The sequence below is a fragment of the Macrosteles quadrilineatus genome, unplaced genomic scaffold, assembly GCF_028750875.1.
Source record: "Macrosteles quadrilineatus isolate MER2022 unplaced genomic scaffold, UCM_ALF_1.0 Scaffold_110__1_contigs__length_343271, whole genome shotgun sequence".
In the NCBI taxonomy this organism is placed as follows: domain Eukaryota; kingdom Metazoa; phylum Arthropoda; class Insecta; order Hemiptera; family Cicadellidae; genus Macrosteles; species Macrosteles quadrilineatus.
The window spans coordinates 230,036-302,124 of NW_026542703.1; the positions used below are offsets into that span (position 1 = coordinate 230,036).

General features: G+C 35.0%; 1 protein-coding gene across 1 annotated transcript; it reads left to right on the plus strand.

Annotated features, from left to right (window-relative positions):
* Nucleotides 1-43,834: 43,834 nt before the first annotated feature.
* Nucleotides 43,835-57,884, plus strand: LOC128982100 (spermine oxidase-like). The gene is made up of 9 exons (XM_054401150.1): nt 43,835-43,913; nt 44,626-44,768; nt 46,166-46,430; nt 47,472-47,682; nt 48,807-49,040; nt 49,910-50,041; nt 56,377-56,573; nt 57,334-57,454; nt 57,768-57,884. Exons 1-9 carry the CDS (start codon nt 43,843-43,845, stop codon nt 57,882-57,884), a joined length of 1,491 nt encoding a protein of 496 aa, XP_054257125.1. The 5' UTR covers nt 43,835-43,842.
* Nucleotides 57,885-72,089: the final 14,205 nt, after the last annotated feature.

A 72,089-nucleotide genomic window follows, 5' to 3' on the forward strand; every position in this document is an offset into this window, starting at 1 on the left:
TTAAGCCACTCCATAAAAAAGGAGATCGCCACCTCTGCGACAACTACAGACCTATAGCCATAACATCATCTATATCTAAGGTATTTGAAAAGATAATACTACTAAGACTATTAGAATTTTTTACAAAAAATAATGTTATTTCAGAGAAGCAATTTGGGTTCACAAAAAAGAAAACCACCACAGACGCAATGACTGACCTTATCTCAAATTTAGTAAATTCATTGGATGCAGGGGAACATACAATAGGCTTTTTTTCGATCTGAGCAAAGCCTTTGATATGGTGGACCACGCATTGCATCTTGATAAGCTTTCTTGTCTTGGAGTGCGAGGGCTGGCACTGCAATGGTTTAAGTCATTCATTACAGGACGGAAGCAGTTTGTGATGATTCAGGCGGTGGATGACTTAGGTTATCTGAATACCTACCGCTCACCCCATTGCGAGTCTGCTCGTGGCGTGCCTCAGGGGTCAGTCCTCGGTCCGGTGTTGTTCCTTGTCTTTGTGAATGATCTTCCATCAATTGTAAATTCTGGAAACATTTGTCTATTTGCTGATGACACGTCGCTCTCGGTTTCTGATCAAAATTTCGATGAACTCGAAATAAAGGCCTTTTTGCAAGCGAGCTCCATGATGCAGTGGTTCGAGGACAACTCATTGAGTCTAAAAGCCAGAAAAACTGAATTTGTAAATTTTTCTATAAGTTCAGCTGGGAAAAACAAAAACAATTTCCTTTTGAATGATGTTGTGCTCGAGGCAGCTGATCAGGTTAAGTTCTTGGGATTGGTGCTCGATAGAAACCTGCGCTTTCATTCCCATATTGACACTGTGTGTAGAAGGATTTCTTCGGGAATCTTTCTTCTCCGCCAACTTTCTAAGTTTGCAAAATGTGATGTTCTAATTACAGCATATTATGGAGTGATTTTCCTGCACCTGATATACGCAGTGCCGGTGTGGGGGTGTGAGTGTGGGAAAACGTCTTTCCTTTTCCGACTCCAGAAGAGGGCAGTTAGGGCAGTCTTTGGTTTGAAAAGAAGAACATCTTGCAGGCAATACTTTATTTCATCACAAATTTTAACATTTCCCTCAATATACATTTTGGAAACTTTGATTCTCATTAAAAAAAACTTACACCAATACCAATCTTCACTTACACATTCCTATTCACTACGTAACAATTCCCATCTTAAATTACCATCTCATTCAACTACATTTTTCAAGAGACACTTTCATTACAATGGCATTAAACTTTTTAATCTCCTCCCTCCCTCCCTTCAGCTGGAGTCGGACTTGAACAGCTTTAAAAAGCAAATCAAAAAAATACTCTTGGCCAAGGGTTACTACAGTGTTCGAGATTGTGTCGCTGATGGGTTTAGTTAGTTAGTTTTTTTTTGTTGTTGTAAGAAGTAATTTGATATTGCTTTATTGAAGCAACATTGTCTATTGTTTATTTTAATTTTAGTTCTATTATTTGACATGACCAATGCAAATTTTGTATCTGTTATTTTGGTTCAATAAATGAGTTATGAGTTATGAGTTATGAGTTATACAGTTAAAGAGGTCCGCCACTTGGCGCAGTCAAGGAACGTATTGGGTGGCTCCCTGGAGTAGTTGGCGCAAGGAATACCCGACTACAAGATTTTCACTTTTGCTAATTCCCAGTGTTTCGAGCTTTGTTGTGACAGTTTCTACCACGGACCTGGATGTCTGTTGGAGTAATTTGTAATGATGACAATATAGTGTCAAAATACGTAGCATGCTCTGCAGAACCAGGTTAAACCGGCCAAAGTTTTGCCAAAATAGTCATTGTCTCAAAGCCACTGAGTTACATTTTTATATAACACTTGTTGTACACTTGTTGTACACTTGGCGATTATTCTTAAATGTTTCTAAACATTTTTTATTGCACTTTTTTATATGTAGCACGCTAACATACATACTCGTCTTCCATGTAGCCCCATAAGGTTTCACTTCTTATAGTATTATACAGGGTGTCCCGGAACTCTCTACCAATCATTCATGGAATTTTTTTCTAACTAAGAAACTTATCTAAATATCATATTTAAACTGTCCGGAAGTCCTTAGTTACTCACACAGCCGCCATTTTTTTAACTTATTAAGTTTTTTTTAGTGGTAAAAGATGGTAAATTGAAACTTTGCACAAACATTTATGACAACTAGACAAAACTACAAGAAAATTTTAAAAATTTTCCACATCAACAAAATAGCGTCCATTTAAAATGTTGCTTCGTAAATAACTAAAAAAAACCTTTGAGCTTACAAAAATGTTACAAGAATAACTGTTTTAAGGCAATTTAATTACAAATCGATTAACACCTTATTTTTTAAGATTGAACAAATAATAACTGAGATATGGCAGCTTTATTGATACGTGACCGCTGGAGGTTAGTAACATTGAATGCATCCAACGGTCACGTATCACTAAAGCTGCCATATCTCAGTTAACATCGTTCAATCTTAAAAAATAAGGTGCCAATCGATTTGTAATAAAATTTCCTTAAAACAGTTATTCTTGTAACATTTTTGTAAACTCAAAAGTTTTTTGAGTTATTTACGAAGCAACATTTTAAATGGACGCTGTTTTGTTGATTTGGACAATTTTTAAAATTTTCTTGTAGCTTTTTATAGTTGTCATAAATATGTGTGTAAAGTTTCATTTTCACATCTTTAACCACTTTTTATAAAAAAATAATAAGTGAAAAAAACAAAATGGTGGCTGTGTGAGTAACTAAGGACTTCCAAACAATTTAATATTTCGATATGTTTCTTGCTTAGGAAAAGTGCCCTAAATTATTGTTATAGAGAGTTCCGGGACACCCTGCATATGCAATGGTTTAGTCAATTCTGGTAAAAAAATTATTAAAATTATGAAAACTTTATTTACTGTACCGTGCTAGTTAAGACCTGTCTTTGGTGGGTGCGTTCTATACCCATCTCTGGGGTCATGTAGACAGGAAAATACAGGTAAAGTATTTCAACGAATTACCGCTGCTAATATATTGGATTAAAAGGAAAGTGTTTTCAATTTCATTAGTATTGTTACGGTAATTGCACAACGATGTTACTGAGAAACGAAAGACTGGAGTTTAATTTGTGTTTTAATTAGTGATTGGGAAGAAACGTTTCACCAAATGATTCGATTTCTGCCCCTCAAAAAATTGCTTTCCCTAAAAGAATATTAATTTAATTTTCAATAAAGATATGTACATTTTACTAGCTGAAATACATAACCCAGAGTAAATATACAGTATGTTAAAAAAGTCATGTAACGGTTGAATATATTTTAATCCAGTTTATATTGACATAGATAAAACATTAGATTTCCCATCCTTACGCAACAACTGAAGCCAATTTTTTTGTTAGTTCAGTCCAGTTTTCTGTAGATGTCGTGTTTTGTTTACAATTTGTTTCTATTATTTTAAGGGTTAGTTTTTCATTATTTGTGTCTCACTGTTTAGTTATATAGCTAGTGGACGAGTTATTGTTTATGATTAGATAGTTTTATTTGGTGAAACGAGGTTTTAAATTACTGAAATAACAAGAAACAAATTGTAAACAAAACACGACATCTACAGAAAACCGGGCAGAACTAACAATAAAATTTGCTTCAGCTGCTCCATAAGGATGGGAAATCTACTAAGGGACTATATTTTTGTATTATCTAGGATATTGAAAATAAAAATGAATATACCTATGATACTTATAAAAACAGTTATATATATTAGAACTTACTTTTTGATCGCATTAGAGGACGGCCACTAAGAGTAAGTGGAAAATCTTAAATGTAAGCATAGGTTCATATGGAACTAAAATTAAAGATATTTGTTCGTAAACTCTAATGCCTTAAATTCGAGCTCAAAAGAACAACTGAGTCAAAAATGGCTCAATGATTTCCTGAATTTGCAGTTTTGAGCCTTCGAATATCTGTAATTTTTCCGTCGTTGTGTTTTATATTATATTTACGGAATTGTATTCTACTAACAAAAACCTTGATTTTAATGTGCTTATCGATCTACTGTATGCTGACAATATTTTTATTTTCTTCAGAATTTTAGTGGAAGTCTACTCTGAGGAGGTAGCGTATCTTAACATAGCAAATTCAAGAAACCTTTGAAAGACTGCAATTTTGTACCCATTTTTTCAATTTAGTTTGTGGCATTGTGTTTTACTCGCTGGATAGCTCAGTGGTTATTTATAGTGGTCGCCTAGCAACCAACAGTTTACCAGTTCGATCCTGAGAAAAGTCAGAAAAAAAATTCAGAGAAGTATTTTTGAAGGTTCAAAACTGACCCAGTTTTTCCTGATTTGGGCTTTGTAAAAATTACCCTGGCTTATGAAACAGCTGATCTTAGTCAGTAACTAAGCTACATACTTCATCACACTTCCTTCTACACTTATCCTTCACACATATTTGGGTTTAAACACGCACCTAGGTGGCGTCCCTATATCAGCTGGCAATAAATAAAGACAAATTCAACTATTAAAGGTAAATGTTCCTAACAAGTCCCAGAAGTACATGTCACAGTCCTCCTTTTATAAAGTTAACAAAAAGTAAAGATAGTCCATGAACATTGACATCTCATTGGAACCCTATTTCAACCCATTAGTTATATCAATGCCAAAATAGCTGCCACACTTCTGTGATAGAATCTGGAATGAGTTCAAACTTAATATGCAAACGAAAAAGCAATTAAGTCAACAAGTTAGAGAAATTTAACTCAAATACCAAAAACTAAAACATGTCGGCTTATGTTGGTCTTTCTTCCCAACAAGTCCAAGTTCAGTTTAATTAAAACTCAAGTTTCAGAGATTGTCAAGTTCTCCCCGTAGCTTGTCAGAAGCGGTTTTCTTACTTTGTTGCACTGTTAAGCTTCAAACTTGTAGACTAACCCTAAACACAACATGAGGTTAGCTGCTTTTCCCCGTACCTGTGTATCTTTGCATTTTGTCTAGACAATCTTATAAGCACTTTGATGTATACAATTAACTTTAAATACTTTTTTATCAAAACAAATTGATCAATTTATAAACTGTTTGTCCTTTGGTACTTATCAAATGAGAATTACACATTGAAAAAAAGTCAGTTTGGATCAGCACAATCAAGCGTACCTGATTATTACCACACATCTTAAATTTGACAATAGTCTGAAAAGTGAGCTTGCAGTATCTGAAGTCATAGCTCCCAACAATAATTTACCCAATAAAATAACTGTTTTACATTTTGCAATATTTAAGCCCAATGATTGCAGTATTTTGTGGATAAAGGGTGGATTGAGGAGGACGTTTTCGTTGATTATACGAGAAAATTGTGTAAGTATATTGGTTTACCCGCTTAAATTGTATATTTCAAAGTTTCAAATTTCCCCAAAAGCGGACAAAAATTACTTAAGTATTCACGTTCACGGACACAAAAATATATTTGTACAAAACATTTTGAACGGACAGTGTTTTTGGCCTTTGTAGACATCCTTTGTAGGCGTCCAACATCATGTAGCAAATTATTTGTACCATTAGCAGAGTTACACTTCTACCGTATGTATAAGGTTATATGAAGTGTAAGCACATAAGTTTGTAGCTTGTAACATGTTTAAAACATATTATAAAATAAGTTGTTGTTCATTAAATAAAATTTAGTGTTGAGTTTATTGTACTTAGACTACTACTAATCGATGTTATTATGACACCTTTTTAAACACTGGTTAAATACAGTAATTATAAATAATAACTGACCTGTGTGGATTAGTAACATAAGTAGGAAATTCATGTAACAAATAAGTTCGCATTTCCGAAAACCAAGTCATAAATCAACGGGCCAGTGAACATTGCAGAAAGGCGGGAAAGAAAGATAAATGTGCTGAATATAAAGGGTTCGCCAGCACAACTGTGCTTAACGCTGATTTAGCAGTTTGAAAACAGTTTAGCTTGATGCTATCGTCTTGTCAGTTATTTGATTTTCTTCAGTTAATACTCTGCAAACTTGTTTGAAACATAGCATTCATAAGGTGAGGAGTTTTTTTTTAAGTTAACTAAAAAAATAATAACAGATTTGAAATATTGGAGTGCAAATTTTCCTCATTTATAAAGTTAAGCTTTCAAGAAGAATATATATGTTTATATTCCTATTTATTTAAGTACTTAAGTATATCCACCCACTCAAAATAAACTCAAACTAAAAAAAAAAAACTGTTTTCGCATTCAATAAAAAATTAAAAAGATGGTATCCGCAACAAAAAACTTTTTCCCATTAGCTTGTCAACAACCGTTATCAAATAATGGTGAAAGAAAATATGATATTTTACGGGAAAACTCACAAAAAGTTGCGAGAACTTTTGCACCGTAATTTGTACAACAGTGGGGGTTGAGCCATTTTGTTTAGACGGAAAAAGGAATATAACTTACTTTTTTTCAAGATCGTTTGAGATTTTTTTGTGAAGAACCAGTTTATTAATTGTTCCATGGGTGTATATAAGAAAATTCTCATTAAAAATTGAAATAGAAATATAGAAATTACTTTTATCGATACCATGGATTAGTATCCTTATACCACTTTTCATCAAAATTGAACCGAAGGTGAGGTCTGTAGCTCTGTACACATCCACAAACACACAGACATTTAATTTCATTTTATTCATTCCACGGCAATGGTATCTACAATAGGATATACAGCTATATAAACAATGGTAATCGTATATTAGTTAATGTAATACATATGATGGTTTCAATAACAAATGCTAAATATATGAAATTTCTCTTGCGGGATGTATACAATACAGAGAGAAAAAACCATTCAGATACAAGAAGAGATAACAAGTTACCGTAACAATAACATTACATACACATTAAATAACAGTAACCAGATATTAACATTTTTTATATATAACATTTCAATAATAAGATATACAAATTGATGATCATAACAAGTTAACATTTCAATGCAATATCATTACAAAAGTAGTTGCAAAAATAAATACAACAGTACATGTAAATATTTTTGTAAAATATGTGCAATATGTAGGCAAATGTCATATGTATGTGCAGTAGCATTGGTATGAATGTGCATTTGGTTACGACATTCAGCTCTTCAAATGATTTCATTGAACTTGTAGAATTTTGAAGTTAGATGGAAGCTGGAGAGTTGTGAAATATGTCAACATGGGTGGATAATACATTACCTAGACGTAGGAGTCTAATCATTGGACTCCACATTGCCCAGGTAGCTAGCCTGTACTGTGTCCTAAAGAAAACATCCGCAGACGTGGTATTTCCTGGAACACGAAATAATAGTTTTTCCAGCAGCTGAGGAGAGTCAATCCTACCATTGATCAGATTACACAAGAAGGCCAGGTCTGCAACATCTCTTGGCCAGAGTATAAAGATTAAGTGCTGACTCAAGTTCCTCAACAGGGACGTCTCTATACTGGTATCCACATCTAACTCCCATCATTCTCACAAATACTCTTTGGATTCTCTGTAACCTGGAAAAAGTAATTGACGTGGTAAGGTTTCCAGACCACCGAACCCTACTCCAAGATTGGGAGCAGGAGTGTCTTGTAAGGGTGGTAAGCAATTTTAATGACAAACCATTCCAAAAACTCAGAAAATCAGTTCGAGGACTCCACAAGCTTTCCTGCAGACTTCATCTGAGGCGGTCCATTCCAAAACTCACTTTATCAATTTGTTTCTAAATTGAGTTATTGGTATCACTGCATTCAGCAGATAAAGGCGCATTTATTCGTTATAAAATATCGTGTCAAAACTGGTTTAATCCTACCAATATTTAATGTTAAAAAGTGTGTGTCATTTCCAAAACTCACTTTATTTTGGTTGTATAATTCGAAAACTCACATAATCCACCAGCCAATAGGAGGGTGTATTTTTTTGTTTTTCCAAAACCATCTTAATACTCTTACCCAATCAGTGGCCTGAATTCAGTCATGTGACTTTGTTGTCATTTTGACTGTCGTCTGACTACCACATGAGGAGGGGTATTGTGAAGGACACCCTGCTCAAGATGAAAGTTTTGAAGTTTAGAAGGGTACTCTTGCTCTTAAAGTACCAATCAATTAATTTGAAAGATGTTAACATAAGTAATTTTCTCACTTTTCATTTTAACGTTAGTGCAGAGAACGTCTAATGACCTGTACTTCTGTATGGTAATTATTTTACTGTAAAATAAAAAAAATCATGAAACGGTTTTTTATATACAGCATTTATAAAATTACCAGTAAGTACCACTTAGAAAAATATAACTTACTAGCTGTAACCCGCGGGCTTTGCCCCGTTTAACTTCTTAATTTTCAAGTTGATCTCGTTCGCATGGCTCAATCCCGTCCTGGTTGAAGTTTGTTCGCTACGCTCACTCACCTTTAGGTTGGAGCTCGTTCGCTACGCTCACTCACCTTTAGGTTGGAGCTCGTTCGCTGCGCTCACTTGCCTTCAGGTTAGCTCGTTCGCTACGCTAACTCGCCTCCAGGTTGAAGTTCGTTCGCTACGCTCACTCACCTTTTGGTTGCAAATTAGCTGTTGTCATAAATGTAAAAGAAATAATAGTGCTGCACCCTGTTGGTAGTCCTTGTAACTTTAATGCTATTGAACATCATAGAACAGAACCAACTTGTTTAGTTGAAACAGCTGTTAAGATTCAATAATTCCATTTCTCATAAGGTTAACATGGGAAACTCCAAGGCCACTGGGGCGGAGCCCGAAAGGATTTTTGAAATAAGAATATGCCTATATGTTAATCGGGAATGTGAGCTATCATCATGCCAAATTTCAGCCCAATCCGACCAGTATTTTTCGCGTTCACTTGTCACAAACATACATCCATACATCCATACATCCAAACTTTCTCATTTATAATATTAGTAGGATTAAGGTTAATACAAGCCATATGATAGGTCTATTATCTTAATATTTTGTTGTATTGTTTAAAAACAAACTGAATAGTATTATGCCATCCTTTTTTTAAGGGAGAGGAGGGAAAATGCTTTTACGCACACAGGTAGCCAGCCTGTAGTGTGAGACTCCTGAATCTATCGCGGACTACTCACTAAAAAACCCCCTCTACTCTGTTGGACACAGACCTGGAATTGTTTGTCACATTACTTCAAGTCAGGCCAACATGTTACCTAAGCCCTCAGGGCTCTCACCGTTTATGGCACATCCTAGTGTATACTGTCTTTCCAAAACCAACTTTATCTATGGGCGTCAGAGCAAAACTGACTTTCTTCAATTTGTCTCAGGGCAAAACTTACTTTATCCACACTTAAAACTCATTTTTCTCAAAAACAACACATATTAAGACGAAAAGGCATGCAATAATACACAAAGACACATATCTTTCACTTCGGATGAAACAAAAAATAATAATTCACTGTCAGGATAATTTTTGAAGCATTTTTTTTTTATTTTCTGAAAATTTAAAAAAATAAGGATAGGCCCCTAATGTGAATTTTGGAATCGACCGCCTCATCTATGTGTTGCTCCAGCGTAAGCGCAGTATTCCAATAGACTCCCGGGTCTTTAATTACATGGCAGCGTTCAGACACATCACTTCGAAAACCACTTGTTGGGGGTTCAGGGCAAAAACATATCCACCTAAATATCTAACTTAAACATTTGGACACAATATTTTCTCCGAATACTATGTATAGAGGGAGAAGGTAAATATTGTACGTTGTAATGTTTATTTTTTATTTTAATTAATATATATTTATAAAAGTAAGTTGTTTTGTTATCTTTCAACATTCTTCTCGAATGATATGTCAAAAGGTCTTATTGGTCAATTACAAAGTGGAGTATGTTAGTTGAATAAACAAAAGAAACTTTAGCAGAGCGAATATGAACGCTTTGCTTCATGAATTGTTATAAAACTCAAACAATGGCAATAAGAAGAAAACTTTAACTTACAGTCAATTCATTAAATCCGATGTATATATTTTTTTAAGTACTGCCTTACGTAGAAATATACGAGACTAATAAAATTATTTCTATTGGATTGCGTGTAAGCCATTTACAAACAACCCATGCCCTAAAATTCCAAATCTTGTTTTGTATGCGAATGATAAACATAGGTTGACAAGGTTGATTATTTATTTCATATCTCGTTGGAAAGTTTGTTGCAGAATAAACTTTGATTGAAACCAACTATGGATCAAATATTCGGTCGTAACATTTTCAGGCGAAGGTTTAAAACATAAAACCTAATGACCATTTTAAGGCGAATGAATTAAAACCCGCCCGAATTTCCAGTAAAACGTCATGTCTCTAACATCAAAGAGGCATGGTGCAGAAAGTTACAAGCAGTAAATGAGATAGAGAGAGACGGGTAGAACAAGAAGAGAAAAAGGAGAAACCCAATGCTAGTTAGAAATCCTTTGACCTAACCAGTTGTGTTTCCTTTCATTTAACATTACTTTGAAAGTAAAAGAGTTTTAGTTTGTAAACCAAAATCTTTAGAGTGTTTGGCAAATACAAAACTAAATATCGGAAAAAAATATTATTTAAGAATATTTTGTAAGATTTTTAAGGTTAACGCTTTGCAATATTAACATTGCAATACCGAGTTTTTTTTTACCAAACTCAAGGTTTAAGTACTGTGATCTAAACGTCAAATCATTAAATTGAAATCTATATAAAACTGAAAGACAGGGTAGCTACCTCTTAGGAATTTTCTAAAACAATAAAACCCTCTGATAATTGTACTTTCTCACCCTAAATGGTAATCCACATATCTGATGTCATATATAGACCAAGCCGGTCTGCTCGGGCGGGGCTGTGTCCTCTGGTAATAATGTTTGTCGGGAAATTTTTAAAAGCAAATGTGCCAAATGAATTAAAGACCAATATCACAAGTTTTGAAAATTAGTTTTTTATTGGATGACAAAGTAAATTAATAGAAATTACTCGCGCCACAGAAAAAAAACACTAGAATATGTGTGGCGTAAGCATTTGTCTTTGAATAGTGGGGAAATATGATTAAACAGCCAGACAACAAAAGCGGTCATTATTTATTTATATAAGCGGTGGTAATAATGACCGCTTTTGTTGTCTGGCTGTTTAATCATATTTCCCCACTATTCAAAGACAAATGCTTACGCCACACATATTCTAGTGTTTTTTTTCTGTGGCGCGAGTAATTTCTATTAATTTACTTTGTCAAATATCAGGTATGCATTGTCTACCAATACTGTACTACTAATTAATTGCCACAATATTACTGACTCTAAAGATACATTTATGGCTGGTTTCTACATTGTTTGATGGATATTGTGAGATATAATGCTTCTAAATCATCGATTGGTTCTTAATTGACCACGAATAGATAAAATAGCAGTATTGTAAGTAGTCAATGTGAATTTTTCTTAATCATTTCGTCTACAAACACACAAATCCCATACGGGAACAGAGACCATTGGTGCGAATAAAAGTCAATATACTTTATAAATGGTTTATGTTACCTTTGTCAGTAGCTCAAATGGTCGTTAAAACTCTACAACCAGGTTTCGATGCTGAGTTACACCATGATCACGTAAGTCAGCAGGATAACTTCTTGCTCACATGTCGGTCAAGTTGAGGTCGTTAAAAAGTTTATAAAAACAATACAGGACGTTAAAAACACATACATTTTAACACGTACAGTTATAAAATATATTATAAACGAGATCAATTTAACGAACGGGCCCGTCACGGTTATCGGCGGCAGGAGGACTTTATAACTGTTCGTGTTTAAATGTATGTGTTTTTAACGTCCTGTATTGTTTTTATAAACTTTTTAACGACGCCAACTTGACCGACATGTGAGCAAGAAGTTATCCTGCTGACTTACGTGATCATGGTGCAACTCAGCATTGAAACCTGGTTGTAGAGTTTTAACGACCATTTGAGCTACTGACAAATGTAACTTAAACCCATTTATTAAGTCTTATAGCTCAGGGGCAGAAAAAACAAAAATGTTTAAATAATATACTTTAAACAACGACATCATGGTATTTTTATTTAGTATTGAAAAAACGCAAGGTATTTGATGTTATAGTTACTAATAAATATATGATTTCACTATGTAACAAACCAAAAATGGTTTTAAAGGAAAACTAGCCAACCACAGCAACTTACATAAAAATCCTTAAAGGAATTTATCTCATAGAATCCTTTGGGTGGTTATAAATATTGTTTAGTTATGTTAATGTTTAGTAATATAATAATAATTCTTTTAATGTAATTTGACAATGCTTATTCCATGTACAACTTGGTCAATGGCAATAAACTTTCTTATTCTTGTTCTTATAATGTAATTTAACTTTTTTTATGCAACAAAATCAAAATGGATTTGGCATATAGTAAAAGCGCAAAAGAACACAACAAACTCGGAATGTGTTTGGTATAGATGTTTCACTAAACGTTTAACAATATTGTTCTGAAAGCTGCTTTGAAGCGCAACCGAATGGAAAGTTAAACACCAACAAAACCCTTTGTCTACGACATAGGTCAAAAGGCACGGATTCGATGGAAAATCTTTATAGGTGGAAACACTTTGTCGGTTGATTCGAATTTGTGTTTTAGAAATCAGTTAAAACGCAAGTTTTTCAGTTAATTGTTTTGATACGTTTACTAAATAAAAATTAAAGACAGAAATATATTCCTGAAATAATTCTGATGTATTAGATTAGCTATAACTTTGTCGTTTCATGTGTTCTTGTAGGTTAGATGTTTATATCACCCCAAAGGTAAATCTAATATAGTTTAAGTTCTTGAAACTTGGCTAGCAAAAGAAACATTTTGTATTAGGCTCTAGACTGGTGGTTAGCCGGTTTTTTTATCAAAAAAATAAATTTTTATGGATGCGTATCTCTTTATCGTATTTTGTAATATATTCCGGAAATATTTAATAGTTTCCATATAGTTCCTTATCAAAATCAAAGGTATCAGCAAACTGACACATACTTTTTTCCATTAGCTCGTCAACAACCCTTGAGTTAACAGGTGGTGTTAGTAATAGTTAGTAATATTGATAAGATTTTACTCGATAAAAGAGATTAAATACAATAGATGTTTTATATAACATGGTTTAGAAAGAACTGATAAATGTAAAAAATATAAACAGATCATAACAATTAATAAAACGTATGGTTTTATCTTCAGATGGCAGGCAGTAGAGAGTAGACCTAGGGTACTTCTAACATTGGAGCTATAATTTTTTTGGAGTAACGTATAAAATCAAGAAAAACTGTAATGTAAATTTAAAATGTAAACATTTTACCAACAATCTACAGTATTATTTGCTTGTAGCCAAATTCTCCCGCCAGCACCAAGACTCAAGACAAGAACAACAAAGTGTAGTTGCTTGTACTTTGTACCTGTGTTCAAGTTCAACTGCTTCAAGGCACTTCTCAACTGTCTGCTGCAGCTCGGAGTTTACTTAGCTGAAATTGTATCTTTTGAATATGTAATTTAGGTAGCTATCCTGCGTATTGTCTCGTTTGAGTGTAACGTAGTCGTTTATTTGTTAAAGTGTAATTTCCTTGCACATTAACAAATTCCCGTACTCATATACACGTTGTAAAATTATTACCTAGGTTTTAATTTGGTATAATCTTGTTTGATTAGGATTAATATATCCACATTATATTTTTATCATATGATAAAGTATGGTTTTGTATTTATTGTTCACAATATTAAATTTTGTTCGGAATTTTTATTGTTAACTATTAAAAAATATATAAAAGCGCTAAGAATAAAATGTATATGCGCATTAGATTAACCAAGCAATATCGTCCTTCTTTTTAATTTATTTTGAAGTAGGCAGAAATTAAACATCTTGTGTTTATAGTATCTGTAAACAAATCTATCATATACCTACTATATTTTATACAATGGTACCTTAACCTTTCTCAATGAATATTAGCCAACCAATATGTTGTATTTGAATATGAGGAATACCCTTATAGTTTTATGGCAGTATATGAATATGACGGATACCCTTTAACACATATTACTTTGTAACTAACCTTGTAATCATATTTGTTAGTTTTGAAGTCTAGCAACAGTTACACGATAAAAAATATTTTCGCAATGTATTCTTATACCACTAACACAAATATTTAGTTTAATTATTCATGCTTTTTTGGATACAAAATTTAAACTATAAATTGATGTCCATGACAATTATTAATAAAAAACATTGTAGCTTAGTAATTTTGAGACAAAAAGCAGTGCCGTACTACATATTCATAAACAATTTACTTAATGGCTACATTCGCAAGATGCCTTTAGTTTATTAAATAAAACGTTGTAGGAATTTCGTTACAAAAAGAAAGCTTCAACTCACTCGGGTGTGTCAAAGACAAAACCGTCATTTCCTACAATTTAATCTCCAGTAAAGGGTCAAAGCAACGCCTGCAATGTTCACGTTCAATTGAATCAACGCGTGTTCTTTTTTATGAACCTTTGGGCATAAAATTCTCAATATGTTTTAGACTTTCCAGTTTTACCAGATTGGTAATCGTACTTATTAAGCAATGTCGGTAAATACCGTTCCTAAAATGATTTAATATTACACACAGAATCGCCAGGGAATATATTTTTGTTTATACAAAAGAGACATTTTATAACACCGCCATATTTTACAGCCTCTGGCCAACAATGAGGTCTGTAGAGAGCGGAATAATAAAAGTACATTCTTACAATGTTTCCCAAAATGGTCGTTTTCATTTCAGTTTTGTTTTCCTAGCCGCATATTGTTTTATTATATGACACGATGAAAAGACAAAAACTATCTCTGCCAAGTGGAACTCTCTGTTGTAATTTATTAAAACTTATCGTTCCCGCTTATTCTTTAAAAATAAGTATCAGGTAATTATATTTAAATTCCTTCTATCCTGTTAACATTTTTAATATTACTTTAAGCTATGCGTAGAGTCACACCATTATCTTATTCTGTAGGTTATTGACAAGATTAGAACCAGGGACCTCAGGGAGTTAAGTACGCACTCTAAAACTACGCCAACGTTCTTTCCTGATCGTAATAGAATTAACAAGCATGCGCTTGTATGATGTTATTACAATTTGATACGGACATAAAGATGAATTTAATTAACTTTCCTATATGTTTTAATTATGCTAAAATCATGCTATAACTTTAACAGGTATATTAGTAACATTTAAATAAAGTATTTCATTTACATTATCATTGTTGGCATTGATGTCAATGATATAATTAAATCCAGCTTATAATTGAAGCAAGACTAATTTTGACATCTAGGAATAAATAATTGTTACATCCAATTATTTATGTTATTAATTATTATTATGTAATTATTTATGTGTTTGTGTTAATTGTGTACATCCATTTTCTATGTATCTTTGAAATTTGTTACCTTTTCTGTTTATGTTTGTATCGCAGCTATTTTAAAATTCTAAATAGTCAATATTTGCTGCAATTGGCTTCATTGGCTTAAAACGTTTTAGAAGTATGGTAGATGACATAACTAACTGTAAACAATGTTTAATGGCTGATTAGCAATTTAAAATCCTTTGGGGATCAGGAGAGCGAAAAAGATATTTTGTGATCATAGTACGGCGCACTGTTGTGTACACAAATGTAATGCTTTAAATGTTCTTTGTTTTAAATTCCAGCAAAAAGGGCAAAGTTGCATAATCCAACAGAATATCAATGTTTAACAGGGCTATATTGTACCGAATTGCTCTAGAGAGAAGTATATTTTTCTGTTAATTGATTAAAGATTGTTTTGACTTAAATTAAGATTTTTTGTTGGTACTGTAGTATGTTTTATGTTAATGCAAGAACAATACTGGTAGGCCTATATTAAAAATAATTAAATGGTAAGTACTTTTAGTGTGTAATTTTTTATTATAATATCCAAATGAAAGTGTATTGAATTATGTGTTATTGGTAATGTGAAAATGAAAAACACTATATTGAACCATGTATAACACTGACGTTACCATCTTTCGATAAAGTTCAGATAAATCCGCTACGGTTTTATTTGTGTGTGTGTCTGTCGTAAACAAGGTAAAATTGTAATATACACTTTGCCACAGGCCTCCCTCTATATTGTTACAAGTTTTTTTTTTTTTTTTTTTTAGCCTACTGTCAATATCATTTTATATTGTATCTTATATATTTCCAAACTTTGGTAAAACGTATGATAGCCAGCCTTACCAACTGAACCGAATCAAACGCGGATTGTAACAAAATAAAGATTATTGGTCCTATGTGCAGATTTTATTTGTACTAGAGGTTGTCTAGAGGTCGAAAACTCGACCAAAAATATGTAGTGTACAGACTTCTCCATGTTCACATCTACAGGAAAATATTTTTACAACAGTATGCGTAGATTTCCCCACAAGCTATCAAAAAAATTATAGTTCTATAGTATTTCAGGACTAGTAACGTATTATACTAATGTAAAAGTATGCGTAGATTTTCTCTACGATTCACATGAGCTGAAAAAAAAGTTTTAAAGAAACATCCTTGCCTATTAATACATACAATGTCCCCTATATGTTTATTGGAAATATTTATGTTACTTAGCAAAAATGGAAATTAAAGATATTTGCCTGTAGATAAGCAGAATACATTTATAAATTAAAATAGGCTAATAAATAAGCACATAAAATTAATTAAAAATTTTAAAAATACTAAAACCAAATAAAACAATTTACACTTTTTTACACAGTAACCAACCCATACGATTAAAGTTAAAATGTCAACTGTGCAGAGAGAGTTGATAAAACCTACATCCTCCGGGACTGCTTTGTTCTCTTTGCTCTACAAAGTGAGATTTTTAAATGGCGCTCTCTCGTTATCTTAACAATAGACTCGAGAAGTGAAAGCGTATTTTCAGACAAAAACTACGCGAACGCCAGAACTTTGCATGACTCCATCCTTAACATAAAGTTTAACCCAGGATATTGCTTCATTTTCTATGCACTATTTCACATATAAAAGGAATAAACTGTAACCTTGTGTCTCAATGCTGGACTGGACCCGGGATCATTTTTTCGTTTTAATGTTTCCAGAGGAAAAACACCGCTCAAATTCTTATGTATAATTTTATATGTGTGAGAATGTTTGGCTGTTAACACGATAGCATGAGTAATAATCATCCAAAAAAACGAAAAATTTTAAAACGTATTATTGTTCAGGGGAATAAGTAAAATTGTGACGTTTGCTTGTTTAAAGATCTATAAGTGTATAGATTCTGAACAAATTTGTCAATGGATTTATTTTATACTAATCTATTAATACTTCACGAAAAACAATCTTTTACATTTCGTGTAGCAGCGAACCGGGGTACTCACTAATCCTGTGTTAGTTAAATAAATCTAACATGTTTAAAGGAATATTTCAGTGAAAATCCGTCATGTAAATGGAAATTCGCTTAGTTTACAGGTTTTCTGTGGCAATTTTATTTCTCTCTGCAATCGTTTTTTCGTCTAAATTTTTCAAATCGTCAAAATAAAAGTTAAACACAATATACAATTTAATTATGTCTCGATGAAGCTTTTCATTAAACGATTTTTTGTTTGTGTGAGTGTGTGTGTGTTTTTTTTTTTTTTTTTCAAAAAACTACATGGAACGTACAATACTGATTGTAAACAAGTGAAAACTCCTAGCTTACATTTTGAACCTTGTATTAGGCTGGGTGGTTTTATCTTGGGCTTAGTAAACACAAAAGTTACCATAAATTCCACATCTTTATTGGTTTGTGTTGGTGAGTTTACGTTGTTGTGCTGAAATTAGGTTTGACGTGCGATCCCCGGTGAGCACATGATCCTGTTCCTTCCTACAAAACAGTCATTATGTTTAACTTATAATGTCCCTCAGAATTATTGGAATACACAAACACGTTAAAATTTTATAATGCCCATATTGGCTTATTTCCCAGATTTTGTATAATGAACATTGTCTTCTGTGGAACCTATAATTATTTAAACAATTATTTCTTGTTACAAGAACCCTTATTGTTTACTTATGTACTTACGTGCAATGAGATTTCTTATGTGATTTGAAGTGTGTTTTTATATCCCCCCGTACACTTTTGATGTTTGTTTTGATTTGATTAGATTGTAAAAATAATAACAACCCGCCTTATATCCCAACTCTATACGAATGTTCGTTTAAGTTCGAATATAATTTGATATTAATATATATATACGTATTCCACGTATTATATTTGCAACCTTATACTGTAACTGCTCTGTAATAAATAAATAAATTACGTTGTTCTTAAACTGAAATATCGCCAAAGTTAATAAAGTAAAGTGGATAACTAGCAAAACACACTGTAAGTATTTGACAGGCAATGCACTGAAATAGACTAGAAACAAACAAAAAATATAAAAATATTTTAACGAGTTTTACACAGTACAAATCGTGTAAATTAAATCTTCCAATAAATACAGATGGACCAAAGATCTCAATTAACAAAGGTCAAACATAATTTTTTTGATTTCTTTGCAGGGTTCTAAGAATTTTCACTAATCTTCATCTCTACTTTTAATTACGAAAACAGATCGATTTCAAATATTTATCTACTTTTGAAATATTTTTTCCAAGAACGGTGTTTTATACCTGTTCATGAAAAATAATTAATTCACATATTCGAAGTAACCTTTGCCGTAAAATGCAACGATTCATTATTTGCTCTGATGGTTTTTATTCACAAAAGTGTATATAAGTCTGCGATAATTTCTAATTTTGAAAGCAAATCAATATCTATAAACAAATTAATGCATCAATTCTGCAAAAATTAATTAGTAAAACAAAGTTCATTCGAGTGACGGATTTAATCGACCATACTGATTATTAGTCAAAAAAGTTGTTTAAAAAATAGTTCATGAAATAAAGACCTATTTCTAAAATATAATAAACAAGAGTATCGAAATCGAATTTATTTATCCGTTCCGATTAACTTCGGGGGTGGGTGTTCATTAATAATAGCGTATTGATTAGTGTTCGATATTTAATAGAGTACTGCTAATGATTTATTTGTTTGTATTTTTCATCATAACTTTGTCCCTTTGGACAATCATAAAAAATAAACTTTAAAACAAAAGTACAGTAAACATTTTTGACGACTGTGTCGTAAATAATCTTAACAGCTTGGTTCGTATTTTGTACACAAGACTCACAGCTATGCTATGGATTCAAAGGACTTCAAACGGTTGAGAAGTGAGTTTCAACAGCCATCAAAGCCTTTAAAGAGCGCATTTTGTTAAAGAGCCAAAAAACAATGGAATCGTTTTAACTTCTGGTGATTCGACAAACCATATAGCAGTGTGTGTCAACACGGCATTTGCACTTAGGTAGACTTTTGCACTTGTATACGTGGTTTATAGTAGCGTATAAACGATAACCACTTCTTTTGTTATAAGTGACAAGCCAATGAAAAGTATTGAGAAATTTCAGTATTGAAATATTGAGTAACGTGCGAGTTAATACAAGATATTCGGTTACTCTACATATTGCTATGGGACAGAGGATATGAGGTACCAAATCTAATTTGTGGTAGGCTAAGAGGTCACTTGTGCTTTCTATCCAATAATCCAATTTGTACCCGACAGGAGCTCAAATGTAATCACCCCTTGTACTCTATTGAACCATCGGGTAACTGGGACCAACTGTAAAGCTACGACTTTATTGGTTTGTTAAAATCGACTCTTCATAAAAATAAAATATATAGATAACATGTATTCATGAAATATTTCGAAGTGACATCAACTATTGTATGTTGTTTTTTGTCTTCGGGTGTAAATAATGTAACAGTCGATCATTATCCGCCGTTATGGTTTTGATGAACTAAACATTCACTTTCCGGGTGTCAAGTCGACCAGAAGACCGGTGACTGTATTAACATTGAGGTGAAAATATCCGCTAGTGAATATGCTGCTGTGACAATATGTCACCTAAAGATCATGAATATGCAGTTTCAGAGCATGAAATGTTGGCTATAAATATTTTTTTTTTATTTTAGACACTTCTATAAATCCTATTTTATATGCCTTTCTCTAAATATAAAAGTGAAAAGTAAAATCATTTAAAGTCCTATATTTCCAAAGTGAAGTGTTTATGTTTGATGGCAACCATGACGCGTTTAAATAACACAGGTATACCAATAATATTGTGATGGTTCGAGATTAGTTGCTATCATGAAGGTTCTGCAAAAGAAAATATTTAAATCATCATCATCATGGTTAGGATTCACTGCAAGTTTAACCATGGACATCGATTTAACACGAATTTTTTTAAATTTATCATCAGTAACAGTTTAAAGCGGCCTACACACTACACGTGCATTGCACGCCGTGCCATTTTTTTATTGGCACGCCGTGCTCTGGCACCTCTCAGCTCTGAGTGGTTGACTTATGTAGTGACAATATACTTGTGTTTGACTACTGTAATGTTTGTATTGATCATATTACAGCTAAGCAGGAATCTTGATAGTTGTTGCCCACAAACTTGATCTTCAGTGTAGCCTGCAACGTGCTAAATATCATCGTCTGTTCGTACAAATTAAATGCAGAACACACAAACACATGGCATGTTTTAAGGACATAATTAATTAATCATTAAAAATAGAAACTACAGTACACAGCACTAAGCCGCCTAAGGTTCGTCCAGACCTTGCACCTCGCTGCCGTATGGATATACGCCGGCAGGGCACTTGGTTCACAATACTGTACTATGGTGAAGGATGTATGCTTTATTATATACAGTATTATATAGAGATCAATGACTGCGTCTTGGATTACTTGTCGCATACGGCGCGCGTTCCATTGTGTCAATCTCAATCAATTGTGTTAATCTCGATGGTCGTGCCAAATAAAAAATGCCGTCGATTCACTAGTAAGAAAGGACTAAATAGGGTCAAATCCTGTCAAAAGTGGTTGCACTACCAGCACGTGGCACGGGGATCGCCTACACACTAGCACGTCAAAACGGCGTGCTTTGGCACGGCACGTCAAAAATCAAACTCGTTTTGATTTCCACCGTGCCATGCCAATGCACGCCGTGCTTGCACGGTGTTCACCACACACTGGCACGTTTCGTCTGTTTTTGGCACGACGTGCTTGCACGGCGTGCAATGCACGTGTAGTGTGTGGGCCGCTTAAAACTGGTTTACTTAAAAGGTTTTTGGTTGTTTAAATTTTGTTTCTTGTTATTATATTTGTTTAAAAACTATTTGAACGAAATGAATAATTCAATTACCATCAATAATAGCCTTGTAGGTTTGTAACCAAACAATAAAGCTCGAATAGTAACAGGAATTTATGATAATAAATTAAAAGGGAAAGCTTTTAAGCATTTAAATAAGTCAATAAAACCAGGGAGAAAGGATAAACTTCTTTAGAGTAGTTTTAATTTACTTTCACCACCTTTTGACTTGACAATTCCTCTAGGAAAGAAGAATTTTTTTCCATTTTTTTTAGTCATTCCAGGCCTTAAGGGTGGGTCATACCAACCCTTAGAGGGTTGGTGCTCCCAAACCCGGCCAGTAAAATGTTTGTCTGAATGATATTAAAGCCAAAGAAGCAGCCTGCCTCAGATATTTATGAGGATCTTCAGTGAGTTTCCACTCTCTTGACTGCACAAGACTCTAGATAAGAGTATAAGTCTCTCAGCTCTGAGTGGTTGACTTATGTATAGACAATATACTTGTGTTTGACCACTGTATGTTGGTATTGATCATATTACAGCTAAAGAAGCAGGAACCTGTCTCAGATATTTATGAGAATCTTCAGTGAGTTTCCACTCTCTTGACTGCACAAGACTCTAGATAAGAGTATAAGTCTCTCAGCTCTGAGTGGTTGACTTATGTAGTGACAATATACTTGTGTTTGACCACTGTAATGTTGGTATTGATCATATTACAGCTAAAGAAGCAGGAACCTGTCTCAGATATTTATGAGAATCTTCAGTGAGTTTCCACTCTCTTGACTGCACAAGACTCTAGATAAGAGTATAAGTCTCTCAGCTCTGAGTGGTTGACTTATGTATAGACAATATACTTGTGTTTGACCACTGTAATGTTTGTATTGATCATATTACAGCTAAGCAGGAATCTGTCTCAGATATTTATGAGAATCTTCAGTGAGTTTCCACTCTCTTGACTGCACAAGACTCTAGATAAGAGTATAAGTCTCTCAGCTCTGAGTGGTTGACTTATGTATAGACAATATACTTGTGTTTGACCACTGTATGTTGGTATTGATCATATTACAGCTAAAGAAGCAGGAACCTGTCTCAGATATTTATGAGGATCTTCAGTGAGTTTCCACTCTCTTGACTGCACAAGACTCTAGATAAGAGTATAAGTCTCTCAGCTCTGAGTGGTTGACTTATGTAGTGACAATATACTTGTGTTTGACCACTGTATGTTGGTATTGATCATATTACAGCTAAAGAAGCAGCCTGCCTCAGATATTTATGAGGATCTTCAGTGAGTTTCCACTCTCTTGACTGCACAAGACTCTAGATAAGAGTATAAGTCTCTCAGCTCTGAGTGGTTGACTTATGTAGTGACAATATACTTGTGTTTGACCACTGTATGTTGGTATTGATCATATTACAGCTAAAGAAGCAGGAACCTGTCTCAGATATTTATGAGAATCTTCAGTGAGTTTCCACTCTCTTGACTGCACAAGACTCTAGATAAGAGTATAAGTCTCTCAGCTCTGAGTGGTTGACTTATGTAGTGACAATATACTTGTGTTTGACCACTGTATGTTGGTATTGATCATATTACAGCTAAAGAAGCAGGAACCTGTCTCAGATATTTATGAGAATCTTCAGTGAGTTTCCACTCTCTTGACTGCACAAGACTCTAGATAAGAGTATAAGTCTCTCAGCTCTGAGTGGTTGACTTATGTAGTGACAATATACTTGTGTTTGACCACTGTATGTTGGTATTGATCATATTACAGCTAAAGAAGCAGGAACCTGTCTCAGATATTTATGAGAATCTTCAGTGAGTTTCCACTCTCTTGACTGCACAAGACTCTAGATAAGAGTATAAGTCTCTCAGCTCTGAGTGGTTGACTTATGTAGTGACAATATACTTGTGTTTGACCACTGTATGTTGGTATTGATCATATTACAGCTAAAGAAGCAGGAACCTGTCTCAGATATTTATGAGAATCTTCAGTGAGTTTCCACTCTCTTGACTGCACAAGACTCTAGATAAGAGTATAAGTCTCTCAGCTCTGAGTGGTTGACTTATGTAGTGACAATATACTTGTGTTTGACCACTGTATGTTGGTATTGATCATATTACAGCTAAAGAAGCAGGAACCTGTCTCAGATATTTATGAGAATCTTCAGTGAGTTTCCACTCTCTTTACTGCACAAGACTCTAGATAAGAGTATAAGTCTCTCAGCTCTGAGTGGTTGACTTATGTAGTGACAATATACTTGTGTTTGACCACTGTATGTTGGTATTGATCATATTACAGCTAAAGTAGCAATCTGTCTCAGATATTTATGAGGATGTTCAGTGAGTTTCCACTCTCTTGACTGCACAAGACTCTAGATAAGAGTATAAGTCTCTCAGCTCTGAGTGGTTGACTTATGTAGTGACAATATACTTGTGTTTGACCACTGTAATGTTTGTATTGATCATATTACAGCTAAAGAAGCAGTCGGTCTCAGATATTTATGAGAATCTTCAGTGAGTTTCCACTCTCTTGACTGCACAAGACTCTTGATAAGAGTAAAAGTCTCTCAGCTCTGAGTGGTTGACTTATGTAGTGACAATATACTTGTGTTTGACCACTGTAATGTTTGCATTTATCATATTACAGCTGAAGTAGCAATCTGTCTCAGATATTTATGAGTATCTTAGTGAGTTTCTACTCTCTTTACTGCACAAGATTCTAGATAATAGTATTAGTCTCTCAGCTCTGAGTGGTTGACTTATGTAGTGACAATATTCTTGTGTTTGACCACTGTAATGTTTGTATTGATCATATTACAGCTAAAGAAGCATTATGTCTCTTATAGATGTACATGGTTCTACGAATTCAACGACCATGTAATTTTAAACCTTTACTTTCATAATCAGGTCCAGGCAACTAATGAGATAATACATGGCACTGTAATTTAAATGTTATTAGTCCCTGAGAAGTTTTAGAAACAAGCTCTGGTAAAGATTTTTTTTAGTTTAAATTAAATCCTGTTAGTGCTTGGGCCAAGTTGTTTAGTTACAAAACAACACGAAAGTGTAATTTTTACATCAACAAGTAACCTTTACTTACATCCACAGGATCATCGGAGATGGTTTCTTCAACAGTGAACTCATTTTCTATCTCCCGCTCTCTTTTGACAGTATTTTAACGAATCTTTTGACATACAACACAGTATTAATACATTGATTATGAGGTTGTATACAATGACCTGACGAAGATCTAAGGAACGAAACTAGTTGTCATACCAGCAACTGTAGTTGGATAAGGTAATCCTTTTATTTTATCTAGTATCATCACATTAGTTCAATGACTGTTAGGAGCTACTAACATATAAAACTAGAATTTAAACTTGATTTCGATAATCGGAATATATGGAGCTTTAAAACGGCCCTATAGAGAGCACTCGACCGTGACTTGGAGTTAGTTATCGGTTGCTGTTGGTTGTATGTCTTATGTGATCGACACTGGAGCTTGCCAACCAACGTTGTAGCTTCGGATTGAAGTTTATTATCTCGTTGCTTACGTTTTGATCATTTTGCATTTAAACACGCTGTTAAGTAGTGAATACATAGGAAGTAACAGAAATAAAAACAATAAGTAATTAAATGTTTATACAGTGTGACTTTAATATGTTGTCTAGTAATATAGGTTGCAGATGTTAACTTTCTTTTGATTTTCCAAAAAGCATTTTGCATACAAAATTTGCCAAATATATTCGATTTCCTATTTTAAGTTTTTGCATCGTGTAAATGAGATTTTCTTAAAGGCATATTTTTATATGTTTTCTGTGTAGGAAGCCTAGAATTTATTTTATAAATAAACTTCCTTTGTTAGGTTTAAATGTTATTATTTGTTTTTCCTATTGCTTGAAATTTACGTTTAGCGTTCTGTGTAGTTTGATTTCATATATTTTAAATCGAAGGTTTTATCTTAATTAACAATTTTAAACGTGTATATTTTAGAAAGGCTAGTGATTGTTTGTCCTAGGACACTTACCCTAGCCCGGGATATTTTTGCACATTACTTCAGGCTAGACATTGGGTTTGCGAAATTTTAATTTAGATAAAGTCATAGGCGTGATTTGAACCCGGGACCTGATGGATCGAAGTCCTACGCTCTACCACTAGTCACTCCCCGAGAAAGACTATTAGTACACACATGCATATTGCGATGTTATCATTGGACCGTAAGGCGATAGTTTGTGTAAATTATATCTCCCGGGTCTTACTACAACTGTCCAATTTGTACTTGATAGTAACCGGTAGCAGCTTACAGGGGTCGGGTAGGTATAACAGTTATAGTTATGAATTTGTCAACGGTTAATGGCGGATGGGAAATAAAGGAGTTATTAGCTTTACGTTTAGTTACTTTGTATGCTTAAATATATTTATTTTTTGCTCATATGGTACTGTTTAGAACACAGAATTACTTGAAAAGTAGCATATCATAAGATAATATTTATATAACTCTTCTGTAATCCACATTACCGTCTAGTAAAACATTGTTATGAAACAAAATTAAATGTAACTAAAGTTAAATAATACGTAGAAAAGTATTTTATTCAAATCGTCTTTTATGCATTGTCTAAAGATATTGATGACTTATACGTATTTCGACGTCAAAACAATGTAAAGATACACTTTGCATTGTGTGATTAGATATGTCTCAGCTTTGCCTATTACAGAATTTGAGTATTTCATTTGTGTAGGCAAAATTTAAGGTTTTTAAAAATTAAAACTTTGATTTTCTTTTAGGCATGGGTTTTTCCAAAAACGGAATCCGTGTTATAAAATTAAATGCACACGGCGAATAAAGACATACAAGTTGTGACCTATTGAAATATTTGATGAAATTAATTAAATAGTTTGGTTCATTTTCTAAATTGTATTACAACGACTTTTATCACAGGATTAATATTTTGTGTAAAATATACTTATGTATTATCGTTAAATCGCAAAGCATTATATGGATATAAGGCAATAATTCTAGACATATTTATGTTAAAATGTGATATTTCCTGCATATCAACAAACATATTTCAACCAGAGTAAACTGTTTGAACACCAAATGACTTACATAACTAAATTTTGTATAACGTAAATATTATACAAGCTGACCGAAAATTGGTTCATAAATCTTAAAACTGATATCTTTGAAAATCGTTCTTACGTTTCAAACACAGAGGAAATATCAACTACAATTTTACAGATGAACAGAGGCCTAGATCATTGATAACTGATTAAAAAGTAGTCAATTCTCCAAAAAAAAAAAATCGAAGTACAATCTGTAAAGCTAACAGTTAATTATCTTGAGAATTTTAAATACAGAAATTAAAAGATAAAAGTGGCGTGAATAAACGCCTTATCTATTTGAGTAATAGTAAACTGTAGTGAAGCATGATGAAATATTAATTCTAAGAATTCTGTCTACAGCGTCACAAATGACATTTAAAGCAACAAAGAAAACGTGGAATGCTGTTGTATTGCAATTTTCTTATTAGCAATTGACATGGAGTTGATTAAATTCCTTCTCATTGAACTGTTATTTTCGATTCACTCTTTTACTACGTCTTCTTAGGTAAATATGTTTCCTTTAAATGATGCTCGTTTTAAATTGGTTTGAATCAAATCAAATTTTATTAAGCAAAAAAAAAACAATAATACAGTTAGTTTGCATTTGCCAGGTTACAACAGTACGAAAATACTACACTGTACAGCAAAATTACTAATTCCTATATTTCCAATAATTATATATTATAGCCTTCAAAACATTTCAGGAATTTTTGGGCGCTGTAACAGGTTATACTTAGTAGTTTATGTTTTAAACTTAAGGGATAATGTAAGTGAGTTAAAAAGCTTGTTGCCAATGTACAATGTGTGTTTTATTTATCCTTTTTTTAGACGTTGTGTGTTTAGGAATTAGCAAGTCAAACTAATTGCGCAATGTGTAGGCTATATATTTTTTGTATGGACGTCAAAATCAGAAAAGTTTTCTAGAATGTAGATGGAGGGAAAAGTCAAGATTTTTCAAAGTCCTGAAGTCCTGAAATTTCAATTTAAAAATTACTCTCTTCAGGACTGACGCTAAGTAAAAAAAAAACTAACTAAAGGTAAGTAATCGTCATAAACATGTTTTAAGTTATCTAGAAATTCTGTGAGAGACCTAATAATATGAAAGAGAAAATAATTTTTCACTTACGTCCTTTTGCTATATTTTTTTGCAAAAAGTTAGTGCACGCCAATTTAAGGTGGTCAATGATTTATTCTCTTGATTTATCAACTAATACACTGATATATTTCATTGTAATATCATCAGAATTCAGAGACCCTATCTCTTAGTAGTGTTGCTATAACATTGATCAAAACGATAAAAATGGCACGATTTATTAGATCCTATAAACATTGCTTCAAGTTCGGTCAAATCATTTTTTTTACTTTTATCTGAATAACTTCTTGATCAGCATCGAACGTGTTATAAAATAACCTAAAAACAAAATTGTATAAGTCTTATACCTACACTATTTACTGACATGACGGTAAATACACATAACAGATGGTAAGTGGTAAACGATTCCAAATGGACACTCCAATCATCATCAGACTCAATAAGCGAATGACAAGAATCTCAATATGGCGTTTATTTATTATAAAATATGGTGTGTCTCATATACTATTGGCTACCAAAAGTACCGGCCACTAAGTTTCTATAAGTAACTGGAATCAAAATTCACTTCATAAATGAGCTTATTTATATTTTTTTTTAATTTTTTTCTGGAATTTACTGGTTTATTTTAAAAGTTATCTGTGTCATTGAATGTATTACTTCAACACCTTAGGTAATTTTTTTTTTCTACGCCAGTGGCATTTCACAAGAGAAGTTACGAGAGATGAAGAAGTGGATGTGCCGGGGATTGAACCCGTCCCTCCCGCACCGAAGTCCGAGACGCTAACCACTAGGCTAGCAACACAACCAAAAAATTAAATTAACAAATTAAATTAATTAGCAAATTTAATTAAAACTTAAGCCGGTTGAGTGTCAAAACATCCCTCCTCAACCAGTTTACTTTACTTTCACAGGGACAGTTTTTATAGTTTAATACTATAAACTTAACTAACAACCATTTTCAACTTAACTATCTGTAATACATAAAAGTGGACTGATAAATATGTATCTGCAATGACGTGTAAAAGAGTGTGCATTTTCTCCAAATGTTCATAGTGGGGAATGATTCTAAAAATAAAAATAAATAAATAAATGTCCTTTAAAAAAACCCTTGAGCTGAAATGTTTGTAGCTGTGAAAAAACCATGTAACCTAGATGAGTTAAAGAAACAAGAAAAAAATGAATTGCTTAATTTGCAGCCATGGAACCCATAATCGAAACCTATAAGTTTCCTTTCAAACTGTCGTACATAAATAAAACGTAGGCCAAAGTGGTGACCTTAAAAGCTAATGTATTAAGCTAAAACTTAAAGAGTTTAAGATTTGAATACCCAATTCATTAACAAAAATCATTTAAAATTCAGGTATGCTGCTACAGGCGAATATTGTAATAATTTAAATGAATCACAATTGAAAATAATTGATCAGTATTGTATTCATACACATGGAGCTTCCAAAGTGGTTTTCCCCAATTTCAGCCCTTAAATTCCAAAGTAAATTTACTCCCAACTTGCATGAGATTACGAAAGTTTATCCTCATGTTTGACACGTGTTGTTGTTCACACTTTGACGTCTTAATGCTTCTGAAGCTAATTTAAAAATCTGTAAGACAATTTGTAAACTAACGGCAACTTGGTAGTTAGTAAACAGTAAGTCATGCGGTGACCTACAGTAGAAGTTAGGGATTACCAGAGTTGACCAGTATACAGTTTCCTGTGAACATTATCGAGACATCGTTACAATATAAATTTAAATGTACTTTGGTTTATCAATTATAGATGTGTAATGATCGGAAATAACGAAAATCCTAAACATAACGGAATATTTACTACATAACAAACATAACTATCTAGGTACACAATGATAAGTCAAATAAGTGAAATGTCATGTTAATATGGTTGTTATTTGCCACACAGGACGGGATTCGAACCCGAGCAGACGAATGCCACTGGCCAAGTGACACACGCCCTAGCCTTCTCGGCTATCTGTGCTTGAAGACTGGGGAGTCAAAACCCGGTATTTAAGCTGTCGCCACCGATTGCGAACAGATGGCGCTGCAGATGGTTGTTCAATGCGTTACTAGGTAGCAGCACCAGCTAGTCACGGACTATTTAGATGCAATCTTTTAGTTTTAGTAGTAGTAAATGTGTTCCTGAGACTTTGCTGTAAAACATTAGTTTCCTAAAATTGCTATATTACAATAACCTCGTCCAACTAAATCAGGGTTAAATTCAATATTACATTGTAAACTATATGTCTTTTGATTTTGTGAGATTTCGGTTTCAAATAATGCTATCAGAACATAAAAATTTATAGGAAAACCAGGAAAATTACATCAAAAACTAAGTTTTATTTGATGTTTACTACAAATACCGGGATTTATCTTTCTTATATATTTTCTTATTGTGTTATTATTCTAAATTAGCCTAATTAATAAAATAGTGACAACATGACAGTTAAAATTCAACAACGTGTAATGGAATTAAAAGGCAAACAAAAAAGTCTTACAAAATATGAATTATTGGCCTAGCACTGAAAGGGTTAACGAATCTTTTGACATACCACACTGTATTAATTAATTGATGATTTTGTTGCATACAATGACCTGACGAAGATCTAAGGGACGAAACTAGTTTACCAGCAACTGTAGTTAGATAAGGTAATCCTTTTATTTTATCTAGTATCATCACATTAGTTCAATGACTGTTAGGAGCTACTAACATTGAAAACTAGAATTTAAACTTGATTTCGATTTCAAAATACCCTTAACACCAATGGCCTTTGAAATCGGTCGTCAACCAGAATATATGGAGCTTTAAAACGACCCTATAGAGAGCACTCGCCCGTGACTTAGAGTTAGTTATCGGTTGCTGTTGGTTGTATGTCTTGTGTGATCGACACCGGAGCTTTCCAACCAACATTGTAGCTTCGGATTAAAGTTTATTATCTCGTTGCTTACCTTTTGATCATTTTGTATTTAAAGACACTGTTAAGTAGTGAATAAATAGGAAGTAAACAGAAATAAAAACAATAATAAATGATATTGTTATACAGTGTGATTGTAAATGTTCTCTAGTGATATAGATTGCAGATGTTAACAATCTTTTGATTTTTAAAATACAATTTTTCCATATATATTTTGTCTCCTCTTTAGATTTTTTGCATTGTGTTAAGTAGATTTTCTGAAAAGCATATTTTTTTATGGCTGTGTAGGAAGCCTTGAATTATTTTAGTAAATAAATTTCCTTTTTAAATTCAATTACTGTTTTTCTTTTCCTATTGCTTAAACATTATGTTAAGCTTTCTGTGTAGTTTGATTTCATATATTTTAAACCGAAGGTTTGTCTGAATTGACAAATTTAAACGTGTACCTTTCTGAAAGGCTATTAATTGTTTGTCCTAGGACACTAGGCTCTGGCCCTGGATATTTTTGCACATTACTTCAGGCTAGACATTGGGTTTGCGACATTATAATTTAGATAGTCTTTGGCAGGATTTGAACCCGGGATCTGATGGACTGAAGGCCCACGCTCTACCACTAGTCACTCCCCGAGAAAGACTAGTAATACACACATGCTTATTGTGATGTTATAATTTGACCGTAAGGCGATAGTTTGTGTAAATTATACCTCCCGGGTCTTACTACAACTGTCCAATTTGTACTTGATAGTGACCAGAATTAGCTTATAGGGGTCGAGTGGGTATAACAGTTATAGTTATGAATTTGTCAACGGTTAATGGCGGATGAAAAAAGGAGTTAGTAGCTTTACGTTTAGTTACTTTGTATGCTTAAATATATAGATTTTTGCTCATATGGTACAGCATTACCATTACTCATACAGAATTACCTAAAAAGTAACATATCTTAAGATAATATTTATATAACTCTTCTGTAATCCACATTACCGTCTAGTAAAACATTGTTATGAAACAAAATTAAATGTAACTAAAGTTAAATAATAGGTAGAAAAGTATTTTATTCAAATCGTCTTTTATGCATTGTCTAAAGATATTGATGACTTAAAACGTATTTTGACGTCGAAACAAAGTAAAAACACACTTTGCATTGTGTGCTTAGATATGTATCAGCTTTGCCTATTTACAGAACTTATTTCATTTGTGTAGGCAAAATTTAAGGTTTTAAGAAATTAAAACTTTGATTTTCTTTAAGGCATGGGTTTTTCCAAAAACGGAATCCGTGTTATTAAATTAAACGCCCACGGCGAATAAATACATTCAAGTTGTGACCTATCGAAATATTTGATGAAATTAATGAAATTGTTTGGTCCATTTTCTAAATTGTCTTACAAAGACTTTTAACACAGGATTATTATTTTGTATAATATACTTATGTATTATCGTTAAATTGCAAAGTATTATATGGATATAAAGCAACAGTTCTAGAAATATCTGAAATGTTCTTCATATCAACGAAAATATTTCAACCAGAGTAAACCGTTTGAACACCAAATGACATACACAACTAAATTTTGTATAACGTAAATATCATACAAGCTGACCGAAAATTGGTTCATAAATCTTAAAACTGATATATCTTTGAAAATTGTTCTTACGTTTCAAACACAGGGGAAATATCAACTACAATTTTACAGATGAACAGAGGGCTAGAACCTTAATATTAACTGATTCAAAAGTAGTCAATTCTTAAATAAAAAAAATCGAAGTACAATCTGTAAAGTTCACAATTAATTATCTTGAGTTTTTAAATACAGAAATTAAAAGATAGAAGTGGCGTGAATAAACGCCTTAGCTATTTGAGTAATAGTAAACTCTAGGGAAGCAATATGAAATATTAATTCTAAGAATTCTGTCTACAGCGTCACAAATGACATTTAAAGCAACAAAAAGAAAACGTGGAATGCTGTTGTATTGCAATTTTCTTATTAGCAATTGACATGGAGTTGATTAAATTCCTTCTCATTGAACTGTTATTTTCGATTCACTCTTTTACTACGTCTTCTTAGGTAAATATGTTTCCTTTAAATGATGCTCGTTTTAAATTGGTTTGAATCAAATTAAATTTTATTGAGCAAAAAAACAATAATACAGTTAGTTTGCATTAGCCAGGTCACAACAGTTTTTTAGACGTTGTGTGTTTAGGAATTAGCAAGTAAAATTAAATGCGCAATGTGTATATATTTTTAGTATAGACGTCAAAATCAGAAAAGTTTTCAAGAATGTAGATGGAGGGAAAAGTCTAGATTTTTCAAAGTCCTGAAGTCCTGAAATTTCAATTTAAAAAGTACTCTCTTCAGGACTGACGCTAAGTAAAAAAAAAACTAACTAAAAGTAAGTAATCGTCATAAACATGTTTTAAGTTATCTAGAAATTCTGTGAGAGACCTAATAATATGAAAGAGAAAATAAATTTTCACTTAAGTCCTTTTGCCGTAATTTTTTAAAAAAACTTAGTGCACACTAATTTAAGAAGGTCAATGATTTATCCTCTTATTTATCAACTACTAGACTGATATATTTCATTGTAATATCATCAGAATTCAGAGACGCTATCTCTTAGTAGGGTTGCTATAACATTGATCAAAACGATAAAAATGGTGCACAATTTTTTAGGTCCTTGCTTCATTGCTCCATTGCTTCAAGTTCGGTCAAATAATTTTTTTTATCTGAATAACTTCTTGATCAGCATCGAACGTGTAATAAAATAACCTAAAAACAAAATTGTATAAGTCTTATACCTACACTGTTTAATGACATGACGGTAAATACACATAACAGATGGTAAGTTGTAGACGATTCCGATTGGACACTCCAATAAGCGAATGACAAGAATCTCAATATGGCGTGTCTCATATACTATTGGCTACCAAAAGTACCGGCCACTAAGTTTCTATAAGTAACTGGAATCAAAATTCACTTCATAAATGAGCTTATTTATATTTTTTTAATTTTTTTTTCTGGAATTTACTGGTTTATTTTAAAATTTATCTGTGTCATTGAATGTATTAGCAAACTTCAACACCTTAGGTAAATTTAATTAAAACTTAAGCTGGTTGAGTGTCAAAACATCCCTCCTCAACCAGTTTACTTTACTTTCACAGGGACAGTTTTTATTGTTTAATACTATAGACTTAACCAACAACCATTTTCAACTTAACTATCTGTAATACATAAAAGTGGACTGATAAATATGTATCTGCAATGACGTGTAAAAGAGTGTGCATTTTCTCCAAATGTTCATAGTGGGGAATGATTCTAAAAAAGAAAATAAATAAATAAATGTCCTTTAAAATAAACCCTTGAGCTGAAATGTGTGTAGCCATGAAAAAACCATGTAACCTAGATGAGTTGAAGAAACAAGAAAAAAATTAACTGTTTAATTTGTAGCCATGGAACCTATAATCGAACCCTATAAGTTTCCTTTCAAACTGTCGTACATAAATAAAACGTAGGCCAAAGTGGTGACCTTAAAAGCAAATGTATTAACCTAAAACTTAAAGAGCTTAGGATTTGAATACCCAAGTCATTAACAAAAATCATTTAAGATGCAGGTATGCTGCTACAGGTGAATATTTTAATAACTGAAATGAATCACAATTGAAAATAATTGGTCGGTATTGTATTCATACACATGGAACTTCCAAAGTGGTTTTCCCCAATTTCAGCCCTTAAATTCCAAAGTAAATTTACTCCCAACTTGCATGAGATTACGAAAGTTTAGCCTCATGTTTGACACGTGTTGTTGTTCACACTTTTACGTCTTAATGCTTCTGAAGCTAACTTAAAAATCTGTAAGACAATTTGTAAACTAACGGCAACTTGGTAGTTAGTAAACTGTAATACATGCGGTGACCTACAGTAGAAGTTAGGGATTACCAGAGTTGACCAGTATACAATTTCCTGTGAACATTATCGAGACATAGTTACAATATAAATTGAAATGTACTTTGGTTTATCAGTTATAGATGTGTAATGATCGGAAATGACGAAAATCCTAAACATAACGGAATATTTACTATATAATAAACAGAGCTATATAGGCACACAATGATAAGTCGAATAAGTAGAATGTCATGTTAATGTGGTGCATTAATTGCGGCAAAGAGTTCCTTAACTGCGCAAAGCCCTCAAAGGTTCCCAAAAAATGTTCCTTAGTTGCGCCAAGCCTAAGCCAGGTAGGGGTGAATTGCCGACAGAAAGAATGTCCTTGTTCACGTGTCATCCTAACCTAAAATGTAATCCAACCGAATCCAACCTAACCTAACCTAATTTAACTTAGCCTACTAAATTATACTGTCAAAGAGGTCCGCACAGTTTTTATTTCAGCTGCTGTTTTTTTTAATACGGACAAAATGAGTTTTAAAAAAGTTTAAAATTATTTTTTTTTATTTTGTATTGTAAAGTCAATAAAAATTTTAAAATTAATTTTATAATTTGTTTACTATAACATTAAACTATCGTAACCTAACCTAACTATCCAAACTTGCTGATAATGAAAAACCGAATGAAGGTTTACTAATCGAAAAAATAGTTCTGTTCATAAAATAAAATTATGAATGCCTTAAATTCTAACAAAAGATGTACAGTTAAGAAGTATGTAATCGCATTCTAAGCAAAATCTGTGACAAAAGTCAGTGTCGCCGATAGGTTTCGATCTGGTTACCTTCTGTACATTAGTCCAGTGCTCTATCCATTACACCACAAACACCGTTGACCCACCCGTAAAGTTGCGGTAATGGTGTTCCCTCAGCCAATAGAATACTCTCATTTTGTCCGTATTAAAAACCGCAGCTGAAATAAAATTCGTCCAAGAGGCCCACCACTTAGCGCAGTCAAGGAACGTATCGGGGGGCTCTCTGGAGTAGTTGGCGCAATTCATGAATACCCGACTACAAGATTTTTACTTTTGCTAATTCCCAGTGTTTCGAGCTTTGTTGTGACAGTTTCTACCACGGACCTGGATGTCTGTTGGAGCAATTGTAAATATGAAAATATAGTGTCAAAATACGTAGTCGGCTCTGCAGAATCAGGTTAAACACACCAAAGTTTGGCCAAAATAGTCATTAACTTAAAGCCACTAAGTTACATGTTTATATTACACTTGGTGTACACTTAGCGATTATCATTTAATGTTTCTAAGCATTTTTTTATTGCACTTTTTAAAATTTAACATGCCAGCCTACACACTCGTTTTCCCTGTAGCACCAAAGTTTTCACTTCTAATAGTGTGAACTTCTTCTATTCAATGGTTGAGTCCATTCTGGTAAAAAAATTATTAAAATTATGAAAACTGTATTTACTGTACCGTGCTAGTTAAGACCTGTCTTTGGTGGGTGCGTTCTATACCCATCTCTGGGGTCATGTAGACAAGAAAATACAGGTAAAGTATTTCAACGAATTACCGCTGCTAATATATTGGATTAAAAGGAAAGTGTTTTCAATTTCATAAGTATTGTTACGGTAATTGCACAACGATGTTACTGAGAAACGAAAGACTGGAGTTTAATTTGTGTTTTAATTAGCGATTGGGAAGAAACGTTTCACCAAATGATTCGATTTCTGCCCCTCAAAAAATTGCTTTCCCTAAAAGAATATTAATTTAATTTTCATAAAGATATGAACATTTTACTAGCTGAAATACATAACACATAGTAAAATATTAAGTTTGGTAAAAAGTCCTGTAACAGTTGAATATATTTTAATCCAGTTTATATTGACATGGATAAAACATTAGATTTCCCATCCTCATGCAACAACTGAAGCCAATTTTATTGTTAGTTCAGTCCAGTTTTCTGTAGATGTCGTGTTTTGTTTACAATTAGTTTCTATTATTTTAGGGTTAGTTTTTCATTATTTGTGTCTCACTGTTTAGTTATATAGCTAGTAAACGAGTTATTGTTTATGATTAGATAGTTTTATTTGGTGAAACGAGGTTTTAAATTACTGAAATAACAGGAACAAATTGTAAACAAAACACGACATCTACAGAAAACCGGGCAGAACTAACAATCAAATTTGCTTCAGCTGCTCCATAAGGATGGGAAATCTACTAAGGGACTATATTTTTGTTTTATCTAGGATATTGAAAATAAAAATGAATATACCTATGATACTTATAAAAACATTTATATATATTAGAACTTACTTTTTGATCTCGTTAGAGGACGGCCACTAAGAGTAGGTGGAAAATCTTAAATGTAAGCATAGGTTGATATGGAACTAAAATTAAAGATATTTGTTCGTAAACTCTAATGCCTTAAATTTGAGCTCAAAAGAACAACTGAGTCAAAAATGGCTCAATGATTTCCTGAATTTGCAGTTTTGATCCTTCGAATATCTGTAATTTTTCCGTCGTTGTGTTTTATATCATATTTACGGAATTGTATTCTACTAACAAAAACCTTGATTTTAATGTGCTTATCGATCTACTGTATGCTGACAATTTTTTTTTTTTTTTCTTCAGAATTTTAGTGGAAGTCTACTCTGAGGAGGTAGCGTATCTTAACATGGCAAATTCAAGAAACCTTTGAAAGGCTGCAATTTTGTCCCATTTTTCAATTTAGTTTGGGGTTGTGGCATTGTGTTTTACTCGCTGGATAGCTCAGTGGTTATATAGTGGTCGCCTAGCAACCAACAGTTTACCAGTTCGATCCTGAGAAAAGTCAGAAAGAAAATTCAGAGAAGTATTTTTGAAGGTTCAAAACTGGACCCAGTTTTTCCTGATTTGGGCTTAAAAAAATTACCCTGGCTTATGAAACAGCTGATCTTAGTCAGTAACAAAGCTACATACTTTATCACACTTCCTTCTACACTTATCCTTCACACATATTTGGGTTGAAAAACTCACCTAGGTGGCGTCCCTATCTCAGTTGGTAATAAATAAACAAAGAAAAAATTAAACTATTAAAAGTAAAAGGTACCAACAATTCCCAGAAGTACATGGCCCAGTCTTACTTTTATAAAGTTAACAAAAAGTAAAGATAATCCATGAACAATGACATCTCATTGGAACCCTATTTCAACCCATTAGTTCTATCAATGCCAAAATAGCTGCCACACTTCTGTTGATAGAATCTGGAATGAGTTCAAACTTAATATGCAAACGAAAAAGCAATTAAGTCAACAAGTTAGAGAACTTTAACTCAACTACCAAAAACTAAAACATGTCGGCTTATGTTGGTCTTTCTTCCCGACAAGTTCAAGTTCAGTTTAATTAAAACTCAAGTTTCAGAGATTGTCAAGTTCTCCCCGTAGCTTGTCAGAAGCGGTTTGCTTACTTTGTTGCATTGTTAAACTTCAAACTTGTAGACTAACCCTAAACACAACATGAGGTTAGCTGCTTTTCCCCGTACCTGTGTATCTTTGCATTTTGTCTAGACAATCTTATAAGCACTTTGATGTATACAATTAACTTTAAATACTATTTTATCAAAACAAATTGATCAATTTATAAACTGTTTGTCCTTTGGTACTTATCAAATGAGAATTACACTTTGAAAAAAGTCAGTTTGGATCACCACAATCAAGCGTACCTGATTATTACCACACATCTTAAATTTGGCAATAGACTGAAAAGTGAGCTTGCAGTATCTGAAGTCATAGCTCCCAAACAATAATTTACCCAATAAAATAACTGTATTACAGTTTGCAATACAAGCCCAATTATTGCAGTCTTTTGTGGATAAAGGGTGGATTGAGTAGTTTTAGTTGATTATACGAGAAAATTGTGTAAGTGGTTTACCCGCTTAAATTGTATATTTCAATGTTTCAAATTTCATCAAAAGCGGACAAAAATTACTTAAGTCGTCACGTTCACGGACACAAAAATATATTTATACAAACAATTTTGAACGGACAGAGTTTTTTGGCCTTTGTAGACATCCTTTGTAGGCGTCCAACATCATGTAGCAAATTACTTGTGCTGTTCGCAGTGTTACGATTGTACCTTATGTATAAGGTTATATTATGTGTAAACCACACAGCTTTGTAGCTTGTAACAGGTTTAAAACATATTATACAATACATTGTTGTTCATTAAATAAGATTTAGTGTTGATTTTATTGTAGTTCGACTACTACTAACCAAGGTGTTAGCAACACCTTTTTATTCGTTGATTAAATACAGTAATTATAAACAATAACTGACCTTTGTGGATTAGTAACATTAGTAGGAAATCCTTGTAACAAATAAGTTCGCATTTCCGAAAACCAAGTCATAAATCAACGGGCCAGTGAACATTGCAGAAAGGCGGGAAAGAAAGATAAATGTGCTGAATATAAAAAGTTCGCCAGCACAACTGTGCTTAACGCTGATTTAGCAGTTTGAAACAGGTTAAGCCCAATGCTATCTTTTTATCAGTTATTTGACTTTCTTCAGTTAACGCTCTGCAAACTTGTTTGAAACATAGCATTCATAAGGTGAGGAGTTTTTTTTTAAAGTTAACTAAAAAAATAATAACAGATTTGAAGTATTGGTGTGCAAATTGTCCTCATTTATAAGGTTAAGCTTTCAAAAAGAATATATATGTTTATATTCCTATTTATTTAAGTACTTAAGTATATCCACCCACTCAAAATAAACTTAAACTCAAAAAAAAAACTGTTTTCGCATTCAATAAAAAATTTAAAAGATGGTATCCGCAACAAAACACTTTTTCCCATTAGCTTGTCAACAACCCTTATCAAATAATGGTGAAAGAAACTATGATATTTTACGGGAAAACTCACAAAAAGTTGCGAGAACTTTTGCACCGTAATTTGTACAACAGTGGGGGTTGAGCCATTTTGTTTGGACGGAAAAAGGAATATAACTTACTTTTTTTTCAAGATCGTTTGAGATTTTTTTGTGAAGAACCAGTTTATTAATTGTTCCATGGGTGTATATAAAAAAATTCTCATTAAAAATTGAAATGGAAAATTACTTTTATCGATACCATAGATTAGTATCCTTATACCACTTATCATCAAAATTGAACCAAAGGTGAGGTCTGTAGCTCTGTACACATTCACAAACACACAGTCATTTAATTTCATTTTATTCATTCCACGGCAATGCTATCTACAATAGGATATGCAGCTATATAAACAATGATAATCGTATATTAGTTAATCTAATACATAAGATGGTTTCAATAACAAATGCTAAATATATAAAATTTCTCTTGCGGGATGTATACAATACAGAGAGAAAAAAACCATTCAGATACAAGAAGAGATAACAATTTACCGTAACAATAACATTACATACAAATTACATAACAGTAACCAGATATAAACATTTTTTATATATAACATCAAGCTAACATTTCAATAACAAGAGATACAAATTGATGATCATAACAAGTTAACATTTAAATGCAATATTAATACAAAAGTAGTTACAAAAATAAATACAACAGTACATGTAAATATTTGTGTAAAATATGTGCAATATGTAGGCAAATGTTACATGTATGTGCAGTAGCATTGGTATGAATGTGCATTTGTTTGAACGATATTCAGCTCTTCAAATGATTTCATTAAACTTGTAGAATTTTGAAGTTATATGGAAGCTGGAGAGTTGTGAAATATATCAACATGGGTGGAGAATACATTACCCAGACGTAGGGGCTGTTGCCCAGGTAGCTAGTCCTGTACTGTGTCCTAAAGAATACATCGGCAGACCTGGTATTCCCTGGAACACGAAATAATAGTTTTTCCAGCAGCTGAGGAGAGTCAATCCTACCATTGATCAGATTACACAAGAAGGCCAGGTCTGCAACATCTCTTGGCCAGAGTATGAAGATTAAGTGCTGACTCAAGTTCCTCAACAGGGACGTCTCTATACTGGTATCCACATCTAACTCCAATCATTTTAACAAATCTTCTTTGGATTATCTGTAACCTGGAAAAGTAACTAAGGTAAGGTTTCCAAACCACCGAACCCTACTCCAAGATTGGGAGCAGGAGTGTCGTGTAAGGGTGGTAAGCAATTTTAATGACAAACCATTCCAAAAACTCAGAAAATCAGTTCGAGGACTCCACAAGCTTTCCTGCAGACTTCATCTGAGGCGGTCCATTCCAAAACTCACTTTATCAATTTTTTTCTAAATTGAGTTATTGGTATCACTGCATTCAGCAGATAAAGGCGCATTTATTCGTTATAAAATATCGCGTCAAAACTGGTTTAATCCTACTAATATTTAATGTTAAAAAGTGTGTGTCATTTCCAAAACTCACTTTATTTTGGTTGTATAATTCGAAAACTCACATAATCCACCAGCCAATAGGAGGGTGTATTTTTTTGTTTTTCCAAAACCATTAATCCTCTTACCCAATCGGTGGCCTGAATTCAGTCATGTGACTTTGTTGTCATTTTGACTGTCGTCTGACTACCACATGAGGAGGGGTATTGTGAAGGATACCCTGCTCAAGATTAAAGTTTTGAAGTTTAGAAGGGTACTCTTGCTCTTAAAGTACCAATCAATTAATTTGAAAGATGTTAACATAAGTAATTTTCTCACTTTTCATTTTAACATTAGTGCAGAGAACGTCTAATGACCTGTACTTCTGTATGGTAATTCTTTTACTGTAAAATAAAAAAAATCATGAAACGGTTTTTTATATATTTATAAAATTTCCAGTAAGTACCACTTAGAAAAATATAACTTATTAAGGTTAATACAAGCCATATGATAGGTCTATTATCTTAATATTTTGTTGTATTGTTTAAAAACAAAGTGAATAGTATTATGCCAATCAAGGGAGAGGGAAAATGCTTTTACGCACACAGGTAGCCAGCCTGTAGTGTGAGACTCCTGAATCTATCGCAGACTACTCACTAAAAAACCCCCTCTACTCTGTTGGACACAGACCTGGAATTGTTTGTCACATTACTTCAAGTCAGGCCAACATGTTACCTAAGCCCTCAGGGCTCTCACCGTTTATGGAACATCCTAGTGTATACTGTCTTTCCAAAACCAACTTTATCTGTGGGTGTCAGAGCAAAACTGACTTTCTTCAATTTGTCTCAGGGCAAAACTTACTTTATCTACACTTAAAACTCATTTTTCTCAAAAACAACACATATTAGGACGAAAAGGCATGCAATAATACACAAAGACACATATCTTTCACTTCGGACGAAACAAAACATAATAATTCACTGTCAAGATAATTTTTGAAACATTTTTTTTCATTTTCTGAAAATTTTAAAAAATAAGGATAATGTGAGTTTTGGAATTGACCGCCTCATCTATGTGTTGCTCCAGCGTAAGCGCAGTATTCCAATAGACTCCCAGGTCTTTAATTACATGGCAGCGTTCAGACACATCACTTCGAAAACCACTTGTTGGGGGTTCAGGGCAAAAACATATCCACCTAAATATCTAACTTAAAAATTTGGACACAATATTTTCTCCGAATACTATGTATAGAAGGAGAAGGTAAATAATGTACGTTGTAATGTTTATTTTTTATTTTTATTAATATATATTTATAAAAGTAAGTTGTTTTGTTATCTTTCAACATTCTTCTCGAATGATATGTCAAAAGGTCTTATTGGTCAATTAACAATGTGGAGTATGTTAGTTGAATAAACAAAAGAAACTTTAGCAGAGCAAATATGAACGCTTTGCTTTATGAATTATTATCAAACTCATTATTCAATGGAAAAAAAAAGAAAACTTTAACTTACTGTCAATTCATTAAATCCGATGTATATATTTTTTTAAGTACTGCCTCACATAGAAATAAACGAGACTAATAAAATTTATTCTATTGGATTGCGTGTAAGCAATTTACAAGTAACCCATGTCCTGAAATTCCAAATCTTGTTTTGTATGCGAATGATAAACATAGGTTGACAAAGTTGATTATTTATTTCATATGTCGTTGGAAAATTTGTTGCGGAATAAACTTTAATTGAAACCAACTATGGATAAAATATTCGGTCGTAACATGTTCAGGCGAAGGTTTAAAACATAAAACCTAATGACCATTTTAAGGCTAATGAATTAAAACCCGCCCGAATTTCCAGTAAAACGTCATGTCTCTAACATCAAAGAGGCATGGTGCAGAAAGTCACAAGCAGTAAATGAGATAGAGAGAGACGGGTAGAAAAAGAAGAGAAAAAGGAAAACCCAATGCTAGTTTGAAATCCTTTGACCTAACCAGTTGTGTTTCCTTTCATTTAACATTACTTTGAAAGTAAAAGAGTTTTAGTTTGTAAACCAAAATGTTTAGAGTGTTTGGCAAATATCAAACTAAATATCGGTAAAAAATATGAATTAAGAATATTTAGTAGGATTTGTAAGGTTAACGCTTTGCAATACAGAGTTTTTTTTTTTACCGAACTCAAAGTTATAAAGTACTGTGATCTATATTTTAATGACAAAACAAGGTTAATGTTGGTAGCCTTTCGAAAATTATTGTAGCTCATGTTATTTTTCCATAAAAAATACATAAAATAAGAAAAAATCAATTTTTTGAAAAAGCCGGTTTTAGTTGAAATTAGCGATGGTCCTTTTAAATCTTAACACAACATAGTGCAACCCCCAACTATCACATGCTAATTTCAACCAAAACCGGCTTTTAAGAAAGTTATACAAATACATAAATGTAGTTAAGCCTTTAACCTATAGTCCAACATCCGAAAATATTTGTAACGTCAAATCTTTGAAATTAAAGCTATATAAACTAGAACACAGGGTAGCTACTTGTTAGGAAGTTTCTAAAACAATAAAACGCTCTGATAATTGCACTTTCTCACCCCAAATGGTAATCCACATATATGATGTTTTATATATATAGACCAAGCCGGTCTGCTCGGGTGTGGTTTTGTCCTCTGGTAATAAATAATGGCCGCTTTTGTTGTCTGGCTGTTTTATCATATTTCCCCACTATTCAAAGACAAATGCTTACGCCACACATATTCTAGTGTTTTTTCTGTGGCGAGAGTAATTTCTGTTAATTTTTTTTGTCATTCAATAAAAACTAATTTTCAAAACTTTGTGATATTGGTCTTAAATTAGTTTTGCACATTTATTTTTCAAATTTCCCAACAAACATTATTCAAACTTCTTTCCTTGTGGAATAATTAAAATTCAATGTGTCAGTCGTATGGTTTGCTCATGGGTTAAACGATAACATAATCGTATTTTATTCTTTCATCCCAAACTAAAAATTTGAAATAATTTTCTAATATAACAGGCCTTATAGGAAATACGTTTTATGTTAAAAAGTATAAGCTGGTTGCCCAACCTTTAATATTGTCTGTGCATTATATATTTTTGTCCTAATGGTTTAACTACATTTTTCAAAATGGTAATTTCTTTAAGTGTTTTGGACTTCACAACAAATATATATATATATATGAATATAAAGTCAAGTTCAAGAAGCGATAGCTCTCTGGGTTCACAAGTTTCATGATAGTTGATAACTTTTGACCAAACTTTTAATTGCTGCTATCAGTAAAGCCAACCAGTTGTACTGTTGTCATCAAGATGGCAACATTAATTCGGTTGGTTTTAGTTTTACTAGCTATAACCTTTTCAGCATTTGCCACAACATCTGAGTAAGTAAATGTCAAAACAATAGGTTTGTTAGTAACCCATTCAAAAAATCCGATGGATTTACAATAATAGTATTATTTTTATAAGAAAATTGGTACTTTTGACAGTCAACATCTCTATTAGGATTAGCTTAACAAAAACCTTTAGTACAGCAAAGTAGTCTGCTATTCAGCAAAATATTTTTATTAAAATCACTCTGAAAAAGTTTTTAAACTAATATTTACTTGTTTATGGTTTGCTGTGGAGTTTAATAAGGTTGTACATCAAAATAAAATCTTGAAATGTATACGTGATTTAATAAATATTTAAGTTTACCCTGACATAGTTAGTTGGGAAAATACGTTTTTAAAACTAAAAATCTTTATTTTATATTTTATTCATTGTCTATGCTTACTACACAACCAGTTAAATGGAAAATTATGTGAACACCATAATGTACACCGGTTGCGAGGGGGAGAAGACCCCCTCTTTAGTATTATCACCCTCTTTGAATTGAGCATTAATTCTTCAACATTTACAGTGTTAGGTTACGGTTGTACATTTGCTATATGTACATGTTAAATAAATAATTTTCGTTTTAAAATGTATAAACGTTGCCTATTTCTCATTTACATAACATTCACTTGAATTTGGCGGATTTAACTGCGACCCTCTTTTCGAAAAGACCCGAATACAAATACAAAATTCTGAAACATTGAGGTGTTTCCATTACAGGGGCGAACACAAGGTGGTCATAGTTGGTGCGGGCATCTCAGGGTTTGCAGCAGCAACAACCCTTTTGGAAAACAACTTTACTGACTTTGTTGTTTTGGAGGCATCAGACAGGATTGGCGGCAGGATTAACACTGTCCAGTTCGGTACGTAAAGGGTGATCCAATTTTAGTTTCCTATTTTTAAGTTAAGAAAAAACACGATCAATTTTACATTTTCTTACTTATTATTTGGTTAACATAATCTTTGGCAATTTTCATTACAGTGAAAAACTTTACTAGGCTAGTAAACTTTACTGATTTGGCCAATATGGACGTCCTCCACTTCTGTTATTTTAGAGGTAGTTTTTGTTTACGAGATTTATATATAACCCGCACTGTAACTCGTTGAATGTGTGCTCTCAGTTGTTCTAACAATGCCTCACGTGTATGATATAAGGTTTATATTCTACCCATGTTGAGAAATTCCAATTATTAACATACCCAGAGAAATTAAAACTTGCTTTATCAGATAAAAGATTTTCTTCAAAAATTCGGTCTGTTATTCTGTTACCCACTCTGAATACATTCTTTGCTGTCAATAATCTAGGGATTTCAGTTCTTAGAATTACTGGCTCATGTTTAATGTTTAATTCCAAAAACTCATGAAAATTGTGCTTAAGGGATGCGTACGAAAGGCTTAAAGTCCGCGAATGGCCGAACATTTTTAATTGTGGCTACATTATCACTCACAGTAGTAATATTTTCGGCTGATCATATTCCACTATGATAAAAAGGCCTTCATCTATCTATAATTATTCCAGTTTCCTTAAATGTCTTTACTATGCTTCAAGCTATTTTCCTTCAGTAGGAATATCAAATTAACTATAATTTTCTGTCTCATTTCGGTAAGGAAGTTGTATGGAATTTTTCTTTCTGTAGATCACTTGATCAAATTTAACACGGTAAGCAGTGTTTAAACTGCCCATTTTACAAAATGTGTTGCAATAGACTGACCTTCTATGTATTACACATATACAACAGTGTTCAGCTGTGCAATCATCAGTGCTACCAAAATAACTGCAATTTTATCATTTTAAACATGATGCCTCTTTTTTTGTCGTAGGACGAAAAAGTGGCACGAGCCCGGAATTGTTTTTCACATTACTTCAGGTTAGACCTAGGGGTTACGGCATTATCACTTAGATCAAATCCGTTGGTGATCTGGCGGGATATGAATCCGGGACCCCAGGAACCGTAGTCCCGCGCTCTAACGACTAGACCAGCTATCTCCCCAAACATGATGCCTCTTAAAACGTGTATGGCTGAAGAGGAGCATAGTCCTGGACAGCAGACATTTTACATAAGCTCACCATCCCCCAAATATTTCTCCAAAGAAAGAGTATATTATATGACAGTTTTAGGATTTCAGGATGATAAATAAATATTTTGTAACTTTTTCATTTTGTATGCCAATGTCAAAAACTCACATTTATCTTTTTGAAGCCCTGAATAACCAACAGGCCGACAGAAACGAGTGGAAACGATATTAATGTTCTGTCTAGGAGGTGTACCTGTAGACAAGGGTGCGGAGTTTGTCCATGGTCAGGAGGACAACATCGTCTACGACCTGGTGAAGCCCTACGGTCAGTTAGACTCGTACGCTCCGCTCGTTAAGTCAGGGAAGCACATCTTTGCTGACGTCACAGGTCGTCAGTACAACAACACTCTGGTATATTCACTGGTGGAAGAGGCTCGTGAAATTCTCTACCAGGACTACAGTGAGCACAATAGCTCAGACGGTTCTGTAGCTGGCTTCTTCTATCCCAGGTGTAGTATTGGAAAAATTAAAAAAATCATTTGAGTATTGCCTCATCACAATGATGAAAAGTTGAATCTCATAAGTGTATTTGTGGCCTTAATTCTAAACTTTTATGTTTTTCATGTGAAAATAAAAAAGCTGGAACTAAGAGTCAAGGGTGTTGGGTCCTCAAAGGGTCTTTCAAAACAGTCCAGCTGCTGTGAATTGTGAAACGAAATTGGCTCACATGGGACTTTTCAATGAGTTGTGCTATAAGACAGAGCACCCGTTTCCACTGTGTGAATCTACTAGTATTCGAAATTCTCCATCAATATTATTAGTATTGTTATCAGTTACAATAGTTTTATCTTCCAAAGTCATTATTAAGTGTCAATTTTCTCATCATTCTCTTAATATTCTCGATTTAAACCGTCAGTTCTCTGTGTTTTCAAATCAGGACACTCAGTAATCTATGTTATTTTACTCTTTCTTTGTTGCCATTTAATATTCTCAGGAAACTGTGTCAATATTATCAGGGTCCAACATCAATAGTTTCAGTATTTCAGTACTGACTAACATGCTCTCTCTATACTTTCAGCATTTCAGAACATCTGTCAGTATACCGAAGATTGTCCCTTTCACACTCTTTCTATGGGACGTTATTATTATTTATGATCATTATAACATATTTTATTGACAACCAACAGCTTTATAGAGTTCTAAATATAAGTTAGTGTCAAATTATTGAATGTTTCTCAAACTATACACCACAGCCCACATTAAATTCGCCAATCAAATCATACATAAATTCCAGTGGTTACAATTTGGTTTTGCTATACAAATACATCCGGTGTACCTACAACCGCATACACTCCTTAGGCCTATATAGAGTCTATTAGAGAAGAGATACACGGGTTTTAGAATTTGACCTATGCAACCTATGTCGTGTAGGGTTGGGTTAAGTTAGGTAATGTTAGTTTACATAGACTTCTCTCCATCGAAAAATGTTTATAGTGGCTTAAAGACCAAAATATGCTACAAATCTAATTATAACCGTCTACTTTGACCAGGCTGCAGGAGCTGGTGACAGCAAGTGAAGTAGGCGCTGAGCTATGGGAGGCTGTCAACCACACTGTGACCACCAAGGAGATGGTGTACAGCGCTGCAGACAGCCTTGACCAGTTAGGGGTGCGAGGGGAGGGGGAGTATGTGGAGAATGGGGGTGATCAGACTCTGAAGTGGACCTCCCGTGGGTACAAGACCATCTTTGAGATACTGTCGGTGAGATATTAGATATCTGAACAACTGTAATAGCAATGGAACTTTTTTAGTAGAGAAATGTCATACATTAGGGTTGCCAAGAACGTTAGTTTTATGAATTATCTTGGACACGATTTGCATATTACATTTTGTCTATAGTGAGTCAAGAGCCAACTTTAGGCAAATACGAAAGGTGCTGCCTCAAAGCGCCCTATGCAATGGGAGGCAACGCGCTTAGTGCAAAACACGTAAAGATTGTATAAAGCCCATTAATTTTACGTTAATTTTGTTAGTTGTGAAAGTATAATAGTGAAGAAATATGAATATTTACATTGAGATTTTTGTTAGTTGGTATTGTTGGGATACTAATTTTTGGGTAGTAAGGTGGCTACTCACTATGTTTGCACTAGACTCACGGTACTCGAAGTCGGCTTTGTATGTGACAGTTAACATATCTGTATTTATCGCAGCAATTAATGAAACTTCTATTTAATGTTACGGTGTTGAAATGACCCATCAAAAACCTTTGGCTTGTATTACTCTAAGTATTAGGTGTACTTGTTCGCCAGTTGTTTGTTAGAGATTCGATTCTGAGTAAGGTCAGTACAGTAGCTGTTTAATTCTTCTATTCTATGCCCATTTGGGGCACCAGCTAAAATTGCAAAAATACAATTTATAAGCTACTTAAAAGTTGTTCAAAGGTTCATTGCGGACATTTTCCATCACGATGGTAAAAAACAATACACAACGTTTCGGGATCTGGAATCTGATCCCGTCTTCAGGTGAAAACTTAACTAACACATTACAACTAACAATACACAAACGCCCAACCTAAGTTGGAATACACTACAGAAGGTAGCAGTCAAAAAATATACACTGTATTACAGTTAAGTCAATACTGTACTTACAAGTTATTTTCGCATTTAAAGTGAAATTTTGCTTACATTTACAAAGAAAAGAACTAAAAAAATGTGTGTTTCTGATATGGACAAAGCTTTTATTTAATTATCATTCACTCATCTACATTAAAACACACCTTAGAATATAAACTCATTTGAACATAATCTAACAAAGTAATAGTTGCTAAAATGGTTTTATCACACAATACATCATTAACATCATACGTTCTGTTTCGTAACTCCTAGAAAATGTTTCCCAACGCCTCCGAGGAGCTGCCCATCATGGAGAAGGTTCTGTTCGGCAAGGAGGTGCAGGGGGTGGACTATGGTCAGGGGGAGGGGGAGGTAGTATTGAGATGTTCTGATGGTAGTAGCTACACAGCTGATCACGTGGTCATCACAGTGTCACTGGGGGTGCTCAAGAAACACATGGAGATGTTCAACCCTCCCTTGCCACGGAGTAAGACTAATGCTATCCAGGTGAGAATGTGGTATTGTTGAGACTAACTTAAGGAACGTGGTTAGATGCATTGATAAGTTTTGGGAAGTAACCCCAATTACAAGTACAGAAGGTACTCTTGGAAAACAAACAAGCTAATAAGTTGGCAGCCCTGTTTCCTTTACTTTATCGCCGATCAGCTGATATGCATACTTGCATTGTTGTCAAGACAGCTTTATGTTATAGGGAGTTTATTATGTTTATTTATTGAGAGTTCATTTGCAAAACCAACCGGCTTAACATAGTTTGGGCAAAAAATAACTGAGGAATAGTTCCTTTCTTGCTTTACCCACAGGTTTTCTCCATAAATTTACCGTCCTTTAAATTGAGAAAACTGTAGATATAGCATGAAAGAAATTAGCAGTTACTCTTTGTCCAAACTATGATTAGTAATACATCGTTTAATTATAAAACAAATTTACTCAATTTAATGCGTCTTTCAGTTTTTTGTGAAATTTTGCATTAAATAGCCGCTATTTTTTACGATTGAAAAGTTCTTATTCACATTTTGCTAAATTATTTCAATCAAAATACGAAGAATGTTGCTAAATATCAAAGAATTAGCTCCAGTCGTTAAGGAGTTGTACGTTTTTACTGAGTATTTCCTGAGTGTACTATATGACCACTCTCCCTCCAGTAGACATCTGTGAATAAAATATAACTTGATAGTTTTATTAGTGTTGAAAAATTTAATTTGGTATAGAATACAGTATTTACAGCATTGTACTTAGACAGTTATTGTTCAATAATGCATAAAACCGCTTATTCTGCACCAACAAATGGTTAATGAAAAGTTTTCTTGATAGCAGTAAGCAAAAAAAACACTCCTAACTTTTGTTGTATTTTGCAGACTTTGGGAATAGGGTGTGTCGGAAAAGTGTTTCTCTTATTTCCAACTCGATGGTGGCCTGAAGATATCAACGTAATTGTTCCAATGTTTTCTAAGAAACAGCTTGAAGACTTCAAGAAAAATTCCACCCATGTAAGAAATGTGTCATGTGTAACGAGTTATTTTTCCTAGGGGGGTAAATATTTGCTATTTGGCCGCGCACCGATTGTTGAGGTAGGCAAGCGGCGGCGGCGAACCTGGCTAGCGCCCTTTGACCCGGCTTATCAGTGCCGATAAGCCTGGGATATCCTAGTTTCTCAGGATAGCCTAGGACAGACATTCTAGTGGTGGATCCCGGACAGTGAAGAAGGCAGTGTTGGTGTCCTGTGTAAACGGCCGGCGTACGTTGGAGGTACAGAGCGTACGTGGTGTGATCGCGCCGAGTGTTGGTGTAAGTTGGGTACAGACGGTACAGACCCACTGTTGGTGAGTGGACGACGTTCCTTACACTTTGGTTTAAGATTTGATTTAATATTAATCTTACACTTTATTGCGAGAGTTAGAGTTGTAACCGTGCTGGTCAAAACCTGACGGTAGTTAGGATTTATATTAGTCAGGAATAATATTTAAATGTATTCCTGACGGTTCTGGGCAGGTGCTAGAGCGCAAATAATATAATTTATTGACTGTAGTAGTTATTATTTTGCGTTGTACCAAGAGTTAGTTATATTACTAATAACTCTGAGGCCCGACAAACCTAGGTTGCACGATTTAGCGTGCGTAGTTGGAAACACGTGGCCAGTAGGCTAGTAGCTAATATTATTAGCCTATTAACAGAAGCCCAGCTAAGTAACATAAAGTTGGTAGTAGCAGTAACAGTAGTAGGGTTGTTATTGTATATTCATTCGATTATTTTAATTTAATGGTAGTCCAACACGTTATCTTGGTAGCTTGGATAGCGGAGTACCGGCTATCAGATAATATATTTATCTAGTGTTTGGAACGTAGTTAATATTTATTCATCTGCTACTAAGTTGCTCAATAATTTTAATAGTGCAATTGCCATTTAGTTTTGCTTGTTTAGCTTGGTATTTATTGAGACCAGCTACTAGCGGTGTAGTCACTCTACCTATAGTGTACTTGTATATTATTATGTGGTACGATTATTGAGGGAACTGTTTGATTCTTAGCTTGGGCATTAGAGTTGTGTATTGGATTATAGTGGCCTAGTAGACCCCGCCTGGTGATAATACGCGTTGTGGTTTTTATTGGCAAGTCGTCGTGTAACTCACCGTGTTTTAGGCACTCTGGGCTTGACTATTGAATAGTTAGGACGAAGCCCGAGTTGCGTAGTCAGCAACGACCCCCTAGGAGTGTGGAGAATCGGCGTAGGCCTGGTAGTGATTATTGCACGTTTGTTTTGGTGACTTGTTTTTGACTTGTTCACAGTGCCCGTGTATGAGCCAGTCCTATACCGGTTAGACCCGGCTTTTGGCCTAGTGGTTTCCCTGACCTTATCGCAGACCCTGGAACTTTACCCAGCCATTGTAGGCTGAGCTATCCCCGGCAAACGGTTGCGACTGCACTGCACTTTTACTTGTAATATTTTTCCAGTGCAGACAATCTCGTCGCAAGATGGCGCCTGCGAACAGGGACTGAGGTTGGCAGTGGTGCTGAGTTGCTGACGTATTAACGGCGCCCGAACAAAATAATTTTACATTTGTGCAGATTTGCTGCGGACTTGTGCAGATTGGCTGCGGACCTGAGCTGTTGAGCAGAGTTTTAGGCAGACCTGCTGTGATTTTATAGTCGGTTGGGTAGGCCTAACCTGTTTTCTGTTACAGCGTGGTGTGTTGTGAACCCTAATTTATTTAGTGGTTGTATACATAGATATTAGTTAGTAATTTTAATTTTGCTAATTAATTGAGCCTTATCATTGAATATTATTTGAGTGAGAACCCTTATTGTGTATTTGTGGTTTGACTTTCACACCTATAATTGGTTTGATTTATTAAAACGGCGTTAAATATATTTTAATTGGTTTCGTTTTTTTTGCGGATTAGTCGTGGTATTTGAATTTTAAATATGGTTGTGACTACGAGTACGACGTCTGTGCTGGGCGGTACGCCTATTACGTCTGCTATTGCTACGAGTAGTTCTGGGGTTAGCTCCGAACTGTCGGTGATGACGACATCGTCATTGTGGCCGGCGTCTTCGCCCGTTTGGCCGACAATTTCTTCGGTAGTGGCTACGACGGTGACAACGTCTCTGACCTATTCCGCGCCAGCGACTATGTCCTTGGGGTCGCAGCCCCGGGACGGTCGCGTGGGTTGGATATATGACCTCTCGAAAGGGGAGCTCATGAGGACGATGGACCAGTATGGTTTGGTGACCACTGGGACTTCTGCGGAATTACGGCAGAGATTTTCATCGTTTTGGAAGCAGCGGAATGCCCGTCGGTACAGCGATGATAGGCTGTGTACGGCTGGGGCTGCTGCACCGACATATGTACCGCCGGCTACTACAACTATGGAGTTTCCTGACCCCCCGAGAACCGTACCTCAGGTACTGGGTAGCACTGAGTCGGACCAAAGAGAGATATTCGGACTTAGCGGGGAGTTGGAGGCGGTTAAAGAGATCCTTGGGTTGTCTTCGGAGACCGATACCCGGACTCTTAGAGAACATCTGGCATCGGTGGTGCGACAGGCGAGAGGCTCGCCGAGTAATGAGGTCGGCTATGGGTTCGAAAGACCCGCCAACCCTGCGTCCCCTGTTGTGGCTGATCAGCTGTCTACCTTTGGGTTACCAAGTAGACCCGAGGGATGGCAGCGACCTAACGATCATTCAGAGAGACCAGTCCGTCCTTCTAGTGTGGAGGTGCCACGTGGATCGGGTATGCTCTCGAGTGAGGCCAGCAGGGTGGAGCCGAAGAATTGCTCCAAGATATGTGACATGGTCCGAAAGTGGGGTTTGAAGTTTGATGGACGTAGAGACCCTGTGTCATTCCTGGAGCGTCTTGAAGAGCTGATGGTCTCGTACTCTATATCGTCGGAGGACCTGCTCAGAGCGCTACCGGAGCTGCTGCAAGGTTCAGCACTTCTTTGGTATAGGAACTGCAAGGAGCTCCTGTATTCTTTTGAAGCTTTCCGGCATCAATTTGAGGTCCAGTTCTTCCCACCAGGATATTGGAGGAACTTGGATGAGGAGATCCGGAAAAGGACACAGGGTGAAGGCGAACACTTCCGAGATTATGTCGTGGCCATAAGTACCTTGCTTAGGCGTAGTGGTACGTTGTCGGAGCATAGTAGGTTGGACTTGATCTACAACAACATGCGACCTGAGTACAAACTCATGGTGCGACGGCGGGACTTCCGCAATCTGGCCGAGGTGGTTGAGTTGGCCGAAGACTACGAGGCCTATCTGCGAGAGAAGGCGGCCTTTAGACCTCCTCCTCCTCCGAACGTAGCGCTGGTTTTGGAAACCGCCTATGTTCCCAAGAAGAAGGCTGAAAAGTGTTTTGAAACGGCCGCGGTTGAAAGGCATAATTTTCAGAGACCATCCCTTGAGGCCAAGTCGATTGGGCAGCGAGTACATTTTAACGATAACTTGGTCCGTGAACATAGGCCCGTAATGGCTGGGAAAGTGGTAGAGGGTGCAAAGGATGTGCGTTGTTTTAGGTGCCAGGAGATTGGTCACTTTGCCAGAGGCTGTGGCAAACTGAGGACCGTCTCCTGTTTTGGATGTGGGAAACCTGGTTTTACTGTGAACCAGTGTGGATGTCGTGCGGGAAACGGCAGGCCAGCTCAGACATCAGGAGGTCAACTGAGCGAGGCCACCCGAAACGAACGACCTCAGAAGAGTGGTGCGAGCGGCTCGGAAAACTGAACAGCTTGGTTGGGGGAGTGGAGGAGGACCAGCTGATTTCGGAGTCAAGGCCCTTTGTGGAAGTTGTGCTGATGGGCAGCGTTTTTAAGGCATTATTGGACACTGGCTCCGTAGTTAGCTTGGTTGGGCGAGGAGTCGCCAACCATCTTCAGCACCAGGGTGTAGAGCCGTGTAAGCAAATCGCTCCTCTGAGGATGGCAGAGGGGACACAGTCAACGGCCGAGTATTCGTTTCGGCTAGCAGGAGAAGCTGCGGGAAGACGGTGGATAGGAGATGCCTTGTACGTCCCCACTCTCACCACAGACATGATTCTGGGTATGGATGTCATCCGAGACCTCGGATTGGTGACATGTGGGACAGAGGTAGTAAGAATGGGCGTGGGTGATGACTGTTCTGACCAAGGTGGCCGCATGGACAGTGTCAAAATTGGTGACGAAGACCCCGAAGGCCCTTGCAATGGAAATCCCCGTCTGGTTCCTGATGACAAATCATTCAGCACCACGTTGGCTGGTAGTGGCGAGTAGAAGAGTTTTTCTTTGTTTTAAGTTTGAGACCTGTGGTGTAGGGTTCACCATTGGGTTAGGGGTTGGAGTATTTTGTTTTGGCCGGAGTTCAAAGATTTTTTTTTCTTTTTGGCCGTTTTCTTTTTTTTTATCCCGATGTAAGTGGGGGATGTAACGAGTTATTTTTCCTAGGGGGGTAAATATTTGCTATTTGGCCGCGCACCGATTGTTGAGGTAGGCAAGCGGCGGCGGCGAACCTGGCTAGCGCCCTTTGACCCGGCTTATCAGTGCCGATAAGCCTGGGATATCCTAGTTTCTCAGGATAGCCTAGGACAGACATTCTAGTGGTGGATCCCGGACAGTGAAGAAGGCAGTGTTGGTGTCCTGTGTAAACGGCCGGCGTACGTTGGAGGTACAGAGCGTACGTGGTGTGATCGCGCCGAGTGTTGGTGTAAGTTGGGTACAGACGGTACAGACCCACTGTTGGTGAGTGGACGACGTTCCTTACACTTTGGTTTAAGATTTGATTTAATATTAATCTTACACTTTATTGCGAGAGTTAGAGTTGTAACCGTGCTGGTCAAAACCTGACGGTAGTTAGGATTTATATTAGTCAGGAATAATATTTAAATGTATTCCTGACGGTTCTGGGCAGGTGCTAGAGCGCAAATAATATAATTTATTGACTGTAGTAGTTATTATTTTGCGTTGTACCAAGAGTTAGTTATATTACTAATAACTCTGAGGCCCGACAAACCTAGGTTGCACGATTTAGCGTGCGTAGTTGGAAACACGTGGCCAGTAGGCTAGTAGCTAATATTATTAGCCTATTAACAGAAGCCCAGCTAAGTAACATAAAGTTGGTAGTAGCAGTAACAGTAGTAGGGTTGTTATTGTATATTCATTCGATTATTTTAATTTAATGGTAGTCCAACACGTTATCTTGGTAGCTTGGATAGCGGAGTACCGGCTATCAGATAATATATTTATCTAGTGTTTGGAACGTAGTTAATATTTATTCATCTGCTACTAAGTTGCTCAATAATTTTAATAGTGCAATTGCCATTTAGTTTTGCTTGTTTAGCTTGGTATTTATTGAGACCAGCTACTAGCGGTGTAGTCACTCTACCTATAGTGTACTTGTATATTATTATGTGGTACGATTATTGAGGGAACTGTTTGATTCTTAGCTTGGGCATTAGAGTTGTGTATTGGATTATAGTGGCCTAGTAGACCCCGCCTGGTGATAATACGCGTTGTGGTTTTTATTGGCAAGTCGTCGTGTAACTCACCGTGTTTTAGGCACTCTGGGCTTGACTATTGAATAGTTAGGACGAAGCCCGAGTTGCGTAGTCAGCAACGACCCCCTAGGAGTGTGGAGAATCGGCGTAGGCCTGGTAGTGATTATTGCACGTTTGTTTTGGTGACTTGTTTTTGACTTGTTCACAGTGCCCGTGTATGAGCCAGTCCTATACCGGTTAGACCCGGCTTTTGGCCTAGTGGTTTCCCTGACCTTATCGCAGACCCTGGAACTTTACCCAGCCATTGTAGGCTGAGCTATCCCGGCAAACGGTTGCGACTGCACTTTTAATTTATTTTCCAGTGCAGAAAATCTCGTCGCACATGTTATATTAGAGATACTAGTCATGTAGACAATAAAATAACTTCCTTTGTTAGAGCAAGTTGAAACTGAACTTGTACCTTTTCTGGCTAAATATTGTTGTAATCTTTCAATACGCTCTAAGATGACACTTTACTGCCCTAGATTTAGTTGTTAGTACACTATGCGTTAAACTAAACTATTGCTGTCCTTAAGGCTTTAGGTTGCACAGCTGACACCAGTAAGGAAGAAATTAACGAAAAATCTAAATTAATAAGTCCAATCAATGGTCGATTAAGATTTCGATATGCAGAATCGATATCTCGCCAAACTATTCATGCCAGCCGTTGTGCCATTTGCCTGCGCAATTTACCTGTTACTCCTTGTAGTTAACTGTTACCTTGTTATTTCTGTCATCTTAACCTATTACTTTTACCTTGTCTGTTACAATTATATTTACCTGCGACTATAACCTAGTATAACATGTTATGCCTCTGCAGGGTTACTGGACCGCATACACCTCCGGGTTCTGGCCGGTGATGCAGCATGAGCGCATGCTCTGTGCGTGGTTCTCAGGGGAAGCTTGTAGAATCATGGAGAAGTTGACGGAAGAAGAAGTCATCCAGGGTCTGCTTGAGCTGCTTAACGCTCTTGTAGGCAAACAACATCAGATTCCCCGACCTGAAGGCATTCTGAGGTAACTGTTTTGCCTTGACACAATGACAAGCATAATATTAAAACCTAGACCACTTTCATGATAGTGTTTTGTTCTAAATGCCCCTACAGTTATCGGAATGTAGTTTCCAGCATCTCACCTAGTAAAAAGTACGATCGTGAGATATGTCAGTAACCTCTTGGTGGTTTGAGCTGTCCAAGATGCCTTTCATCATTGGGTTTTCAATTAATGGTTTAGGCTTAACAGCTAATATTATATGTAGGAACAAAGCTACAAAGGTTATCTCACTTTGCATATTCAGAATGGGAAATGTATATCTACACCCGTTGCAGAAAACCTGCTGACTAAGCGAATTTCCATTTGCTTGATTCGATTTTCACTTGAATGTATCAAATTGTCAATTCTTTTTATACTACATAACAATGGGTTTAGTGAGTACTTAGGTTTGCAGCTACAATGGAAGTAATAATGTGTGGTTTTGGTAAAATAGTAATAGGTTAATTTGAAATAATCTTTCAAAATTGATTTTTAAAGTATCTAAAACAATCAAACACCAACAGTTTACTTATTCTCTAAAAGAACGACATGAGAGCTCCAAATTTACATTATTTTGGGGAATTCTCTCCAAATATATCGATCCCACAACAACACTTCAACATACTAAAGCATAACTTTTTCAATCCCTACAAACCGATATTCCGATATTTTAAGTTTTTAGGTTAAAAAATAAGAAAACCAATTGATTACCGTTCTATTTAACATTATTCTTTTTGTTTGACAGGACTAACTGGGCAAGCTATCCCTACACGTTAGGATCATACTCTTTTCCCACGCCGGATAGCGATCGTCTAAATGTAACTAGAAGTCATCTATCCGAGCCTGTACTACATCATGATAAACCTGTAAGTATACTTCTTACGTCACTTAGGTGTAACTTTAAGTAATAAGACCATTTCGTAAATATTTAGCATACTCTATGTTCTTATAAATTTGGAAGTGAAAATACTATGTTTCAACACTAGGGCTATCCTCCATGGATATGAAAGGTTTAATTCTGTCCTTAACACATTTCAAGGTCAGGACATACATCAGTATGTCTTCATTAAATCTCGTAAACGAAACTACATGCGGCATTAATTACAGTTAGTTGCTTATGTCGTATTTATAAACACGCAGTATGTTGCTAAACTGGTTTTAATTTCTTCACCTTTTCAGGTTTTAATGTTCGCTGGGGAGGCCACTCACCCTCACTACTGGGGTACGGTGCATGGCGGACTGGCAACAGGGGTTAGGGAGGCAAACAACCTACTAAAGTATCTCCAGACTGCCTGAAATATAGGGAATTTTATATACTAACCTAAGGGGTTTCTTAAGTAATCAATCAATTTTTAACTTTTGAAAAATGCACGTAAGACTTTTGAAACAAAGTACATAAAATTGAGTTTACAACATAATTTTGGTTCATTTGCTTCTGGTATTGATCAGGGGGTTAGAAAGGCCAACAACCTAATACAGGACTAAAGGATAGTACTGTCCCAAATTTGGGGGCATTGAGTGTACTACGTTATGGTAGTTCTGAAATATACAAATTGAAGGTGTCCAGAAAAAAACTGAACATACTCCTATAAAACAAATTTCTTCTTGTTAAAATTGTTAAATATGATTTATTTATGTTATAATAAACTAAGAAAGCTACAGGGGGACATTAATATCAAGACCCTTGATAACAAGTCGCTATTTATGACAAAAGTCATTTTTAAATTTCCTATAATTCGTTTTACCCCTAATCAAAATATTTTTTTACAAACCTTGGTAAGAAGTAAACTGATAACACGTTTATAAAACAACTCCCATGAAAGTCATGTTATCAAGGTTTTATGATTGTAAACATCTTGTAAACTAAGTATAAGGTTCAATAAACAACTAACCATTACTTTGATTTTTTTCCTGTTACTCTGCAACCTCTGTAAACTAACTCTAATTCGTTCTCAATATTAAAGTTATTCTGGGCCAGAAATCATTGGTTTGGTGAAAGCTTGTGATGCAGCATTTGTCAAGAATTGTTATATTACTAAGAATAACCATATGTTGTGCTGTTTCCATTGGTAAATTCATTGTAAAGATCTTTATTGTATCCAAAGTTTTGCTTTGTTTTCATTTACACTCATAAAAAGTACACATTATTGAGGTGTATATCGTATGAAGTAAAGTTTTCAACACATTTTTAGTGCTTGGAGTCTCCCAAAAGTTTCTTATGAATACAAAAATATCTTAGCATTCATGAGTTTTGCTTTACGACAAAAGAATTCGTAAACTTTGGTGTTTTGCCGTGTTACCAAGTTTATTTATGTCATCAAACTGTAGTTTGGATATTTTTTATGTTAGTTAAGGCTTGAATAAAAGAAGAACTTGATCAAAGCAATTCCACCCTTATCATACAGAGCTAGAGCTTCTGGTGTGAAGTAGGCTTCTCTTATACTGTTAAAATAATATGAACACAATACTGTAATTTGCAATTCTTATGAAAATAAATTATCCTGTACATGCTACTGTGACAATGCAAACGTGTTAATGAAGTATTAATATTGAAAAGCAGCAAAATTGATTAAGAATTAATATTTCATGAGTGTCATCAGTATAATCTACATTTAAAATTTAATTGGGGGACATCACACGATAACTATTGTTGTTTTTACCTTGAACATATATTTTTTTCAATGTAGAGTCTAGATAAGTAAAGAAATATCCCCATTAAAAAATAGGGTTACTAACCAATAACTTCTTATTATTTGGCGATTTGGGAAAAAATCAACTTTGGGCTTAAGTTTTATTAGTTGTTCTATACATAATTAAAAATACAGGGGAGCGAGCTGGCGTAGTGGTTAGGGCGCAGGACTTCAGTCCCTGAGGTCCCGGGTTCGATCCCCGCCAAGTCACCAATTTTGTCTAAGTTTTAATGCCGTAACCCCCTAGGTCTAGCCTGAAGTAATATGAAATACAATCCCAGGCTCGCGACTAGCGTCCTAGAAAAAAAAATTTAAAATAAACGATATTTCAATTTTGGTTAATGTCAGTTGGTAGCTGCTTACTGGGTATTATATGGCAGACAGGCTAGGTTATCGTGGCTTATACTTTTTTAAGTTGATCGTTAGCCTAATTATTAGAAATAGGTAAGACCCTAAGTACTGTTTATTTGAAGAGACATATTACATTAACACTATTTGCTCGCATTAACTTAAATTATTCTGCTATTATTTGTAGCAAGCTTTATACATTTCTTCATATCAAATAATTTCCACACATGAAGGCTTCAAAGTACTTTGTCCACTTTGGCCTCAGGTCTTCACAAGATGGTACTGCAGACCAATAAACTTATGCTACATTCTGGATGCCTAAAGCAAGAAGAACCGCAAGATTGTGATAATTATATAGACACGACTTCTTTCTCCTCAATGAAGCTTGTTGTATGTATGTATGACGCGTATTATAGAAAGGGGTTTTATAAGATTATTTAAAATGTCTTACTAATAGGTTTGTAATAATATAAAAAATACGATGGGGAAATGGGGGAAATGAGGAAGATGACTTAATAAAAATATGACAAAAAATATATTGTTTATACTTTATTCCGGAGTATGAAATGCAATGTGAGTGCTGAAAGGCTCATAAAACAAGGCATTGAAAAACGAAATCGTTTCCTTTCATATAACAATAAGGATATCATTCAGTGATTAAACCAAATTCAGAAATTTTTTGTGAAGTTTTTCCATTTAGATAAATAGCGTGTTGATTAGTAACATCAGTTTTAAGTACATAGCATTACATATCCACCGCTATGTCCCCTATAGTGATCCACAGACCCAGAGTTAGCCAGTAGAATAGTTCATACACCACCTTTATACTAAACCCGTTGAACACCCCCAATATACCCAAACTGTAGGCTACGAACTCCGCTGGGCTCGTCACACTGTAGCGTATAACAGAGATAACGTTGTCTTTCTCGTAGCTAAACTGAATAGTGGTATTCTTTAGCATCAATAGTGGTGCATCAGCATCAGGCTTATTCTTTTGATCGATAGAGTACAAAAAGCTCAAACAATCTAAAGGACAGTCACACTTGCATCGTTTGTCTTTGTACTCCTGATTGAAAAGAAATTTACTTTGTTTTTGACAATCGAATGCTTTACTGCTGCTACAGATAGGAAGGGAACTGTTAATAATAGCTGTGCCATAATGGACGCAGCTACACAGTTTCAAAGAACAGTTTATCTGACATTCGAAAACACAGTTGTTTTGCGTGTAAAACTCAAATAGAGACAGCGACCTCTCGTGTGAAAATACGCAGTTCCGCTTTGACTGTTCTACTTCAGCAAGGTCTTTCCTCGCATTGGTAATGTTTGGTGAAACAGAAATAGCTGCTGATGTGCATTGAATGATTCTCTGATTTGGCATGATTGTCATCGATGGGCTATCAAAGTTACTGTGTACAAACAAAATATATCTTCCGAATAGTGATCTTCTTTTGGCAAGTTCCACTTCATGACTATATACGTCGGGGTGACTGTTTGTAAACTCAATTTCAGCAGCAAGATCAGCAAACTCTAATTCCAAATGGTTATCTGTGTACAGCAGTTCATTCCTGCAAAGGTCGTCAAATATGTTCGCAGGATTACACAAGAACTCATTGAAATCCTTGGGCTTACTTACATCACGAGATTTAGCTTTTCGAAGATTTTTCATAGCGTTAATAGTCTTACAAGTGTAAATCCCATTTTCAAATTTCTTAACCGGTGCTAGTAGTATTTGTGATGAAGTTGAGCCATTGCGAAGAGTTTCCAAACGGTAAGGAGTAGTAGGAAAGTCGAGATTGTATATTTGGAACGTACTCAGTCGTTCTTTTCCTAATTTTTCAATGTATTTAAAATAATCCACCCCATTGAAGATGCGGTTTGGTTTAATATTTTCCGTATCTTCAAAAAGGGGAACGTATAAACTTGTAAACAAATCCCCTTCATCATCAGTCATTAACAGAAAATCAAATATGATTGGATATATATCAGTTGAAATCATGAACATGTTCAATTCATCCTCGCTACACAGCCAAGACGTTCCATTCTCAAGTGACATGCATAGTTTCAAGATCTCAAACCTGTTGTAGTCATCTTTCAGCAGCACAGGCTCACATACAGTGATGGCTGGGAAAGGTATGTCTTTGACATTCATGTAGGTCAGACTTTGAACTATCAGGGAGTTCCGAAAGTTGTTGTATGCGTCTTGGATGTAAATAGCGCTTACAAACAGTGCTACAATGTGGAATAATATACTCACCGAGTTATACAGATCTGGGCAACGCCTCAAAAAAACACTTTGCAACCCAGAAAGTCCCATGTTGTTGAAGAGGGCTTCGGAGTAAGAATTTTCCTTTCTTGAAATATCCTCTAATGACATAGTCATGTTGTCAACCTCAAATTCAACTTCTTTCACAGCCACTTTCAAATTTCTAAGGTCTTCCAACAATAAATCATCGAATTTTTGAATTCCTTCCTCCATATCATCCAGGTAGTCTTCAAATTCATGAACATGTTCTTCAAGTATGTTTTGGAATTGTATTTCTTCCTTTGAGTGGGATCGGTCATTCCCAACAATACCATTTCGGGTTTGATTAGCCATTTTGAATACCTACGGATGAAATCACCCACAACAGGAGTGTGACAAAATGAACTACTTTCTTGTCAAGTAATTAAACTTTAACTATTCATTAGGTGACGATAAGAGAAGCTTGCGTGTTAAAATGAACAGTTTCATTGACTAATTATGATGCGAGTTCCATTAAGAATATTTGCTATAGTAGAATATGCAAATGCCCCACCACAGCAAACCTGCAGACTTGAAAATGTTTTGAAATTGGAAATGTTAGACCCCATAGAGTGACCCTTCATTTTTATGGTCGTGGTAAAATAAAACTAACAACGTAAATTAGAGGTCTATCTTAGCACAGTAAAATATGGCAGTCAATTTAAATCCTTAGAAGTCAGAATAATTGTCTTCTGCAACCTTTGCATGAGTAACAACCTGTATTCTGGTACAAATTTTTTGCAAAAAGAATTTTCAATTATAAGCAACAATAATTGACTTACATTTTTTTTTTTAAGGCAAATGATAGTAATTTTTACTGTTCCCAAAATGTTACGTAAATAAAATTGTAGGTTAATTCTGATTTCTAAAGATTTCAATTGACCGCCATTTTGTACTGTGTTAAGATAAAGACACCTATTTTGCGTTGTTAGTTTTCTTTTATCACGACCTTTGAGTTTTTATCACGTACCCACGATGTTTGACCTTCTATCACTTGCCGGGGCTTAACATTTCAAATTTTTTGAGTTTTCTCCGAAATCCCCTATTTTGGGGTTGCGAACCAAGTATCAATTAGGCTCAAAAAGTACGTATGCCATAAAGGTGTGCAGAGTTTAGTGTTTCTAGTTTGAGCCTTTACAAAATGTATAGGGAGTTTCCAGACTTGGAAATTTTCACTTATGAAAATTTCAATTGACAACCATTTTTTACTTGGTTCAGATAGAGCTTTTAGTTTGCGTTGTTGGTTTTCTTTTATCAGGAGCTTTAAAATGACGGGTCACTCGATAGGTCTCACAATTTGAAATTTTTAAGTTTCCCTCGAAATACCCCATTTTGAAGATGTACATGAAGTGGTGGTTACGCCCAAAAAGTACTTCATCACATGCCATAAAGAAGTGCAGAGTTTAGTTTTTCTAGTATTGGTCGATAAAAAATTTACTTGGGGTCATCAGACTTTTTATAAACTCTGTAATAGTAGAATACTGTATATAGATGAATAAAAAACAAAAATGCTAGTCTAGATGTATTTAAGATTGGGTAAAGTTGGTATAACATACTACAATTTTAAAAAAACGTATACATTATCCGGTTTAGTTTGCTCTAAAATTGTAGTTAAGTGAAAATTTTTTTATTGGATTTGGTGAGGCTTAAAATGATCCTAAAATAACTTTAATTTTGCACAAAAACCACAAAAAAATCTTTTGTCAACAAAAATTGTAAGGTTTTTGAAATTTTTGTGAGTTTTAAGACGATTGTCAGGAGGAAAATGGCGTCCTCCCCTAAATTGACAGAGAAATGGTTTTCAAAATTGGTAAAATAAAGAAAAATATGTTTTTCTCTTGATATTCCTTGAATCTCCGAAACTAAAAAAATGCTATTAAAATTGATATAACTACTAACTAAGCTTACAGTTCCTATTGTTACTTCATATTTTCACGTTCAAAATTATAAAACTACAAAAAAATATATAAGTTTGAGTTTCTAAAGAAAAACACTTTGCCATATACGGAGCACAGCATAAATATAGGATAGTTAAATATAGGTTAGTTGGATCCGTATTTTAAATTACTGTGCATGCAAACCTCACTTATTTCAGAGTGCAGGATGACATTGGATGACCATTTTTTCCACGAAACAAACCGCCTCTTAGGTTTTGCATGCGATTCCAGCAATTACATGATGGCTCGTTCTTTGACACGTACATCTTCTAACTTATTTACGCTGTGTAATCCAATGTAATGTAATTAGCAGCAGTTAAAACAAAGTCGAACAACCATTCTCACTCCGTAGTAGAAATGGATCCCGAAATTGAACTTGAACTGCATGGTAAAGACCTTTATCCATTGGTTAAGCAGACTTCTACAACCAAAGAAACGCTTACAGAGCGGTTAAGTAGGGTTAAGAAACGGTTGTTTTTGATAGATGGAAAGATTGGCTCACCTAATAAGATCACCAAAGACATGATAGACCTAACAAAGACTGTTAAAACGGTAAGAGTAAAATGTCAGAATCTAAGAAAGTCGTTCACAATCCCGGCTACAAAGGAACAATCACATTTCGGAGAACTATTCAACAACATCGGGTTAAGTAGACGTGCTGAACGAAGACATCTGCAGAAGACCCTTTATAAATTGGTAAACATCATATTCCACGTTTTAGCACTGTTTGTTAGCGCTATTTACATCCAAGACGCATACAACAACTTTCAGAGCTCCCTGATAGTTCAAAGTTTGACCTACATGAATGTCAAAGACATACCTTTCCCAGCCATCACTGTCTGTGAGCCTGTACTGCTGAAAGATGGATACAACAGGTTTGAGATCTTGAAACGATGCATGTCACTTGAGAACGGAACATCTTGGTTGTGTAGTGAGGATGAATTGAACATGATTATCATTTCAAATGATATATATCCTATTGTATATGATACACTGACAATGACTCTATACGAAGGGGAGTTATTTCAAAGCCTATATATTCCACTTTTTGGAGATTCAGAAAATGTTCCACCCCTTGACCATAATTGGACCTTTAGTGGAGTGGATTATATCAAATACATCGAGAGACTTGGCAACGACCGCATAAGTACAATTCAACTTTACAATATTGACCTTCCAGGAAGTCCCCACAGGAGCGTAACCCTCCGCAACGGTTCAGCATCATTGGTGACACTAATATCATCAATACAAGATTTTCAAACTGGAATTTACACATGTAAGAGCTTCAATGCTGATAACAAAACAACTATGTTGGGTTCTACAAAAATAAAAATGAGTAATGAAAGTGCAAACCATCCATTTTTAGACTCCTACCATTCACAATCATGCAATCCTGATAACATATTTGATAGTGCCTGCAAGAATGATTTGTTATATACGGATAATCACATGGAGATAGAGTTTGAAGATGAAATTGACTATCCTATTCCTGAAAGAGATGACAGAGAGATTGACGATCTTTCAAAAAAAAATATATGGTTCAACAGCTACTTTGTGTTTTTACACGGGCATTTTGACATCCCGTCAATGTCAAATATGAAACACGTGAGACTCGTCAAGACCACATCATCTGCCCTTGTTGCAACGCCAGCTGTTACCAACGCGTTACAGGATCTTACAGAAGTGGATGAATCATTACGAAACTGTGTATTTTCACACGAGAGATCACTGTCTCTATTTGAGGTTTACACGCACAACAACTGTGTGTTTGAGTGTCAGATAAACTGCTCTCTAACTCTCTGTGGATGCATTCCTTATGGCACAGCTATTTTTTACAGTTCTCTTCCTATCTGCAGCAACAGAAAATCACATTCTTGTCAAAAAGAAAACCAATTCTTATTAACTCCTGAGTACAAAGACAAGAGGTGCAAATGCAACTGTCCAATGGATTGTTTGTCTATTTCGTACTCCTTTGGTGGAAAAATTGAGTTAAATGCAAATTATTCAAAGAGGAGAACCACTTCCCAGGTTAGCTACAAGGAAGACAGCGTTCTCTCTGTTATACGCTACAGTGTGACGAGCCCAGCGGAGTTCGTAGCCTACAGTTTGGGTATATTGGGGGTGTTCAACGGGTTCACCATAAAGTTGGTGTATGACTTGTTTTACTGGCTCACTCTAGGTTTGTGGTCTACTATAAGGAACATGGCATGGCACAGGGTGAATATTTAAGAGTATATGATTATTGTATTTCCTTTGAGCTTCGCATACTTATATTATATTTATGTTAATGGAATATTGTGTCAGTGGCTTAGTAATACGACATTTAACCTTTTTAATTCTTGCTTGCTGTTGAAGAAATCCCTTAAGAACTGGAAAATTTACACTTTGGTAATTTTTCAGTTTGAAAAGATCATAGCTTCTAGTTCATTAGGTTCGATTTTTTTCAATATAACGATGTTTAAATATTAGACCCTTTAATCTGCTTAGTGTTGCACAATGTTCTCGCAGGTTACAAATTCTCACAGATAATGCAAGTTATAGTAATTTCTGCCAAGTTATAGTAATTTCTGCCAAGTTATAGTAATTTCTGCCGAAGAACGGTCTTGTATATTCTTTCTATTTTACTATCAAACTGTTGTTTTCTAATAGATAATATTCATACAATCTGTAGAATTTGATTTAAGTTGTAGAGAACGATGATGTCAGTAATTTCTATATTTTATAAAGTACTATTTGCACTTTTCTTGAAACTCTTATACTATTTTTCTAGCTTTTAAAGTAAATTCTCGTTGTTTGTGTTTTCTGAGCTTTCTACTTATATTCCTCGTTGCAGACTAGGTCACAAAACCTAGAACCCATTAAAATGATTTAAAATAACCAAGTTATAAAATATGATAAATTTATAAAATAGCCTAGCTTTTTTCCAAAAGCCTAATCACAGTTGCTTTAATGTTGTGTTGTTTTCATGACCAATGTAATTTTGTTTAAATGAACTAATAAAACATCATATTTAATCATATTTTTGTCTTGAGTCGAGCCTTTTACTTTGTTCAATATCCTGGGGGGCTATACGCTGAACCGGACACCAGCCTGGACCAAAAAAAAAAAAAAAAAAAAAAAAAAAGAAAACTGGAAACGCACTTTCCATGTGCCGGGCGGTGTCCAGACCACAGGTTTAACAAAGGCACAAATAAAAAAGTGGATTCGGCGTGCAAAGTTCAAAACAATCACGTGAGAAATATCAACAGTTTAAAAGTAGAAAAAAACTTGCTGGGTATTAAAAAAAATTCTGATGAAATTTATTAATTTAGTTGTAAAAGGTTGGGTGCACCCATCAATAGTCATAGAACATAACCAAGTAGAAGAAATAGAAATAATGTGTTTATTTTTTCATTTATAATCGTTATTGTAGACAACCTAATGCGGCTATGAGTGGGAAACATTTGTAGAAAACACTAAAAAACAAGATATTTGAAAAAAGATAAGATATTTACAAAAAAATTTGATTATATCTAACTGTTGTGTAGATCGTGAGTATTTCCATAATCTTTGAGTTGACTCTTATAAAGTCATCGGAAATTATGACTGTTTGGCCTATTCGTTAAAATAATGAATGTAATGCTTCGCAATTGCTCGAATTCGAGCAACAGGTATGGTCGCCATTTCATTAAAAAGTATAAAGTATAAAGTAAAGTATAAAATGAAATTTAAAAATGTTATGGTTAGGAAAAAGTTAAGGAAATGATTTTCGTGCCGAAATTTAGAACAATTGGACCAAATCCCACCTTGAGGCCTCTGTCAAAGGGCGGACTCCTAATGAAATGAGCTTCTAGCTTAAGCTACTTAACAGTAAATTAGAATATATAAAAATACTAAAAACTGCTGGACTAAACTTTCTCAATTTTCAACAATTAATTTAAAAGTCCTAATATCACAGTTAGTTCATGTACAGGTACTCATCACTAGGTGTAGACGGCAATTCATTGGAGTAGGTTGCTGAGACCGATAGCGCAGGTTGCTCGCAGCTTGATCCTGGCGCAGCCGAGGTCAGCAGCTGGCCAAGTTCCATCCAGGACGTCTGTCTCCAGAGGTAGAATTAGACCCCATCGAAAATGAAAGTCTCACACAAATTAACTACTCATTGTAGGAGACCAAACAAAATAAATAATATAATTAATTAAATATATTGATATAACCTTCACAAAAATTAACAACAAAAGGCAAAGATCGGTTGCAGACGCTCTGAGAAACTTGGTTCCGTACAAGAACCACCAAATTCTGACAACACACACCCAACCAGATACAAACACAATGACAACTTACAACTTTCATACTATAAAAAAATTAGTTGGGGATATGAGAGTGGTGACACGAGCATTGAAACGGCTCAACGCAATCTTCGCATCGCCGCGTCAGAAATGCCGGTACAATGACAAGTACAAGACAGACAGAGCTATGGTGGGGCCTTCCCTATTATGTGCAAAAAAACCCGAAGTACCCTAAGCCCGACAAACCTGGGCCATGAAATACCTGACCCCACCATTCTCCCGTTCCACCCATGGTAAGATGCTAGGAATGAGCTTTGCCACCCAACGTCCTTTTTACTCGGTATCCCACATACCCTGCCATTGGTTGAAACTGCAGTCGCGTTCTTTTCTGGTAGTGGCAGCAGAATCTCTGTCTACTTCAGGTCCCCTGCGGTAGATTGCCTGACACTCCCTATCGAGATGGAATACGTGGCGTTGACACTGGCACTCACCATCATAGGTCGGATGTTTTGGCAATCTGTCTGACCAATATCGTCCTAATTATGATAACAGTAATTTTGGTGGAAGTAGATGACATCAAAATAAGGACTTAGGATGCTGCAAAATACCTCGGTGTTATCATTAAGATGTCTTTCAGCGAGGATATCAACACAGCTTCCAAAGCGATCTCACCCCTGGGCCCTGGATTATACCCAATGTTGGTAGTATGTGTTTTTAATGTCGTACATACTGTACGGGAATAAAGATCAGTCCCACGTCCTATCCCGAAGACCCGATTTAGAAGTTCTGCATAGCGATTGCTTCCTTAACATATTTTTTTTTTCAGTTTAATTGTCAATTGATCAATATTTTGCCTTATTTTGTATGGAAATATTCTTATTTATGTCGCATTGGACAGCAAACTCTTAAATACTTTTAGAAATTTACTACAAAAACTGCAAACTTTGTATAAGGCACATAGCTTATGATATTAGCAAAATTGGATTCACTAAATTACATTAGTGAATCCAAACAAATTAATAAGTAATAAGTTTGCATGGAAAACGCAACTGTTTTAATAAATCATTTTATTAATTATTGACGTTTGAGTTGACCTCTACTTAAGTTAATTATAACAGTGAACAAATCAACAGGTGTAGTGCATAGTGTAACTTGGTGATCAACAAACATGGAGGATAAAACAGAAGACGTATTTATAGACGCAGATCAATATTCAGCAACGGAGGGAACTATTCACTTTCAAAGAGTGTTTCAAGAAGAGTATGTTGAAGTTAAGAATAGCTTAGAGAGTATAAGAAGAAGAATGGAAACAAGTAACGAAAGGTTAAAAGAAAACTTGAAAACATTTAAAAATGATATTGATGAAATTAAAGCCGATTGTAAAAACCTGAAAGATATGTCAAACAATCACTCCAAAGGTCAAACCTTCTACTTTACTGATTTCTTCAACAACATCAGATTGCCAGGAGTTCGAAGTGTTTTTTTGAGGCGTTGCCCGGATCTGTATAACTCGGTGAGCATATTATTCCACATTGTAGCACTGTTTGTTAGCGCTATTTACATCCAAGACGCATACAACAACTTCCAGAACTCCCTGATAGTACAAAGTCTGACCTACATGAATGTCAAAGACATGCCTTTCCCAGCCATCACTGTCTGTGAGCCTGTGCTGCTGAAAGATGAGTACAACAGGTTTGAGATCTTGAAACGATGCATGTCACTTGAGAACGGAACGTCTTGGCTGTGTAGCGAGGATGAATTGAATATGTTCATGATTTCCACCGATATATATCCATTATATTATGACTTTCTTACAATGGCTGATGAAGAAGCCATGTTACTTTCAATTCTGTCCAAACCGTTTACGGAAAATACAGTACAGATCAACTCCGTCAGGCCAAACCAATCTTTCAAGGGGGTGGATTATTTCAACTACATCGGCAGGCTAGGAGAGGAGCTAACTAATACGTTTCAAATATACAACCCTGACTTTCCCAACAGTCCATACCGTTCGGAAGTTCTTCGCAGTGGTTCAGCTTTACCAGAAAGACTTCTAGCACCGTATAAAATTTATGAAAATGGAATTTATATCTGTAAAACAATCAATTCTGTAAGACATAGAGGTGCTAAAATGAAAGATAACGACTCAAATAAAAACAATATTTTGCCTTCTTTGGACTGTGTCCCTGAAAATATATTTGATGACGTATGCAAAAACTACCTGTTGTTTACAGACAATCATCTGGAGTTAAAATTCAATGATATTGACGTTGAAACTGAGTTTAGGAACTACTTGCTGCGTATAAGTTATTCAGAATTGGCAGTAGATGATTTTGAACTCTCAGATAAGAGAGTAGAATTTCAACGATATATTGTGTTTGTGCACAGCAATTTCGATCATCCGTCAATGACTGTCACGGAGTATCAGAGGATCTTAAGAGGGTCCGTAGCAGCTATATCTATCACACCAACGGTTACACATGCGTTGAAGAATCTTGCTGAAGTAGAGGAGTCAAAGCGTAATTGCGTATTTTCACACGAGAGGTCGCTCTTTCTATTCGAGGTTTACACGCACAACAACTGTGTGTTTGAATGTCAGATCAATTGTTCTCTGACTCTGTGTGGCTGCATACCGTTTGGAACAGCTATTATGAACAGTTCTCATCCCATCTGTAGCACCGTGAAAGCGGATACTTGTCAAAAGGAAAATAAAGCGTTGATCTTCCATGAATTTCATGACAAACGATGTAAGTGCGATTGCCCTTTGGATTGTTTTACGATTTCGTACTCAACCACTGTAGACGTTGACTACGGAGCACTGAGAAATACCACTCTTCAGATTAGCTACGCGAAAGACAGCGTTCTCTCTGTTATACGCTACAGTGTGACGAGCCCAGCGGAGTTCGTAGCCTACAGTTTGGGTATATTGGGGGTGTTCAACGGGTTCACCATGAAGGTGGTGTATGACTTGTTGTACTGGCTCACTCTAGGTCTGTGGTCTACTATAAGGAACATAGCGAGGTCAAACCCATAGCTAATGACCATAAATAATGGCGTCCGATTTGTTTAGAGCGTTGCTGCTTCCTTGATGTTTTATTATTTTAATATGGGTATTAAGCTCATCTAATGTACACAATATTTTTAGTTTATTTGACTTTGTTGCACCATAAACCATCTGGAAATGGAAAAGCAGTAAATAATTTTGTTTTAAAGTCAATGTATTAGTGTAATAAATGATTAAATTGTAAAGTGTTATGTCTTTTATTTCAATACCCCTTATATCTTTTGTGTTGTAGCTGTTATAACTCGTTAGAATAATAATTATTCAAATTGATACAGCTATGAGATAGTTATTTGTGTAACTAGTGTACGAAGTCGCACTTTGCTGAACGTGAGAGAAATGTTTACGCACGAGCCGCAGGTGAGGGTGGAAAGTTTCTCGAGTTTAGCAAAGGCAGTTTGCACTCGTGTTACACATTATATTTCTCCTAAAGTTACTATAAAGCATATAAATAATCAGTCTTTCAAACACTATACAACACGTTTTTAGGTTAGGTTAAATAGTTGAACGAAATGGGAAACGCTGCACCAGCTGATCGTAGTCGTAGTATATTTAAGTATTGCCAACTTATTTTCAAGCGTAAACGTATTACGTGCATAATAAAAGCACACCGATTTGTGTTGTTTGGTTAGAATACTGGTGTACAGCAATCGAGCCTTATGTAGAATAGCTAGTCGATCAACATTTTAAACAAGTGATCGGTCAAATATTTCAAGCTAATCTAAAATGCGTACTTTGGTTCAAGAAACATTATACAGTGGAACCTTGATAAGGAGACCCTCAATAACAAGTCGCTCTTGATAACAAGTGTCATTTTCAAACCCTTAATTAACTTAAAATTATTTTACCCCTTATCACATGTTATTACACTATTTAAACGAATATTTAACCGGGATATTGAGATTGTTAATGCGTT

Bases quoted from the DNA above. Each gene is read 5' to 3' on its own strand.
- LOC128982100 (XM_054401150.1), top strand. From the start codon at position 43,843: ATGGCAACATTAATTCGGTTGGTTTTAGTTTTACTAGCTATAACCTTT. The intron at 56,574-57,333 runs GTAACTGTTTTG...TTTGTTTGACAG, and splicing joins CGACCTGAAGGCATTCTGAG to GACTAACTGGGCAAGCTATC. The intron at 57,455-57,767 runs GTAAGTATACTT...TCACCTTTTCAG, and splicing joins TACTACATCATGATAAACCT to GTTTTAATGTTCGCTGGGGA.